We start from the raw sequence: 64,762 nt of genomic DNA on the forward strand, positions 1-64,762 counted from the left end.
TGACGGACTCTGCAGGGAGAAGATCGGGAAGTCAGAAACGGTGGTGTGTTTTCCCTCACTTCCCAATCAATAGAACTGACCTGTAACAGCTTCTTTGTCACAGGTTGGCTTGAATTATGGGGATATGTGGTTTTTACTCACCTTAAAATTCTCCTTTAACAGACCAAAAAGGGTCAAATAAGAGAAGTTCATTATTTGTGCTTGCATACACTTCAAGCTTTTGGTAAAAAAAAGACAGCATATATCTAATAAGAAAACAATTCATATTTAAATATATTTTAAGTAAGATGAGTGTAAGCTTTATAGTTGTAAATGTTTCACATATTTAAAATATGTATTGAATCCAGTGTTTCCTTAAGTCACCTTCCCCCATGATGTTTAACATTCTGCTGTGATTAAGAAAAATTTACTGAAGGCTGGCAAGAGGAATGTTTTTTTCTTAAATTTGGAGACAACTCCATTTGGGGAGGAGGTCTGGTACAGTGGTTAGGGAGTTGGTCTTGTGGGTTTAATGCTTGCTGGGCCGCTAAATCTCTTTGATATTTATCCATGACTCTATTATCTTTTTTCAATGGAAGATCAAAGTCAGCTACTGAAATCAGCATGCAAAGCTTGTATGTGTACTACACTAGATATATTATATTAGTAATGTAACAAAATTACAAATAAGTTATTTAACCAGTTGACATCCGCGGTGTTAAACCCCCTTCCCATCCAGGCCATTTTTCAGTATTCAGCGCTGCGGTACTTTGACTGACATTTATTCCGTCATGCAGCGCTGTACTGAAATGAATTTTATACCCTTTTTTGGGGACAGATAGAGCTTTCTTTTGGTGGTATTTATTCACCACTGGGGTTTTTATTTTTTTATATATGAAGGAAAAATTACAGATTTAAAAAAAAAAAAAACAGTTTCCCCTATATTAAATTCTAAAACATTTATAATTTCCCAATTTTTTGGTAAAATATAAAAGACGGGGTCTAGTCGGGTAAAGAGACACTAAACATGTCAAGCCTTAAAATTGCGCACGCGCGCGAAACCTCAAAAAAACTAAATTACCCAAAATTGGCCATAGGCGACGCATTAAAAGCTTTTAACGCTCATCAGTTTAGTGTTATCAGTGATTGATGGCCCTAAAATGATTGCTCTCACTGCGACGTTCGCGGCGATATGTAACATGTGTAGCGCAATTGTCATTTTCGCGTGCTGGCGCATGCGACGCATATTTACGTTTAAATGTGCGTAAACGAAGGTGGGGGGACTTAAACATTTGGGGGGGGTGGTTTACTTTTTTTTAAACTTTTTTTGTTTGTGACTTTTATTTTTTATAACTTTTTTTATTTATATAGATTTTTTTTTTTTACACTTATTGTTATTGCTATTATATAGGGGGATACCATCCCACTATATAATAGCACAGGTACACTGACAGGTCCTCTTTATGGAGACATTAGGGGTCTCTAGACCCCTAATTTCACGCCATACAACCGATCGGCGGCTATAGAGCTGAACCTCTGAACCCATACAACCGATCGGCGGCTATAGAGCTGAACCGCCATACAACCGATCGGCGGCTATAGAGCAGAACCTCCGAAATTCACGCCATACAACCGATCGGCGGCTATAGAGCTGCTGATCGGTTGTATGTGAAACAGCCGTTAACGGCTGTAGTAACAAGCGGGTCTTTCCTGCCCGTGCGCGCGTAAATGTCATAAGGAATATATCCAATATGTGTGCAGGCTCAAAATCTGTTATGCAAAAGTTATGCATTTAAAAAAATGAGCTCCAGATTATTTCCAAAGCCAACATTATTTAACTATACAAAATAAACATTAAACTTTAGAATAAAATATAGTAGTAGTTATCTAATTGTTAGTAGTTTTCTAGTTGGGGAAATACAAAACTGAAGTGAAAGAGAAAGTGAGAGTGAAACTGGATGTATTTATTGTTTCCAACTCTGTGCTTTGGAAAGTGTTAAATATACAGGATTGGCATGACAGCAGAGCCGTAACTAGCTCCTTTTGCGACTGCGGCATGAACAGAAAATTGTGCCCCCCAGGTTATTTTGAAGAAAGTATATAAATAACAAGTAAATTAATGATATTAGAACTGCTTATGGGGTGATAGGGAAAGAGCAGGGGAGTAAAAGGGATTTAATGGGGGTGATGGGGACAGAGCATGGGAACATAGGGTGATATGACAGAGCAGGGGAGTAAAATTATTTTTTAAGGGGTGATGGGGACAGAGTAGAGATTATTTGAAGATGGGGACAGAGCAAAGAGAAGTAAAAGGGATTTTTAAAGCAGTAATGGGGATAGAGTAAATTATGGCAGAAAATACCCCAATGCTATAAAATTGACGTTCCTCTTGTGATCCTGATCAGTGCATTTGTACTTGTACATCTTTGCAAAACATCATAAAATTCCCTAAATTTTAGTGCTAACCACACATACAGGATACCAATTTCTTACTTCATTAGGGGATAGAGCAGGTTATGGCAGACAATTCTCCCAATTACATATTTAGTTAATTCCCAGGTCTCTATTATCCCCAAGTCTTCTTTGCCATCTCTCAGCACTTTTTAGCTCCGAGTGCGGGGTATTGAGGGAGGGGTCATGTGAGGGTCAAATGTGTGATGCTTCATTGGCTAGTGCACAGAGTTTTCAGCTGGCTTTAAGCAGAATTAGCTGACAGCCAATTGCCGGCTGTGAACTCTGTGCATCAGCCAATTAGTGAGCCAATCAGCACTGCAGCCACCCTCAACTCCTCCACTCCTGGGAACCAGCCAATATGCAGTAGCACTACGTGTTACTCTATGGTAAACTGAGGCGATCAGCACTGCAGCTGCTCTCAACTTCCCCCACACCTGGGAACCAGCCAATAAGCAGTGGAGCTGCACTTGAGTGAAATGGTAATGTAAGGCGATCAGCAATACATCTAAATCCCAAAGCACCTGCCCACCGCTGGGCACCAGGTCCAGCTGGTCCTCGCTGCACCCCCTTGCAACTGCACCCGGGGTGAGTGCCCCTCTCACCTTTCCTATGGCCCTGCATGACAGACAAGATGCTTACATTTTCAGAAGGAAAGGACAACAGTGACGGCTTCTATACAGATTTCCTTAAATTGCTAAAGAAGTTGTAAAGTAGTTTCTTCACTTTAGCGAAAGTCACCCCATTCTATATGAGACACTGCTAAGTCTTCCCTGAAAAAATACATAAAATGGTTACCGTCTAACAACTGAAACATTATTGTGCTATAGAAGTGGGGGTACAGATGAAAAGATAACTTCATATACTTTCACCTTTGAAAACATAAATTAATGACTAGGGGATGCAAACTCACCAACACTCCAGACATGTACATGTAAATGGAAAGAACAGCATCACGCACACATACAGTAAATACTGACTTTTCAGGGCCTCGCAGGGTTTCATCCCCAAGGCAACATAGAATAGGCCACTCTAGGTTGTCACTCAATGTTGCCTTCAGAAAGGGACCCTGCGAGGCCCCAAATCGTTGGTATGCAAGTCGGCAACGTTGTTTTTCACAATAAATTTGTGAGACACAATTATGTCTGGACTGATGGTGACCTTGCATCCCTTGACCTTGTTTTGGCACGGTGCCCTCTGACGCTATCAATTCAAGCACCTTCGTATTATTTGAGGGTCTAGTACCATCAGGAGTGTAACTTCATATATGAACTGGATAAATTATTGACTGACACCCCCTCCATTTTTATATCCCTTTGCTTGAAGACTTTTGCTTTTATTTCTAAATATTTCTAGGTGTGCCGTATTCCACTCCCAGCCTTATCTTGTGCAGAGATTCTCCAGCTCACAGGACAACAGCTTAAGCGCCAGCAGAGTAGGAGTGGATATTACTGGGACAGTTTATCTCCCGTAGTTAACCCTTTACACACACAAACAGTAGCTGCCACCACATGTTTAATGGAAATGCACACAGTTTACATCTGCTTCATCAATTCTGACTTTAACGAAATGTTTGTGACACTCACTGTGTTTAGCACAACTTTCCTATTCACCCCACTTTTGGGGACCTCACTGTTGTCACACTTGTGTTTGAAGTTTTGTACCTAACAAATTACCCCTGTTTTACCATTAAATAAGAGAAACATAAAGCCTTTGGTTTTTCAGATTGAATATGCATCCCTGTGGCAATATTTCTATCTTCCTACCAATATATTTAACTGTCTTTCCTGTCTATCTATCCTTTTTAATTTGTGAAAAATATGTGCAGCGCTTTTCACAATATTTTTGGCCTAAATGCTATTTTAGATTTAGTGCTCGCTGCTTATACAGTATAAGTCTATTATATATATATATTTTGAAATATTTTTAGCTTTGATCAAGGAATGGCTTTCTTATTTAATGCAGCAATTTACCCAGAATTAATCTGTCCTGATCACTTTCCAATTCAGTCTTTTAAGCCAGGCAGGCTACAAAGTGAAGAATATCTCTCACCCAATGCTGTGCTTTCTCCTGCCATCCCCTTCATCCTGTAGTAGCATAGGAGCCAGCAGGAGGAACTACAAACCTTTTAATTCAGGGATGGCCAAACTGCGGCCCTCCAGCTGTGGTGGAAATATGAATCCCATGAGGCTTTGCAAGATTCTCACAGCCACAGACATGACTCCCGGAGAGAGAGATGCTTTATGGGATTTGTAGTTTCACCACAGCTGGGCACACAGGGCCGGAGTTTGGCCATCTCTGTTTTAATTGGATGGAATTAGCTCTGTGGTAGCCTCTTGAGGGTCAAGAAAAAGCAGTTGGATTTTGCAGCTGAAGCTCTCATTTAACATTTAAACTACCAAAAATGCTTAGAGCGACATTTCTGAGGGCTACGTGACTCTGCTGTACCAGGTTGGACTTACTCTACAAGCAATCTAAACTCTTGCTACTGTAGGATGAACCCTGTTACATTCCTCTCTGGGTGTCAAAGTGATACAGACATTTTCTTTAAAGTCCAGAATTACAGCAGCAGATCCTGTGAATGGTGGGGGTTTCCATTAAAGCACGTGGTGGTGGCTACGATATGTGTATATATAGGTTTAATTGCTCAGTTACCAAGTCCTACGCTCAATCGGCTGGTGCTTAGATTGTTGTCTGCAAACTGGGAAATCACTATGCAGGGTGAAGCTGAGAGTGTAATCATCACACTGCACGCTTAAGGTGTATGTAAACCCTAAATCTATTTTTTCATATTTTTTCATTTTTAGCATTATGCCTTACTGTATGAAGTTTTCTTGAAAAACTGTAAATCTAGCTATATAAAAATGTCAAGGTGATCATGAATATGATCTCCAGTCACAGGCTCAGTTGGGTCCTAGATCTGGCTATGTAGTCTGTAGAGAGACCCAGGGCATGTATATTCAGCCTGGCAGGAGTTCCTTCAATACAAGGCTGGCTGAACAGAAGTAGAAAACCTCTGGTAAGTAAAACATTTAACATGTATTTAGCCATCTATCTGGAAATGCAGTAAATTTCAGACTTAGCCCCTAGTTGGTCAGAAGGCATCCAGTTACCTTTATATTGAGTGTATGCTGCCTGGGTCTATTTATGGGTCTGTAAAAATCCCTAAACTTCTGTTTAGAAGTCAAATGGGACCCCTCCTCCCAAAACTCAACATTGGAGTGATCAGAACCTAGGCAATCCTGGAGGGCTTATATGGTAAATTGGTGAGAAGGCTCATTCTCTGAAATTGCAGGCTAAGTTTGGAATTTTGCTTACAGATGACTAGCTTTAACTATCAAGTGCAAGAGTTGCGTCCCAAATATATAGAGATGTTTTTATACAGTGCAGAAAATAATTTTATGTTGTATGACTACAGTAAATAAATGTAATTGATATGTTCTACATACAGTATGTGCCTTTACAAATAGGGCAAAAGAAAATCATACAAATGCTACTGTCTTTGTTTCAGACAGCAAGACTTGACATGCTATCCAAGCAATATATTTTATTGAGCTGCTTAGGCTGAACAAACAATTTGAAAAGTGGAAAGTACAAAGTTACAGTAATGAGGCTGGGATCCAGAATTTAACACAAAGGACATGCAACATTATAAACTATACCAAATCTGTGTTTTTTCAGTAATGTGAAATGTTGTATTGCATTGACAGCTTCATGTTAATAGCAGTAGGAATGACAGTTCAGAGAGCAGGCCAAGCATTAGTCTATCCAAGTGAAAGAACACTCAAACTTTTTTCCAGCTTACAAAATTACAGGTTTCATTTGTTGCCAAATGTCTAAGATCAGTAGTATGACCCTTTTTTAGATGTCTGTGCTAGTGCATAAAGTCTTAAGGATTCTATACATGTTTTTAAATATTGGGGCAGAAAGAAGAGCATATAGCCTTCAATTCTTAGAATCCTCAGGCCTCCCAACTCTGAACCCACAATGGTGCAGGAAACACTGGGTGAAAACGGACAGACAAAAGAAACGATAAAGTGCCAAATAAGTGTATCACCAATTGTAGATACCTTCTCTAGTAGTTAGTGCTCACGTCTCCCTCCAGTAGTGTCATATTCATTTGCCGGGCAGCCGGGTTAAAAGCATGCTTCTCCAACATCACATGACCTAACCCACCAATCACAAAAAGGGGGCGGTGCCATGTGAAATGGAACGGTGTCATACATGCCACCCGCGACAGACTAATGGTGTTGGCACCTGCGCATCTGCACAACACTACCATGGATCCAGGGCTGCAGAGGCAGGAGGGGTCTGCACCGAGTGCTGCCCAGCAGGCATGTCCCCTAGCAGTAGATCGTAGTAGCAACCACACCCCAATAGTTAAAAAAACAGCACTCGCAAGGGGATAGTCCATCTAATACTTTATTTGCAAAAAAGCATAAAAGCAGCAAACAAACAAATGCTTACATGGTTCAGTCCCCAAAACTGGGCCTTAGTCGTAACAAGGAAACATTAAAATGACATATCTTAAATAACATAGTCCCTCACCCCGAAGGGGGCCGGACATCTTTTAACCATTTAATCCACATACAAAGGTCACATATAGATAAAATCTTCATCACAACATGCACATACACACACCCCTAGACACAGCAGCTCTGTCTCCTTGAAACGGGGGGACACTGAAAAATGACAGCTTAACCCCCAAATGTCCCCTTGGTCCCCCGGGAGGAAAACAACCACACCCACTGTTACGACCTAGAGGGGCTGGAACAGGATATTTAGATGGATAAATCCTATTAACCCCGGCAGGTAATTCCAAAGCTATATATTAAACACGTACACATACATTACCTATAAAACCATCTACTACATTAGAAGAATTCAATAAACAATAATATACATAGATATACATACAGTGCATATATCGACTTCCTGCATAGCTATTCTTACAAAAGATTCGTACAAAACTTTGTATGCTAATCCCCTCTAACATAAAGGTAATTGGAAAGAATTGAACCCCTTTATCAGCTTTTTTTTAATTATTGAATGACTGTAAATCCATAGTACAGTATATATAGATCTATATATACTGTATATATATAGATCTATATATATATATACATATATATATATATCTATATATATATAACTCACTTCACTTCAGATCGGTCATTCACTCGGCTGCCCTCGGCAGCTTCGTGAATAGACCCCTTAGTTTCTCATATCCTATCATGGTCTCTATCTCTATCCTATTTCCTGGTCAGGTCAGCCTGGCGTTTGTCCCCCTATTTGGTTGCATCCATTTCAGAGGAACATGGTCAGAGATAAGCCTGAACTTCCATCCTAAGATGTCACACTGGAACGAGCCTACGGCCCAGTTAATGGACAAGCATTCTCATTCTACTATAGTGTAGTTTCTCTCATTCATGGTAAATTTCTGACTGAGAAAGACCATGGGATATTCCTCTTCATGGATGACTTGTGAAAGAACAGCTCCCAGTCCCACATTTGAGACATCTGGATGATTGTTTTCAGAAGCCAGGAGCTACCAGAACAGGATGTCGGCACAGTGGCTACCTGGCATCCAGGAAGGCCCTTTCAGCATCTCCATTCCACTTGACCAAAACCAATTTTCGAGCCTTAGTCAGATAGGTCAATGAAGCCATTAGGGTGACACAATTGGGAGCAAACAGCCTGTAGTACTCCACTATGCTTACACCTGATTTTTGGAGAGGGGATGGAGCCAGGTCTGTATAGTCTCTACTTTGCTGGTCTGTGATCTTACCAGCCCTCTTCCCACAATGTAACCAAGGCTTCCTCCATTCTTAAGACACGTTTTTCAGGGTTCATGGTAAATCCTGCTCTCCTCGGGTAGTCTAACAAAAGGGTATGCCTAGGGCAGTATAATGTCCAAATATGACACTTAGCACATCTGCATGGATGTCTGTTAATAATTAAGTAATAATTATGTTGTTTTCACAGCAATGACAGAGTTTTATCTCTGGATATGCAGTTGAACACAGTTATTCATGGATTCAGATTCAATGCTAAATTTCCAGAAAACAGCCTATTACACAGATAAAATTAATAAATATGAACTGTTTTACCTGCCAAAGGATTGTTATTGTGCTAATCCAGTCTACTAGACAGTATAACTATTTGAGACCCCGCTTTTCTCTACTGCAGTTAAAGTTGCAATTATAAATCACAGAAAAGTTGGTCTTCCAGCAAAGAAGAAACCAGATACTTACCTCTCCCATTGCCTGAGCCATAGAACAATGTGCCAGTGAGAAGAAATGAACAAATAAGGAGTATCTGAGTCCTGTGACCCCAACTGTGTCCCATAGTGACACCAGGGTTGTCAGGCGAAACCATTGAGCATATTGGGGAACACAGGAGACTGACACTGCCAGAATTGTCGGCTTGTGCAGAGACTTCAGGGGACAATTTCTCTTCATTGGCGTGTTCAGTTCTGCGGGCAACCGTAAAGGTAAGCATTTAATTCCTTATATACAGGGAGACCATTTATTCTGTCTTTATTTTTGTAACAGAGTCACTTTAAGCAATACAAATTGAACACTGCCCTAACCTTAGCTTGTGATTGGGCAGTGAATGAGAAGCAGCTACTCTCCCCTCCTGTAAGCCTTTTGAAACTATTGACTTAGAGCACTGTGCAAATCAATAGAATATAACAAAATCCAGAGTTAATGTGTATTGTAGAAGGTTTGAATAGCCTCATAGTACTGCCCTCTAGACATGTGCACTGCCAAAAAATTAGTTTCGTTTCGTTTTAAATTCGGATTTGTGTTATTTCGTTTTTCGGGATTCGGGTGTGAAAGTCAATTCGGATTCGCAATTCGGATTCGGACGAAATTCGGTAGCGTTCGCACGAACGTTCGTTTCGTTTTCTGTTCTTATTCGTTTCTTATTCGTTTCGTTCGTTTGCAGCAAAAGTGACATTTGAGGGGGAAAAAATATTTTTCTCCTTCTCTAATGTCACTTTGCTCCAACGAGCGAAACGAATAAGAAACGAATAAGAAACGAATAAGAACAGAAAACGAAACGAACGTTCGTGCGAACGCTACCGAATTTCGGAAATGGAAATTCGGATTCGTTTGCATTCGTTATGTCTGTAATTCGGAATTCGGATACATCCGAATTTACGAAAATTCGTCCGAATTTCGATTCGGAACGAATCGCACATGTCTACTGCCCTCCCTTTATGGTTCTTAGTTTTGCTGTACAGTAGAAAGCGCATATCAAGACAGATTTGGGTACCTACTTATGTTACTGGTATAAAAAAAAGTACAGCAAAATCTTTTTTATGAATACATAATTGGACTAAATGGTGGGGTTTTTTTTTATATCCATGTAGTTCAGCTTTAACAAAAACATTTTTTTTATAGATGTCGCATTTAACACAGTTGATTTTGGATAGCTAATACAATGCTTTTCCTATGGGATGTCTGTATAACTGAAAACACTGATTGTTCTGCTTTTTGGTAATTTCACTTAATAAGCAGCTTAGTCATGTTGTGGTATATTGTATTTGGAACAAAGAGCACATTATGAAATACTTTTTCCGCCAGGTGTGGACAACAACCAGAGTGGACCGCATTTTAGCATAAATATAAAATGTCCATACATTGAGCAGCTATGTTCAGGCAAAGCACTGTAATACAATTTTTTTTAGACTGACACTGAGATAGTTAGCACTTATAAAATCCCACTTCTGATTTTTTTTTTGGTAAAGTAAAATGAGGAAAATAAAATAACAACATAATAAGGAAAAATCTATATAATATAAAAATAAAATAACAATAAAATAACAATAAAATAATAATAAGGCAATAAAAAAAACCCAAATATACTTTAAAGTTTTGGACTGTAATAACATAAAATTTAGATTTTAGGTAATCTTGAGCATTAAAATGAGCTAAGCTTAGGAAGCTTCCACCAAGAGATCCAACATATATCAGAGGAACAAACTGTATAATCTAATGAATATTTTTGCAGATACTGTGGTACAGTGCAGCAGTTCCTGCAGTACTGTGCTATCGTTTGTACTGCATGTACTGCATGTTTGATGTTACACTCTTTCTGACGTAATCATTAGTTCAGGGGAGGTTTTCTCTATGTTACAAGTCTCAAGCTGTTGCAGGTAATTGTCTGATCAAATGTAAGTACTAGACAGGGAAAACACTAAATACTGGCGGTCGGAGTCCAATTTTAAACCAATGGGCCACATGCAGCCCTCAGGACACAGGTTGGGCACCCTCAATCTAAGAAATTAATCATTCTAGCTAGAATGTTATAAAGTCCACCTATACCACAATATTATCTATATAATATAGGTAATATAAATGGCATAGTTACTGTATATGTGACTTGCGTTGCAGTGTCATACTAAGCTCAAAACTAATTAATAATCAAAGTTACATATCTAAGTCTCCAGAGGCAGATTTTGTCCTGCAATAATCCAGAAAACCAGACAATGATAATTTCTCTGTATGCTATGGACACCCCAAGAATGTCAGCCCAGGAGTAAGAGTTGAGGCATAAATGTAAGGCCAGAATGACTGGATTTATAGAGCACCATGGAAAGATGGAGTTAAGGGCGTGAGTATGTAGTATTAAGCACTTACCCTGCTTGGTGTTCAGGTGAACATTTCTACCACCCACCTCTTTTTTTCTTTTATTAATTTTTTTGGAACTGTTAACAGTTAGTGAAGTGTTAAATTTCGTTTTATGTATACCACTGCAACCTGACCAGGTCTTGGGGTCTTTACCAATGACTTTAGTTAATGTGAAATGAAGAAAGAGGAGCCATCTTAGATGGTGCTATCTGATTATAGTCGATTGTTACTATGTACTATTTGACATTGTTGTTAATATAGGATTGCTGTGACCACTTAATTCCAACTCAGGTGTCATCTCATTATTAGACATGTGCAATTCGTTTCGTTCCGAAGCGAAATTCAGACACATTTTCGGAAATTCGGATGTATCCGAATTCGTTTCGTTTTCATTTCGTTCGTTTGTTGCAGCAAAGTGGCACTAGAGAAGGAGAAAAACATTTTTTCTCCCTTCAAATGTCACTTTGCTGTAAACGAATGAACGAAACGAATAAGAAACGAAAACGAAACGAACGTTCGAACGAACTACCGCTAACTAATTTTGTCCGAATCCAAATTCCGAATCCGAATTGACTTTCACACCCGAATCCTGAAAAACGAAATAACACAAAATCTGAATTAAAACGAAACGAAACTAAACGAGATTTTTTGACAGTGCACATGTCTTTAGTGAGGCAGTAATGTAGTGGGTTTAGATCAAAGCCCAATGAATTCTAAGGCAAAATGTAATCAGAAGCAATGAATAGTGTTTTAAACATTTATATTACCATGTCTTACTGGTGCCAGGGCTTTTATTGCTCCTCAGTGCATGTGAAAGATCTAAGGAATAGGCTGAAGACTGTATGGCATCACACAGACAGCACTGGTGTCCATACAACGGTCCAACACACCGCACTGCCTTGTCTGCACTACAGCTGTGCACTCAGAAATCTAAGCTCAGCATTCATTGGTCATTGCCAGGGCAGCCTTCAGAAATTTCGGGGCCCCTTACATGGCTTTAAAGAGCGTGTTCGGGTGCAGTGCGATCAAAATGGTGCTTGCACCCAAACGCACTGCAGGCACAATGTGCCTTGCGATCCCATGCGGGCGATCGCATTGCGGCCGGAGTGCATGGCTACAGCGCCATTCACTTCAATGCCCGGCCAGGCCCCCTCCTGCCCGGCCAAAAAGTGAGTCGGCCGCAATCCGATGCAGTGCGTTCTGGCCAGAACGCACTGCAAGTGGTGTGCAGGAGCAGCCGTTTTCTTGGTATAACCACTTCCAGCGCAGGACGTACATTTATGTCAACCCGCAGGAAGTGGTTAAAAAAAAACCACACACACGTAATGAAACATACATATTACACACTCATTAAAAACACAGACACACATAGCTTCATTAATGGAAAAACAAATCACACATAAAAACACACACACAACTAATAACAATTGTTAATTAAAAAATGTCCCCCTCCCCTGCTTACCTGTTTTGCAGGAAGTCTGCATTCCTGGGGTCCAGTGTGGCACATGGATTATCCTAATGGTCGAGTGGAGGATCAGTGTGATTATTGTGATCTGCATCTCAGGCTGATGCAGACCATACTAATTCCCCGCTGGACCTGATTTTCATTTAATATATTGCCGTTTCGGCAATATATTAAATGTGTGGGCACTTGCCAGGTTTAAAGATGGCCGCCGCTACTTGCGTAATGTGCAGTCAGTCACAGACAGGGGGACACCGGAGGCCCGCACAGAGAACACCAGCTGAGGATCTCGAGTGTGCGGGCACCGGGATCCTCCGGTGCTGCGGGGCCCGGGCGGCTGCCTAAACCTACTGCCAGTCAACTGTACGGCTGACGGCCGATATTCATGTAAGGTTCAAGGGCCCCTCACACAGCCCGGGCCCCTTACTTGAATATCGGCCGTACCCCCCTGACGGCGGCCCTGGTGATTGCACTGAAGTAGTGCTGACAAGGCAGAGGGTCATGTTGGACTGCTGTGCGGCACCGCCACTCTCTATGTAATTCTTTGAAGCCTGCTTCCTATTCCTTGAAACCTTCCACTGGTGCTGAGGCGCTCTGTTACCAGTAAGACATGACAATGTTAGTTGTTTGGATTACTGGTTAATGCTTCTACCTACTTTTTGTCCGAGCTTCAATTGGGTTGGAAGTGTTAAAAGTAGGAGCCTAATATCATCTACAATACCCCAGTAATGTATAATTTGGCCCCAAAGTGGACACACCCAGATGCTCTTTTTTCTGTACTTCTCAAGCTCACATAACAAAAATATTAAGACTGGTGCCATCTAATCACACTCTTCCCATCCCAAAAACACACAAACAGAAAACCTCAGTAGCTTTGTGAAGAAAACACTTTGATTTTCTACCATATCTTTGTCCAGGAAGGCCAAGCCAAAAAATATAGAACATTGCAAAGAAAAAAAAAACTTTAGTTTGGAGCAATTAACTTTCAGCCTTGTGAAGTGACTACTTTAATATCTGATAAATGTGAATTGGCTGTACGGGCTCATACGTGTTTTCTTTTATGAACTGGTTTCCTAAACAGCCACACACTATTATTATGAACTGGCTGCTGCTTTGCGTAGGCAAAGACTACAATCTGTAATACACAAACTGGACTAATGTGAAACATGCTGCCAAAGTAGTTTAGTCACAAAGGGAAAAGACTTCAGCCAATTGAAACAGGCAGACATGAGTACAGAGCCAAGTCTGGAGTGACACCCTGCTTAGGCAGCTGACAAGATTTTGGCCAATCCTGTATGGCCATAGGAAAGAATTCCAGTAAGCAGTTCCAAGAGTGAGTGGTATAAAGCAGACTGATTATGTCAGAAAGGCATGTATAATTGTCAAAGCATTAGAATAGCAACACACACCTAACATGTAAACTGTTTAGATATTTGCATGTATTTACATTTTATCTTCTGTCTCCATTCCATTTTCCTTCATCAATAATCATCATCAAAAATAATGCAAAACATATTTATAGGTTTTTTTTTGTCTGGGGAAAGTGAATGTTTCTTAATGTGGATGATTTAGAGGAAATGTTATATGTACTCTAAATTAAAGACAGACACGGAGAGACTAAGCGGAGGGGCTACATGACTGGGGGGAGGAATAGTCCTGGGAGAAAGGGTTAAAAAATAAAATGGGAATAGCTGATCTTACCTGATTGGACGTGGGAGTCAGGTGTCCGGGAGGAGCCGCATGGGAAGGGACTGCGAGGGCTGAGGGACGTCCTCTTTCTGGAAATCGACGAAGGAAGCAGGTTGTCCCACCCTCCCTCCCTGAATTTGGTGGTTATGGGGGGGTTTCTTTTGTCACGACAGCTTGGCGGGGTAGGGGGTCTTTGGGGGGTCTACAAAATCGGAGTTCATTACAAAATGTGGGGGGCCCTCAGCTGGTATGGGTGCTTCCCCCTGTTGGTGTCCGGATTTGTAAAGGGCGGGGGCCTGGCCCCTTGGGAACCCGGAAGGAGTAAGTGTCCTCGAGCTGGTTGTGGTGCGGCTGGGGACATGGGTGGAGTGTTATGAGAGGCCTTTTTTGGGCTGGCGGACACCCAAAGATCCCTTCTCAGGTCAACCCTTGTTAAAGTATTATTTTTGTATATTTGGTTTATTACTTTGGTTATTGTTAAAGTTGTTTGTTTAATAAAAGGGCTGTGGCCGTTAAAATCCATGTCGCGTAGTCCGTGTGTTTATTGGGGTTTTTAACGGAGGGACAGAAAATTGACGAATCCATCAGTCAAGTGCATCTAAACCCAAGAACAGAAATGTAATGTATTGCAGCTTGTCAGTTCTTGGATGCTGTGGCTGCTCACTTACTCTACTAGGCTTATGGAGGAACAGCTTTGTCAACCTAGGACAGAAATGTTAGGACTACAGAACATCCCCCTCTTAATCTCCATTGCAAATGGGAAGGTTCTCTGTAGGTTACAGAGATCAGCTGGGCAGGGACAGAGATTTCATTGCAGCAGAGGCAAAGTGCACAGGACATCAGCTCATTAGTTAACAGGTACTTTTTACACTTATTACACATTCAATTATATAAGAAACAGTTTCAATGGTATATTTAACAGGCCAAAAGGGACCAAATAAGAGAAGTACATTGTTTGGGTTTACATACATTTTAACTACTTGAATACTGTAGGCTTTGCCCCCTTTACTTTGTTTTTTAGAATGCATGGCTAGTTGCTTTTAAATGCTTTTCATTTTATTGATGGTTTGCTGGCTATGCTAACATATTTATTAAAGATTTTTTTTCTTGTTTTTGCAATTTTTTACTTTGTTTATTGGAGATACTTCAAAGCATTTTTTCTTTAAGTGTCCCTTTTAAAATTATATTGTAAACCAGGCACTCTCCAACTCTTATACTATGTAGTTGTTATAATAATGTTTTGTTCTTGAAGCCCTTTTTCATGAGCAAAAACCTTTACCTGCCAGATTGCTAGAAAAAAACACACTTGACAGACGTTCTAAACCCCCGCCACTATGTCAAAAGCTAGAAAAAAAATGTGGGTTGGAGTTAACTTTACGCAGAGATTTTGGAACATTTAAAAAAAATTACGTTTCCTGGAAGTTCACCTAACACTGCTTTTTAATGCATACCTTTGAAACAATAAAAATGCAAGACCTTAGTGTTACCTGCAAATACTTGCAAAGCTGAAGCCACAGAACCCAGGGTGCTTTAATTTCTAACAACAGGGTCATTAACAGCATTTTCATTCCACCTACAGTTTGGAAATCCTTTTTCTATGTTATGTATCTTTGAGGTTATAAAGTACTTATACCAAACACTCTAAAGTAAAAGCTGATGCCTGTGATCTGAACAATTTTACTTGAGAAATTGTCCTATAGCTTTAATTGAATAACAGGACATTTGCTATTTGCAAATTATTATATTTCATTTTATGTTACTTTTGTGTTACACTTACTGCAAAAGTTGAGTAAGTAAGTGGTAAGTAAATTTTAGTTGACTAATAATTGTGCACACTAATAGTTACATAATAACTGTGCACACTAATAGTTGGCTAATAGTTGCACACAGTTATATTTTCTCCTGACAAAGACAAAACTCCTTTGCTAAACATTCAGGCTGTAATAAATTTTTTTTACTGTATTTATTTAACAACAAAATTAATTCTGAGTTCTGAGATCCCTTGCCTAATAATTGTGCATGCAGTGTACTGTTTATAAAAGAAAATCTTTACCATTGCAGTGTGGCTACCCCCACACTGCAAGGGTTAAGTGTTCCTATGTGTTTAGGTTAAATAACTGCTGCAGCTATGGTATGTCCCTCTGCATCTTCACGTCCTATACACTGTGTAAAGACCGTGATGACTCGAGGTCCGTTAGACTGCTGCACTGGAGGGGGAGAGAGGCAGGAAGGACTGGTCTAAAATTAAGCCAGCTCCACCCCAGACTTCAAACTTTATTTCTCGCTCCTCTCTACTCCTCCAATGTAAAGGACTGTGCAAGGGACTTTGCTGACCCGGATCTATTGGACAAAATCCTCCGGGGCTATGCTAAAATAAGATCTGTAGTCACAAATGAAACATGGAGGGAGACCCAATTTAAGATCATTCATAGGGCCTATGTCCCATTTTTCCGCCCTCCGGATGCCGATGTCACGTCCTCTTCCGTGTGGTTGATGATATCCACTTGTCCGAAGGGTGGAGGCCACAGACCGACATTGCATCATTGCTTGTGGAATTGTCCCTCAATATCCAATGTCTGGAAACAGACCCTTGCATACATCAAATTCATTCTCTCCTGGCAACCAGACTTGGATCCTGCCCTTTGTCTATTTAGTTTCCTTGCACCTTCTGTAGAAGGTCGGGGACCTTCAAGGTGAAAAGGCACAGATTGGGCCCACCTATGCCTTCTGATGGCGAGATGGTGTATAATGAGGCAATGGAACTCCCCAACGGCACCAACGATTACAGAAATAACTAAAGATCTTAAAATGCTGCTTTGTAAAGAAAAACTGGATGCAGAGCTGCATAAAGATGCCAGCTCTAAGCCTTTCCTTTCTAGATGAAGATATGTTATCAGTAGCTCTTACTCTGTGGAGGAAATTCAACAAATTGTCAAGCCCTTCCGATACACTAAATGATACCTGACCAATGCTGCGTCGAATGCCTTGGGGGCCTTGCAGGTAGGCCATGATTGACGACCTCCCTAGGGGGTGTGACTTACGGAAATGTAGGTACTGCTTGATGGCACTGTAAAGGTAATGATGATATATACATTGTGTTATGTGGATTGTGCATATTCTTTATGGGATGCCATGGATGTGATCGACTACTGCAATGTATACCTATTCTTCTGAAGTGATGACGTACGTTTTACTATTGTAAAAATTGCTGTAACTTTAATAAAACATATTTGAAAAAAATAATTAAGCCATCTCCAAGGATCAGGTGAATATAACTTTTTTTTACCTAGACACAAGTGAGCACTTAACCCCTGTGTCTAGGGTAGCCCCACTGCAAGGGTTAAGAATGTTTTCCCCCCAGAGTTCTGCTTTAAATATAAAATTGGAGGATAGTGCTTGTGTGTCCCACAACACTGCTTCTGCTCAGTTTAAAACCGTAAAAAGAAAATCATCTCATTACTCCATTTCAGCTTTTATATATAACCACTCATAATTACTTTGTGGGAAATCAGTCTACGTTGTAAATGTACATGGCAAATACCTCAGCAGCTACAGAGTCATTTAAGGTCTTGTAATTTCAGGACTAAACTGCTGAGAGGTTGGAAATCAGGAACATGACAGATCCAGCTGAACTCCATGCATACAGCTATATACTCATTGATTTATATGCATGAGAACTGTCTATCTGCTAAAAGATTTGTAATTCTGTCCAGCTACATTTGTGATTCATATACCTCTGTCGGTTTCACCACTTTCTCTGTTAGAGTTAGGAAATGCAGTGCTTTCACCTCCTTGTAAGCAGCCTGCGGACCTGACAATGAAGAACCAGCAACACACCTATAATCAATATAGTCAATAACTCTGTTCACTCTGCTGTCTTCTCCTATCAGCACTTGTGTATGCAGCACAACGTGACTACCTCCTAATACTACCCCTCCCGTATTCTAGTCTGAGTGCTGATTTGCAAGGAATGTCAGGAGGCTGCTATCATGGAATACATGGATGGATAAACTTTTTTTATTATTATTATTATTTAACATGATATTAAATGGAGAAGGTTTTTAAGCTATTTGAAATGCTAATAAAATCATTTAAAGTGACATTAACTTCTTGATGACCAAGGTGTGTACACCCCCTTCCTGTCCAGGCCATTTTTCAGTATTCATGGCTGCAGTGCTTTGACTGACATTTATGCTGTCACGAGATGCTGTACTGAAATTAATTTTATAATTATAATTTTTTTTTTTAAATAAAAAAAACAGTTTTCCCTACTTTATGTTATGAAACAATATTAATACCCAAATGTTTGGTAACATATAAAAGAATGGGCTTTAAAATAGCGCGTGCCTGCAAAATCTTAAAAACACTACAATACCAAAAAGGTGACGCTTTAAAAGCTGTTACCGCTCATCAGTTTAGTGTTATCAGTGATTGATGGCCCTAGAATTATTGCTCACACTCCGACGTTTGCGGTGATATGTAATATGTGCGGCGCAGAGGGCGCAATTGTCATTTTGTGTTTTTTTTTATTGTTTTTATATGTGACTTTTTAATTTTTTTGTACCTTTAATTTTTTAACCTTTTTTTCACTTATCTTTATAACTATCACACACGGAGCTAACAAGCCCCCTATGTGATAGCCAATTTACAGTAACAGGTCCCCTTTATGGAGACATCAGGGGTCTTTTAGACCCCTAATGTCACCTAGGAACCCCCAGAGAAGCTGAAGAAGAAACCTGCTTTACCAGCTTCTCTCCGGCTTCTGTAGCCGGAGAGTGATAGATGAATGCGGAAATAATGTAATAAACATCTCTTCCTGCATTCCGACAAAAGGGAAGAGATCAGAGGGAGATCGTGTACTGATATGCCTTTGATCTCTGTTTACTGAGCCGCTGTGCTGGCACTGGGCACAGCACCGCACTGGGCACAACGGAGCTCGGGATCGCCAGCGGCGGCTGCGACGGAGGGGGGGGGGGGGCGCACGCCCGCACACATCTTACAAGCGGTCGGGCGTCTCTACAGACGCCGGAATGCTTTTATGTAAACAGCCATCACTGGCTGTTTACATTCCCTTGTGATCTTCTACTGGACAAGAAGTTCAGGAAAGCTGAGCTGAGAGAGTTGAAGCCAGCTGTTCAGAGACATAATGACTGTAAATGCTTGGGCTAAAGTGTTAAGATGGACAATGTGTATTTGTTTGATCTGGATTGATTATTGGAAACAAAAAAAGAGTTTAATAGTACTTTATGCATTATTGTTTTTAAATGTCTAGCTGAAGTTTAACTTTAACTAGTGTAGGGATGTACTCTTAACACCCCTGCGTATTTACTATTCTTCACCAGTAGGGTGTGCTCATGGGTCACGTATGCTGTTTCAACCACCAGACTTTGCTGTGACAAAGTATTGTTATGGGGTTATTGTCAGAGACGGCAGGGCGTGGAGGGGCGCCTAGGGGGTACGGACAACAGGCCGGACAATGCGCCCGCTATCGCCATTGTTCGCTCATTCTCTGAGATTTTCCCATGCACTGGCAGATTGTCGTGAGAACCCCCAGAGCGCCTTCCAGTCTGCAGGTGTGATGGTAAGGTCGTACAACAACACGCACACACAAATGAACTAATCTAAACAGCCATCACCAATAATTTACAGGCTTGTAGGGAACCTTTCCCTGGACTCTCCTAATCTGCACACTGTGCGCTCAAGCAGATAAACCCACTGGTTTTGCAGACAACATACACTGCCTCAGTTGCAGGTTAGCTCAACCAACACACTATCACCAACACACTACAGTCTCCTGCACTACACTGCCCCCCACTGGAGGGAGAATCACCCAACTCAAACAGGCTGGACACACACAGGCAGATGCAAATCTCGCATACAATCTAGTGAACACTACTGGTTGTGTGGGAGCCTAAGTGGTTTCCTCACGTCCACTAAGATTCCCCATGCTATCCTCTCAGCTAGAACCTTGGCCTACCGACATCTTCCACAGACCACACACACTCCCATCAGACACACAGATCCATGCCTGGCAATGACTTACAACCGAGCTTCTAGGCACCGATGATACAATCAATCGACTGTGCACATACAGACACACAACAGTCTCTTCAGATTTGTGCGTTCTTTTAGAGCAATCAAAAACCAGCTTATTAGTTTTATATGTAATATTCCTAGATGGGCAGTCCATAGAAAAAAGGTGCTTACAGACATTTACCAAAAGGAGATGTTATAAAATGAGACATACATAGATACATACAAGCAAACAGTATGAAAATAAAACGGGATAAAACTTACAGAGATTATGCTTAATCCTGTTTCCGTGGTTGGATGGAAAAACGTGGACACCCTATCATATGTGAATGGAACCCTTGAATGTAACAATTGGCTGGAGACTGAATAATTACATCTGGGTCTTAAGGTATCCATTTTCCTTTTGATCATCTTGGAACCCTCATAACTGTTTCCAGTTATGAATTACAGATCTGTCACTCTTTGGCTGACAGAACCAGAAATACCATAAAGAGACCCAATTATCAGAACTCCTCCATACTGAATGATAAAACCGTGATGTTTGATATGAAACAGTTCACCTTTGTGCCACCGTTCTTTCCCTGAAGGTTCTACAATCATATGATGTATCGGTCAGGAGTTATGAGATTACTTTTTTTAAGCATTTTGAAAATTGAAATATAAACAAGGTGAGGTGACACTTTTTCCAGTCTGGTGACAAACCCACCTGGAGACACTTTGTCTAGAACCTCCAGGAAGGGTATACATTGCTGAATGGTTCCCTGCTGGGGAAGCACAACAAACCCACACTTAATTTTAATTTAATTAACACTTTTCAGCTGACTTGTTTATGTACCGTATTTTTCGCTCCATAAGACGCACTTTTTTCCCCCCAAAAGGAGAGGGAAAATGTGCCTGCGTCTTAGGGAGCGAATACCTATCGCCCGACGCCCGGGACATGCAGTTTCGGGCGCCGGGCGAGTAGTTTCTTTTTGTACATTCAGCCCTGCTCCTGACAAGCAGAGCTGAATGTACAGTGGGAGCCGCTGTTCGTTTAATACAAGGGATCTAAGTAGATCCCTTGTATTAAATCGAGCGGCGGCATCAGCGATCGTGTCCGCCCCCCGCCGAGGTTTTCTGGGTCCCCTGTTCCTCTGGGGGATCGTGACCCGTCACGATCCCCCATAGGAGCTCACCATAGAGCCCATTGAGCAGACGAAGAACGACGTTCTTCGTCTGCTCTGTGTGATTACTGAGACAGCACCACCTGTCTCAGCAGTCACTAACTGCAGCTTCTGTGGCAGAATTTCTGTCATAGAATTTCTGTCACAGAAGCCATGCGTCCTGTCGTCCGGAGCGTCTTATAGACCGCAAAATACGGTAAATTGTTTGTTGGCTTCTAGACTGCATTCAATAAAATAATTGACTTTTCAGGTTGTCTTATGTCAGAAGGCCAAACAATATGATATTTTTATGACTTCACCATGACAGTTATATCATATCTGGCTGTGGTTTTGTGATAAGCCAATCATTGCAGAGAGTGTCATCAGTAGGAGGGGTTGGCTATAAAAAAAACCTGTGAGCATGCTCAGTGATGGGTTCTGTTTGCCACTCACTAGTTGGGAGCTGCTGCTCAAGGTGCTGGGCTTCTGCCCAGCCATGAGGGCTTAGGCCCTCAAGGCCTATCGTCAGGGCCTACCATGTGCTACTTGACTTTACTATATATAGAAATTGCCCATGCTGACTGGATCCATGGGGACACTGGCGTACCACCCAACCCTCCATTAGTCCAAGCTGCAGTCAAGACCTGACACAGAGCATACAGGGGAACCTCTGTGGGAATGGAGACACTTCTGACCTATTGTGAGGGAGAAGCTTGACCTTCCGTTCAAGGACTGTCAGCCAAGAGATAGGAAAATTTACAACTATTTTTAGGTATTCCAACCCTTCCTTCCTTCAGTTCTACTATTTCAATTAAATATTTTAAAAGGTGTCCATGGATTTTATCTGTTCAATAATGCAAGAGAACCTGGAATTGTAAGTAATATGCCTGGGGACAAGGTTATTCTCATCTGGTGGTCCTACTTGCCATGCACAAAGCCAAGTTGTGTGGAATCCCTGTAAAAATAAGTCATGATAAGTCCCATTCTCCCGCTTTGCCCTCGTTCATACCTGACCGTTTTGTAGCGTGTTCTACGCTCGACAAACGCTCTACAAAACGGTCAAAAATATACATTGCATTGTAGTCAATGGTCACGTTCCCACCTTGCCGTATTTCCGCCCGTCCCTAACGCCCTACAAAATGGCCCACGCCTGAAAAGGTCCAGGTACTACTTTGGGCCGTTTTGTAGGGCGTTTTCCATTGGGATACAGGAATCGCGCGACGCAGCGAATCGCGGTAAAAAAAACGCGCGACGGTCGCGTATATTCAATACGCCAAGGTGTGAACCCAGCCTTTGGGAAGGTTCAAGATCTTCTAGTTACCTACAGGTGGGCAGCGGTAGCTGATGGAGGGGGTCATCTTACACCCCCCCAAACGGCGCTACACTGGTTTAATACAATCCTCATTCATCATCACAATACATGTCCTTCTGATGTTTCTACCTTAACACTCTGTAAAACTATGATGGCCTGATTGCCCTATACTCTACATGTCTGCAAGCCAGACATGTAATAAGTGTTCTAAAACAATCTGATTCTATCTCACCAATTGAATAGCTCTAGGCTGTCAAATGATAGCAATGCGAAACTCTACTTCCTTTTGAATCTTTTATAGCTGGTGCAAGACACTGCTCCAGCCACTGAGTACACAAAGGGTAAACATAACGACATTTGCAGATGATCTCTACTGAGTGTGATGCAAAGCATCTGAATGGGAACATTTCCTATTCAGATGCTTAGCGTTCTGCTCAACAAAGCATTCAAGCACAGCTAAATGCTGGCAGGGCTTGAGTAACCTCCTAAAGGGAAAGTATAGTGTATTTTGAGTAAGCACATATTTTGGGTTATTATCCATTGATTGCCTTAAAGTAATTTTACTCTAACTTTAATATTTTCACAAGTTTTCGCTGCTGTATTGTGGTTATTGAATTAAATAAATATATTTCTAGATTAGCCACTAGAGGAAACATAGTGCAATTACTCTGTCTATCTTTATCAATTGTTGACATAGGATATCAGGGACTGCTTTGTTTCTATGTGTGTGTCAGCTAAAAGTTGTGAGACGTAGCATTACAACAGTAAATCAATTATGTAGCATATCAAAAGAGGAAGCATAGTCTGCATACAGTATGTGATGAGAAAATATTACCACCACCATCATGAACGTATATATATAATTACAAACTATATATATTGTAAGCACAAAGGCTTTAAAAACATTATTGTGCCATTGTAACAAAAGAAAAAATATTTACATTTAAATAACCACAGCAAAACTATATCTCCACCCAGGGGCGTATCTACCGCAAGGCAAACAAGGCGTTTGCCTGGAGCGGCAGATTCGCTGAGGGCGGCGTTGCTGCCTTGCCTAGGGCAAAGCTAAATACACCGTTGCTTGCGGGCCGTCACGTGACGCAGAAGTCTTCCTCCTGTCATCGGGGAAAGATGGCGGCGCTGTGTGCTAGCTACCGGCTGCTTCTTTGTGCCGTGGTGCTGGCGCTGGGGGCGAGAGCGCACTATACAGAGGTGGGTGATGCCATCTATGGGAATCGGCGGGTCAGTCCGGGGGGATGTGCAGTCCACGAATCGAGAGCTAAATACACCGCTGTCTCCACCACTCCAAGGGAAAAAGAGGTAAAAAACCAAGTTGAAACCAAACATATGCTCAGTATAAATTTATGGCTGTTGCTATATCATTACAATGTATCATTGATCAGTATGATGTCCACTCATCAGCCAGCTTCTATAGATAAAAGGAATCATACCATATAGTGAACATTTATAAGATGCTAATTAGAGGAAGGAAAATCATGATGATTAAAGAGACACCAAACTCAGGAGTTAAACTTTAAAAATACATTCAATTACATTAACTACAGTAAACTCCCCGTTATCCGGCATCCACGGGGATTGGTAGATTTCGGGTAAATTTAGTTTCTGATTGCTTGAGAGTTACTATTAAAAACAGGTCTAACTAATGCCGTAACCCACACTATACCATATCATAACAGGATTTTTTTTCCTGGTAAAATTAGAGTTCTGGTTAGTTAAATACTGAAGAGTTTACTGTATTAATAAAAAAGTATCTTATTTGTGTATCACTAAGCTGTAGATCCTCAAATCATCTCTGAATGTATGACTACACTGTCCTTGCTTCTGGAGAGTGGCTACTTTTGTTCCCCATGGTCCCTGTGTGAGTTGTAAAGTAGCCAACGCTCCAAGCTGGCTCCCGTAATAGACTATAATTTCAATACAAATTAGTAAACTAAACGTGAGATTGTAGTCCATCATAGGAGTGAACTTGGATTGGTGGCTACTTTACAACACACACAGGGACCACTGGGAACAAACGTAGCCCCCCTCCAGAAGGAAGGACAGCATCTACAGCTAAAAGATACATAAATGAGATACATTTTTGTTAATAGTTAGGGTACTTGAAGGCATTTTACGGTTTACCTCCTGAATTTAGTGCCACTTTATAGATAGTACATAAACCTGCTGCTTATTAGGGCCTGATATATGATTGTGTTCTGAAAAGATGGAATTATTTCTCCACAGCCACCAATCAGACTTTAAAATGTAACTCCTGATTTTAGTTTCACTTTAAGAATACAGTGTAATGATATCCCAATACAATTAACAACAGCCATACAGTTGCAGTGGGGTTGATTTACTATAGGAGTAGAGGCTCACTTTTCTTAAGTGAATGTTAGGGAATAAAGTGAAGCTGTGTTTATTTTGGATACCTAATCATGTGCTAGCAAATCTTGTTTTTTTAATATTGTCCCTTGCACATGATTGAGTATTGAAAGTGAAAACATTTTCATCTTTTTTATGCTTTGCTAGGTAAACAGCCTCCATTCCTTTAGTAAATCAACCCCATGGTGTACATTTTTTTGTTTCAAAGTTTGTACATTTCCTTCAAACAGCTGTCTACTCATGTTCTATGAACTGTCAGCTCTGGTCTATAGGAGTAGACAGTTCATGCATCTGTCCAAAATGTTTCTGGATTGCTAACCAGACTTGAAGTGTATATCCACTTTTGGATCATAATTGAGAAAACCGCCCACAATATATTTGTTATGTGTTCCTGTTCACACAGCATACCTGTATATAAAAATATATAGTTTAAAAATATTTCTTACCTTTTAGATGTGTTTAAGTTGAAGGCTTTGCAAGATTTTCTTACAATTTCAGAAGAGGAATGTCCTAATAGAAAGAGTTAGTGCAGACTGAGCACCCCACATTAACATATTAGTACTCAGGTCTTTAACCCTTTGTTAGGACAGACAGTCCTGCTCATTTAGTTTACAAGTGACACTGAAAGCTGCCAGCACATTTCAGATAGGGTTAATTATTTAAAACAAAGTTCCTCTCAAGCCCCTCAAGATAATGTGAACTAAGCAGGATGTTTCAGTCCTGGAATTAGCTGAAAGAGCATCCCAATTTAACTGCAAAAGTAGAAATACACTTTAACGCCCAATTAGAAGTAAATGTCAGGTAGACATTGGGGTTGGTTTGCTAAAGAGATAGAGACTGTTCACTTAGGAAAGTGAATGTGTTTTTTTTTTTGGAAAGTGTATGTACACTGAATGTTTACTTAGCTCAGTAAATAATGTGAAGCTGTGCACACTTTGAATACTCAAACATGTGTAAAGAAAACTTTAAAAAACATCATATTTGCGTGCACATGACTGGATGAAGCTTTATCTAATTCACTATGCTAAATAGACATTCACTCTGCAAAGTGAGCGTTCATAATTCCTTTTGTAATCCAAGCCTACTGTCCTATAGCCTCCATTTTCACAGTTTCACCTTTACTTTTCTGTTGTGCAGTGTGTTGAACCAGTCCAATGGGCAGCAGAGTTGGACCATGGTGCCCAGTGCAATCTATCCAGGCATCTCTTGTATTTTCCTTTGTGTGAGAGAATTTTTGTGATGAGAGGTGTAGTTTTTACCCGTCTATGACAGCATGTAGCAATAAAGTAGTAGGCCTTTTAAAACATTTCCAAATGAAAATAATTTCATAAAAGAACAAGGTGACATGGGACTTAAAGAGAAAAAAAGATATGATAATTTATTTTGGATTTAAGTCTGATGTCAAATGACAGCTTGTCCTGCCAATGATGTTCTTAATTGAGAATCATTAAGAAGATTCCACATCGGTGGTGGCTAATGTATCATAATGGATACTCAGCTAGGACTGCTCTGATCCCGTCTGACATGACATGAGTCTCAAATAAGCATTGAATCACTAGTGGAAGAAGCTCCTATGTGGCATGGCCTAAATGTATGTTCACTTTAAATAAACCCTTCAAGTTCTTGAAACAGGTCAGTTCCCTGCAAGACAAGAGGCAGTATAATCACCTCTCCGGCAGTCCATGATTCCTACTTACCCTCTGTTCCAGTGCTGCAGCCTTCGTCAGTCTCCTTGGTATTCAACAGTTCCCGGAGTGTCGAATGCCTGTGTCTCCCTCTAAGTACTACAGCCAAAAAAATCCCAGCATACTCACCAGACAGCCTGCAAAAAACCACTGACTAACTACTAAGGTTCCTCTGTGCACTGATACCTTCCTCTGACTTCTACATCACTGCTAAGTCCCATAGTGATGCAGGGGTCAGAGTTGGCAGTGGCACCATAACGCAGTGGGCACACAAGCATCTGACACTCCCGGAAGTGTTGCATGCTAAAGAGTTTGATGGATGTTACAGTGCTGGAATAAAAGAAAGGTAGAGTTCACAAGCTGCTGGAGAGAAGAATAAGCTGCATTTTTTCTTGCCGTATACTGGCCTTTTGATTTTTTTAGAGCCCTGACAGGGTCTCTTTAACAGGTAAAGTAGGAAGCCATTAGCATAACTAATGGTATTTTGCTCTAGGGTCCCCTGCAAACACCCCTCAAGACCCTTGCCATTAGAAGGTATTTTGACAGCTGGATGTCACCAAGTAATAAAATGAGGTTAATTATTCCCTGAAAAATGAAACAATGAATACGTTGAGGGCTATTTATCAAAACTGGAACAAGCAACACCTGGAGCAGCCGTGCATGGCAACCAATCAGCTTCTATCTTTTATTTTTAAATCTTAACTAAAAACAACTGAAGATAGAAGCTGATTGGTTAATATGGGCAACTGCTCCAGATTCTGTCTGCTCAAGTTTTGATTATATCCCCCATTGTTATGTCATTTATAGTATCATAAATTATGAGGATCCATTAATGTTAAGCAGGCTTACTTACAAGGTTACTTACAAAATTAAAGAAGAACTCCAGGAAACATTTTCCTTAACCCTTTCAGTGGGGCTACCCCCACATTGCAACTGTTAAGTGCTCTTTTTTGTCTAGGTGCTAAAATAACAAAGTTATACTGACCCGAAGCTTCGAGCCAGCCAGCTGTCACCGCACTTTCTCCAGCCGGTCTCTTCCACTGCTGCAGCATTGGAATCTTCCTCAGCATCCTCACGTCTATAGAACTTGATTATTAACAGGACCTTAGGCGGCTGCAGAGGAGGGGGAGAGAGGCTGGAAGGTCTGGTCTAAGATCAAGCTGGCTTGAAGCATTGGGTGAGTATAACTTTTGTTTTAACATAGACAAAAAATGAGCAGTTAACCCTTACAGTGTGGAGGTAGCCCCACTGCAAGGGTTAATAAAAACATTTTTAGAGTTCTTCTTCAACATCCTCACTACGCTGAGAACACAAACAGCTTTATTTGTATTTTTACCTGTACTTGTGCCTGACTTCACTGCAAATTCATTCAACATCTGGCAGTGTCCAAAATAACTGGCAGCATTGTATGGTAGTAATTAAATCCAAGTAAGCATTAAATACATTTTTTTTTAACTTTACAGATCAGTTGCAAGTATTTCGAAGCAGGACTTTCTCTAGCATTCTCTTTCTCTAGTAAGTAATCTTTAGGTATCTGTACACTCACCATCACCATCCATACACTACTTAATAGCATGGCTTTTGTTTCAGAAATAACAATGGGCATTTACAAGTAAGTAATCTTTAGGTATCTGTACACTCACCATCACCATCCATACACTACTTAATAGCATGGCTTTTGTTTCAGAAATAACAATGGGCTATAGACAGTTATGCAATATATGGGTCATAATATGAGTTAAAGAAACAAAAGGGCTTTAGTGGGTGGCCTCTCGAGCACAGATTCTATTAGAAATAAAGAAAATAGCCCACACACAAGACACAGAGCAGGAAAGTGCTCACTTTCCCATAATAGAAGGCCACCCACTGATGTGTCCTTGTACAGTAGCGCTTGGTTAACATTTGCATTAAAAGTTAAAGTTCTCTTATTTCCAAAATATTTGTGACTTTTTTTAAAGGAAAATGAAAAGGCACTTTTTTTAGTCACCGTAAAAATACTATCTACATAAATAAATATTTCAGTGGTCAGAAATTAAGCTTAACAATGGAAATAAACTACATACACACATAAATATGTGTGCTATTTCTTCTATTAGAGATATCAACATTTCCTTGGGACTTATCTATGACATTGCTTCCCAGCCTCTTCCAACCCAGAACCACATATGTTAACATCCAGTAACTCTCTAAAAAAGATTGCCCTTTCTTATGAAAGCACAATTATTAGGCCAGCTTCCATGGCAAGTAAACTGTATTGGTTACAGGATGCTATAAAATCACAGCTATCAAAATGCATGTCTAAAGCCAAAAATTTGTTTCTGTGTGGATACAGTAGAAAAAAAAAAATCAAAGTTTTTTTTTGCCATCTATGTCCTATTTGGGAGATTTATTTAACTTCCTGTCCAATAGATACAACAGGAAGCAAGAATAAACCCTTCCAAAATGAGGGAAATCTTCTCATAGATAGATGGTGCTGCAACTGTCTCCATTGGAAGATTCCAATATTCCTGTGCTGGTTACATGTCAAAATGTTGGATTTTTTTTCTCACCTTCTGTCCCAGGGACAATAATCACTATTATGAATACTAAATCTCTGAATCTGAATCTCTCCAGCAGAGACACAGACAGCAATAAAAACTGGCAAAGGCCCCAATCCTTCTCTACTGTACACTTTAATTTCCAGGGACACTATACTACTAAGCTAGTAGTAGTGCAGTCCTATACCATGTTGTTCATTAACAATGTGGAAAATGTGGAAAATTGGAGTTTAAATTATACCATTTATTGGCTACCTTAACTTATTTAAAAAAATGCAGACTTTTGAAACACATTAGGTTCCTTCCAAATGCTTCCCACTAAGGTAGTTGTACTAAATTTAACCTACATAATGCCAACTCTGTGGACCTGAGCATGCATCTTTTTAAAACTGATACATAAGTAATGTACCTGTAATTTGAATGCAGACCTATTTCTAAATACTTACTTTCAAGGCCTGAAATATTGTATGTTAAGAGGCTATGAGGCTATGAGAAATGAAAGCTGATATGGAGTAAAAGCATGCCCCTAGAAATCGGAGAAAATTAGCAACATATTAAATGTTTACAGGTAGCTCCATCTAAGAGCAGGTATATATGACCACCATTTTACTCTTCTGAGTTCAGTTTACATCAGGCTATATAGTGAATAATTTGCAGGAACACTGGAATTGGGACATTACTAGTAAGCAACCCAAAACCAATGTGTAATGCTCCTGGGATCTATGATTCTGTTTTACAATACAAAAGGATCTGACCTTGTAAAAATACCAACTGGAGAGATTAATAAAAAGAGCTGCACAATCCTTTCCCCGCTCATGCCCCTCTGCTTTTTGTACCTTCTTTTCTCATATACATGTATTTTACAAGTGAAATAGGTATACATTAGCAAATCCTGCATAATTTGCATGGGTAGTCTTTGACAAACCCGTTGCATCCACCCCTCAGTTTATGAATGTTAGAAAATACAGCAGCGCAATTACCACGTGGTTCTGTTCAGCTGCATCAACTGCTAAAGTAGCTGTCTGAAATCTAATAGTAAATGTAATATCCATTATCCATTATTGTCTTTAAAGCCCAATCGAATTTTCAGTTTAAATTAGCTGAATACATTTCCGGAGCATCAAAACAAATGGTGCTCAAAGTATTACCATTTGTTTTCTTTAGAAAGCAGCCACAGCCTGAGTAGAAATGTTTATCATCTGTTAGCATGCTTGCTCTCTATGTGTGAAAGCAGTGGTCTCTCTGGAGAGGTCCAACATGCCAGTCAGAGCTAGAGCGCTCCTACTAGCAGGGAGTACGAGCTTTGCAGATTGCAGAGCTATAGGTCTGACTCAGCAAGGGGTGTGTTGGATCTCTGTAGAGAGACCATTGCTTCTTCAAAAAACAGTGCAATTTGGCTTCAGAAGATATACCTACTTCCTCAGACTTTTGAGGTGTATCCTTTGAAACGTATATTAGGCCTGGTTCACACTGAGCGTTTTGTAGCGCTTTTTCTGCCTTAAAAACGCTCCAAAATCTGCCCCCCCAAAAAATGTTATTATTAAATTACTATTTATGATTTATATAGTTTAATATAAAGCAATTATTAATATTAAGAGTTAACATATTAATATAATTAATCTATTATTAGCTATTATTATGATTATTATTTATGTAGTTTAATATATAGCAATATGCTCATATATTGTAGAAAGTATGTATTCTGTTAGCAATTTATCTCTTGCTGAGACTTCTATGCCTGTCCTGAATAAGCAGATATAATCACCGCAGACAATCCTTATCAGGTAGCTGAACTCACCAAATACCTTTTCCATCCACAAAGGTGTTTTTTTTACATGCAGCAGGTTACAGCAGACAACAGGATACATCAGATCAATGAACAGGTGGTATTTGAAGGTCAGAGATGGTAATGTTTCTAAGCATGCATGCAGAATAATATGTGGCCATGTTACAGCCAACCATTTTGATGCCAGAAACGGCAAGTCATGAAGAAAGGGGAAATACATAATAAATGGGAGGAAACACAGAAAAACATGTTGCAATAACCAAAACGACCACACAATGTCAGTATAATAACCTGCTATACTAAAAACCAAAGATAATGGCTTAAGGAGAATTAACTATGTGACTTCTCACTTCACATTAATATAAATATTAACCGTGGCTATGCATTGTGTCATATTTTTACAACATTGTGTTATATTTTTACAGACATACAGCACAGGATGTCTGTATATAGACATTAGACAGCACCATATATGTACATATGCATTATTATGGACATTCAGGAACATAATGTGGGCAATCAGGAAATCCCTGGTGATGCATTAGAGTAAATAGTCAAACTTGCATTGTGACGATGAACACATTTCTGTGACTACCAAACAGCATACAACATGGAAAACTAACTTGGCACCAAAGACATTTACTAAAGGTAAAAAGGCAGTTCACTATGCAAGGGAGTTTTCACGTTACAAAGATATTTTTACTTAGCTTAGTGAATAAGGCTGCTGAGTGTTATCCAATCAAATACAAGCATAAATACTGTTTGGCTTTTTTGGTTTTTTTTCTTGCGATTGGTTATTCTTTGTAAACTGGATTTTCACCACATTCACTAAGCTAGGGGAACATTCCCTTACAAAGCTAACAGCCTATTTCCCTTAAGGAAATCAATAGACATGTGCGATTCGTTTCGTTCCGAATCAAAATTCGGACGAATTTTCGGAAATTCGGACATTCGGATGTATCCGAATTCCGAATTACAGATATAACAAATGCAAACGAATACGGATTTCCGTTTCCGAAATTCGGTAGCCGTAGTTCGTTCGAACGTTCGTTTCGTTTTTGTTTCTTATTCGTTACGTTCATTGGAGCAAAGTGACATTAGAGGAGAAAAACATTTTCCCCCTCAAATGTCACTTTGCTGCAAACGAACGAACGAATGGACGAAACGAATAAGAAACGAAAACGAAACGAACGTTCGAACGAACTACCGGTAACGAATTTCGTCCGAATTGACTTTCACACCTGAATCCCGAAAAACGAAATAACACATATCCGAATTTAAAGCGAAATGAAACTAAACAAATTTTTTGGCAGTGCACATGTCTAGAAATCAACCCTTTTATTTATACTTGTATGCCTGGGTACAACTTGCCAGTCCTCCACTGCCTTATAGTAAAAATTATGTACTACAGTCAAGCCAATTAAATGGCATTTAGAAGTTTGTGATAAATAGGCTTTTCATTGTGTATTGCAAATATTACTGACATTTTGAACAGAGCAGATTTTACAGATTAGTCTTTTTTTCCTGGCCAATACACCTTTGATTACCAATGATAAACTAACTTCCCAACCAAACATGAGTAATACCACAACAATGGTAGAAACCTGGACTAGCCAAACATTCCTGCATTCAGTAAGTTTTTGTATAATTAGTGCTTCCCATTCAGAGGGAGGAGAATGTCTCAGGCACATTGTTATATTTGCATAATGGTATAAATAAATGGTTCTATAATTTATGACTAAAATTGAAAAAAATCAGACTAGTGTATCTTTGGCTCCTACAGCTACTACCTTAACATTTAAGGTATTCTAACATTTAAATGTGGCAGGTTCTTGAACGTGAGAAAATTCCATCTGATGACCAGGAATCAAAAGCAGACAGCAGCAGAGTACATTCTATGCTGATGACAGCAACTTGTAAACCTAGGTAATTTTATATTGCTTACTATGTTTTTATGTGACTTTTTTCTCTCTCTCTCTCTCTCTCTAGATTTTTTTCCTAGTTATGTCAGAACTTATAAAACATGCTTCAGGGAACTGTCAGTTATTGGTCTGAACAGCAGTGAAATTGCAGAACAGAAATAGACTCATTTTTTTTTATATGCTTGATTCAGGCATACTTGATCATTTTCAAAACACCACACAGGAGGTGAAATATCAAAGCTGTACTGGAATGTAGTGACTATGTATGGATGGATGTTTGACCTCTACAGAGTGCTGAAACTTTTAACTGCCATTATCTGAAAATCGAAATGCAAGTAATATTTTAACATTTAGAAAGTATAAAGACAAATCATATTGCATTGTGGAATGGAATGTAAGTGATATTATTTTTCAATGCAGAAAAGTCCTGGCAGCATGTATTTACACACCAGCATCATCTTGTTCCTGGTTTCTCCAAATTTTGTCTTCATGTCTGGCTATTTTCCTGAGAGGCATCCAAAGCAGTCCAGTGTAAAGGGACCACCACCATTTCTGCCATTCAACACCAAAAGCCAAGGTAAGAGGTTCCATTTAAAAAGCCTGTTATAACGCTAGACAATGCTTGCTTATTTTTTTAACATAGTTACCATACTAACAGACTCAGCCCTGATTATTGTTACATTTTATCTGTATTTATTATTATGCACAAGTATTACAAAACTGTTTATTCCAACTAATTTTCTTTTTATCAGCACCTGCAAGATAAAATAATGATCAGTTTGTTCTATTATTAGTTTACATTTTTTAACAGCCAACCTATAAAGTAAATTAGTTAACTTCAGCTATGTTTTACAAAATTACCTTGCAATTACAAATAACGATGAAGACGACAAAATCTTTTGGCTTTTAGTTTTCTACATGGGAGAACTCACACCTATCAGTGAAACAAATAGTAAAACTTAGATGAACTCTGGGCATAAAACATTCAAACAATTATACTATAAAAATTAATTAATTGAAAGCTGTATTGTTACAATTATTTAACTGTAGTGTGTTATTAGTTATTTTACAATGATACACTATGTAACATGAAAATTGGAGAGCACAATTGTACGCTTTTGCTAGTTTAAAATAGGTTCAACAATCAGTTACCTACAACTGTACACAAATTCTATTGCAAACACAAAAATCTTTTAAACGGATAATATATTGCACAATTTAGGGTGTATCTTGCATATCAGTCTAATAAATATACATAAAACATAATACAACATTAATTCTTGAATAAATATCAATAACAGTAATGGAAGATCTGTAACCTAATTATATATAACCAAGAAAATGTATCCTAATGAGCATTTGTATATTATATATCATAATAGTTATGAAAAATGTCAGGTCAATGTATGTTAAATGCTAATGATGCAAAATAGTCCATTTGTATTTAATTTTAAAACTAATACAAATCACATAATTAAAAAAAAAAGTATTTGTAAAGTACAGTGCAATTTAACAACACAAAGAGCTGTAAAATAAGAATTCTGTTCACACATGTTTTTTTTTTTTAATTATTGGTGACTTTACATCTGTAAAGCATGAACAGACACTTTGTGAAGCAGAAAGGTAATTGTTTTTTATTGTGGCAATGGAACACTGAAGTCCTGAGCTCAACTCCTAAAAAAGGTCTCTGTATGCACTAACTTTGACATATCTCTTGGCTTTACTGAGGTTTGTCTCCAGGTGCTCCTGTTTCCTCCCTGAAAGAAAATAAATACAAGTCTGTTAACTGATTACCAACCAAACTGACCCTTGTATGTATATCTACATATATTTTGAAACTTTTCAAAAATGCTTTTCAATTATTTATTCAACAAAAATATCAATAGATGTAATGGTGTACTGTGGAAAAAGTACATAACCTTTGGCATCAGAAGCTGGTATTGCCCCCACTTAGCAGAAATGAATTCTTGTAAGCATTTCAACTGCCTATCAATTTCTGTAATCGACTTAGTGACATTGTTGACCAATTATCTGTGCAAAATCACTTAAAGCTCAACTTCAGTAAAATTTAAAGTTTTCCCTTGCAGTGGGGCTGCTCCTGCACTGCAGGGGTTAACTTCTCCTTAATGCATAGGGAGCAGGAAAAAACAGTTTTACTTACCTGATTCCTTTTTATTCCTTCTCATCTCAGCTGTGCACTGTCCTTCGGTGTCCTCACATACAATTCAGGACTATGGAGTCTGCATTGTACTTGGTGACATCAGCAGTCCTCAGACTACTGGAAGGAAGGGGAGAGTAGGCTGCGTCTAGCAGCATGGAGGGAGCCGACAGGAGTGTGGATCGAGTAAGTAAAACTGCTTTTTTTCCTGTCTCCTAGGCATACACAGGCAGTTAACACTTGCAGTGTGAGAACGGCCCCACTGCAAGGGAAAACTTTTAATTTCCCTGGAGTTGGGCTTTAATTTGCAAACTGTTTTATAGTTTGCCTTGTAAGAACTGCCCAGTTGAAAATCCCCTTTATACAATTTCAATTGGGATCAAATCATGGCTTTGATTAGGGCAGTCCATATCCATCTATCTCTTCTTTTTGAGCCATTTCTTGGTGGACTTGTTGTGTGCTTCAGATCATTATCGCGTTGAAAGACCCATTTCTGTTTCCGCTTTTGGGATATGGCCTCACATTATCAAGCATGCTTTGATATGATGCAGGATGTATAATTGACTCAATGACTGCAAACTTCCTAGGCCCTAAAGCATCAAAGCAACCCCAGACCATAACAATTCCACTACCATGCTTTACAGTTCTTTAGGTTTAGGTTCTTCTCCTGAAATGCTGGCTTCAGTGTATAGCAAACATGTCTACTGTTACTTTCACCAAACAATTCTATGTTTTAGGGTTGCACAGATACCAAGTACAGTACTCGGTACAAGTACGAGTACATGTACCGATACTTTTGAGCTCCAAGACTAGACTAGAGAAAAATTCAAAAATTAGGAGGCAGCTGTCATTTGTAAGGAGCACACGGAGCACCTGGGATTTCCACATCTCTGTTTTAATGTACGATTTTGTTTTTATAAATATAAATAAAGGGATGCACAGATACCAGTTTTGCGAGTACAAGTACTGGTACTTGCCGAGTACTTACAACTACGAGTACTGATACATTTTTGTTTATTGTTATGTGACAGTTTTTTCTAAAACAATACAGACAAATTATTTCAGGACAGTGGTGGAGTGCCAGAGCCAGGTCCCAGCTGCAACCGCTGCAACCCTGGTAGTTCTCATGAAAATGCCAAGTATCTGCACTGGTACTCGAAAAGTATCTGTGCATCCCTACTATGTTTGAATGATCAGTCTTTTCCACATTGCTCCAGAAGGTCTAGTCCAGGGGTGCCCACAAGGTCGATCACGATCTACCAGTCGATCGCGTAGCGATCACTGGTAGATCACCATGTCCTCTCCTCCCGCCGCTTCTCTGGATCCCCGCTGCTCTCCCCAGGGGGATCCGAGAAGCAGAGAAGGAACCGGCGGCGGGGGAGGCCACACGAGCACCACGGGAGGACAGGACGCCGGGACCTGTAATGTACTGGAATTCACTGGAATGTAAGCAGGCAGACTCTCTGCGTGCCGGTGCAGGAGGGGGTGTGGAGCTGTATTAAAGTCAATGGCATCGCCCACAGTGCGATCGCCCGCACTCGGAACGCAGGCACATTAGTGCCTGCATTCCGGTCCAGTGCGATCTGCAAAAATAGTGCTCGCAGCATTTTTGCGGATCGCACTGGACTGTAACACAGGCACTAATGCAGGCGATCGCACTGTGGGCGAGGGGCCTCCCTGCGCAGCCCACGCCCCCTCCCGCCCCTGAATGCAGGTGTTTTTTCGTTGGTAGATCTCAATGAGCTCGTCATTTGAAAAGTAGATCTCCAGACGAAAAATAGTGGGCGCCCCTGGTCTAGTCATTGCCTATATATTCAATGGCAAACTCTAGTCTTGCTCTAATTTCCATTTTGAACAGGAAATCTTTTTCTTGACACATCATTTATGGAGGGCAAATTGGTGCAATCTCTTGTAGAGGCATGACCCCAGCTGTTGCAAGAAATATCTGAACAGCCTGTGATGACATTTTGGGGTTATTCCTTCTCTTTCTTCAGCTCTTGGGCTGAACTGGCAATTCAGTAATAGCCTGGAGAAATTAGAAATCTACACCACTTGCACATATTTTTCATGAAGTGGAATGATTGATTTCAAATCATTTCATGTTTTTTTTTTAAATCTTTGCCAGACAGATAGGCATCCACAACATTTTCTATTAGGGCCTTGGAGAGCTCTTTTGATCTTTGCATGATGACACTGCACCAACACCAAAGAGAACACCAGAGCCTCAATGTCTTAGGTTTAAATAAAACATGTTCCAGCTGACCTGTTGCTCCTTCGCGGGTGGCTTTCTCTTAGAAAAGCCATTATCTGCGAATCCTGGAGAGAAATCCAGTTTAAACTAATTCAGAGCATTTTATGCCTTCAATTTACGGTACACTCATCGAATTGGCTGAACACACCATCGAATTGGCTGACCACTTGCCAAAAATGCAACATCTGTTCCCCTGATTTGGATAATTTAATATGGCTTTGCCCCTCTATTCAGTTATTCTGGACTGGTGTCCTATCATACATGAACACTATTTCAGGAATTCAGAGATCTCTCAACCTGGCCCTTTGTCTATTCCACGCACTAGCTCCTTCCTCACCACCCACCTTTAGATCTCCCTCCCGCTGGGAACATTTATGCTTAATCGCTGCCAAAAAGGCTATACTGACAAACTGGCTAATACCCTTCTTCTTTAACATCTCTGAAGGATCTCCTACACAAACTGATGCTGATGGATAGGTTAGATTCTCAACCCCCCCCCCCCCCCCCAACCCTTCTTTAACATCTCTGAAGGATCTTCTTCACAAACTGATGCTGATGGATAGATTAGGCTCCCAATTTTACCACATACATACAGACAAATTATTTGCTACCTAGACTCCATTCCTTCTGACTGAATTATCTCCTAGTCACCTATGAGAACTGATGTTACTGTTCCAGATACAAAGTGGTATCTCACTTCAAAGGTGGCTGGCTCTCTGGGTGCCTTAGATGTCCTTTAGTGTTCTCATACATTGATAGCAACTACACTGACCCCTTTTCTCACTTTTACTACACTTACTGGACCCCCTCCCTGTACTTATCGGTCTTTCTTTTGTTTTGTGCTTGCTCTACTCCAAGATTTGCTGAGTATTATCCAAGCAATTGGGATGTTTCTTGTTTACTGATTTCTGTTATTATCTATTTTGCTATTAAGCATATGTTGGAATTATCTTAAGTGACGAATGTCATGTCTGTTATCACAATTTTTATCTCAATTAAGATTACATTTAAAAAACAAAACATGTTCCATCTTCATAAGCCCCATGGAGGTCCTAACCATTGGCACCTGATCTGGAACATCCAGTTCTAATTTTATGGATTTGAAGTGGTGATAAATAAAGGGGTGTGCTTTTTTTTTCATTGACAGATCTGCATTTTCATTCATTTTGATAATGAAAATGAAAACACCATATCAGTTTCATGTGTCATTTGTTTAAGTATATGACCTTTATCTATAGGCACTATTTGAATCAAGATCTAACTTTTGCCTGTTAAAATATGTTGAAAAAGTCAAAAATGTACATTCGGTGTACTTACTTTTTACATGACTGTACTTTAGAAAGCACTGTAAAATGTGTTAGTGCTAAATAAAAGCACTAATGTATCCTCTAACACAGGGCTCAAAATTTCAGGTCCTGAGCTACTAGCCAGGCCTTCGAAGTTACTCGCCACCAGTTGCCCTTCATAACACAAACAAACACACACAGGGCACAACGCGCACACAGCACAACACACATACAGCCACTGCACAACACACAGGGCATTACACATACACATTTCATCTGAAATACATTTTTAGTATTCGCACATGTCTAATAATATGCATGTGAGGAGTGGCGGGGGGGCAGTTTTTACTTTTTTTAAATAATTTTGTATTATTTTTTTATTTTTATTGTATTATTTATTTATTTACAGTTGGGGGGGGAAGAGAAGCCGCCCCGAGGAGTGCCTGACTCAATGGCTTCATTTCCACTCGCCCCCACGCAATTTTCACTCGCAATTTGCGAGGGGGCGAGTGGAAATTTTGAGCCCTGCTCTAACAGGTGTGTTTTACCATTATCATGATGCCACTCTTAGTAACATAGCTCCTTTGGAAAGATGTGGCCTCTGAAACAGGAGTGCTCTGCTAATGTGGCCCCACAAACTCTGCCACCTTTAGAGTCCCGTGGTCAATCTGGCCCTCCTCTATCTAATACCCTCTGTTAATGTGAGCCCACTAGTACTGGCACCCTTCTAGTTGTATGAGCTCACTGGTAACATTACTTTACTGGTAACTGGTGCTCCAGTAAGAACATAGGCAAACTATACAAAGTTTATGTATCCTTTTGAAGTAAAGCAAAACAATTATTTCATGGCAGAAAGATTAAAACTTTTACAATATTTTGTCAAAACTTTATCAAAAAACACATACGTGCAGAGCATGCAAAAACACGGGGATAAAAAGTGCCTCTCTTAAAGTGCCACTCTTGCAGCCAGATTGGGATAACCCTTACTTTATATACAGTGTGTTACAAGTGCCTGTTCACGTAGCACAACTTAAAAGAAAATGTATAAAATGTTGTTCCCATTTTTAAGTTTTCACTTGCTTAAGATCCTGCCTAGCTTCCTCCTATGTCATGTTAAGATGGAAGTTGTGAGGAGTTGTTTACCATAATTAACCCTGTCTGTACTGTACTGGCAGATTTTATTATCCATTGTAAATTATATTTTAGGACTGTCTGTCCTAACAAAGGGTTAAAGCTCTAGAAGCATTGTATGTTAAAGTGACACTAAACTCAGGAGTTAAATCTTAAAAATGCATTCAAGTACAGTATCTTATTTGTGTATCACTCAGCTGTAGATCCTCACATCATCTCTGAATTGGTGCCGACATTGCATTCCTTCTGGAGGATGACTGCTTTTGTTCCCCATGGTCCCTGTGTGTGTTGTAAAGTATCCAACACTCCAACCTCGCTCCTGTGATGGACTACAATCTCAATACAAATTAGTAAACTAAATGTGAGATTGTAGTCCATCACAGGAGCGAGGTTGGAGTGTTGGATACTTTACAACACACACAGGGACCATGGGGAACAAAAGCAGTCATCCTCCAGAAGGAATGCAATGTCGGCACCAATTCAGAGATGATGTGAGGATCTACAGCTGAGTGATACACAAATAAGATACATTTTTGTTAATAGTTAAGGTACTTGAATACATTTTTAAGATCTAACTCTAAAGGTGCCAATACACCTTACTATTATCTGACAAAACTTTTTGTCCGATGATCAAACCATCGTACGATTGTCATACGGCGGCCCCATCCTGCCCCAATTATCGCAAGGTTCAATCAGCGGTAGTTAAAAGAAAACACCTGGACGAATTGCGGTAATCGACCACACTTATTTTCGTTTTCGCATGAGCATTGTTAATCGTACGACTTTTGACGGACGGAAACGCTACCAACCATGCGAAAATCGACCAAAGTTTTCACACATGCTTGAACGACAAAAGTCGTACGATTGTACAGTACTGTCGGTCGGGCACTACATATACACCTTACGATTGTCGTACGAAAAAAGTCGATCGCATACGATTATCGTACGATAATCGTAAGGTGTATGGGCACCTTAACTCTAATTTTAACATGAGCCTATGAAATATGGTAACCAAACAGGCCATCTACAGAGTGAAGGGAAAACATGCTGTTGTCATTCTGTATGTAAAATAACTTGTATGCTAAAAGGCAATGTTCAGTTGTAGTCATCTGTGTAGAAATCCAAAGTAGTATTCCTAGACAAAGTAATCTCATCAGTTGGATGGAGGCAGTGGTTCAAAAGTTGCTTATTACAAATCTCAAGCATGAAAAACCACTGAAAGATAAACTGCGGATGTTGTTTATAGTAAAGAATCTGTTTCTTTGATGTTCAAAAAATTGAATTCAAAAATTGAAAATTAAAGATTTATTGGCAACAAACTTCTTCTTTCAAACACATTTATACACACAGCCTTTTTGGAGGGTTATGTCCATTCATGTTGAATTAAAAGCTACTTTGGTCTGTATAATAGAATGAAAGGCTGCTGTAGTAGATTTAACCTGTACCAGGAAATATCCTATGTTGAATATTGAATATTGAATTGAAAAGTATATTTAAAAAATTGTATTTATGGACTATTATCTTTTACTGGTTAGTGCATTCAAGTATAAAAATCAGACACAGATAAACAACTTTCCAAACAGGAAAGCAACAATTAATCTGCAAATAATATCATATTGTTTTTTATATTATTATTATTGATATATAGTAAGGTTAGTTTTTGTCCCAATTAAACTCCTCTCTTAATGTGAAGTCAGAAGGGCATGAAGTAAGGTGAAATGTCCATAGACACAGATAGTAATCAAATCCAGGCTGTTCTTTCAACCCTTCCTCACTTTAACCAAAACAAAGTGTGCCTTTTTAAACTAACTATACACAGATCAACCTCAAGCTAAATGTGCTTGATTAACAGGCATTCCTATGGGAATAAAGTGATCATCTATATTTATTATCTCTTTGGATACTGTTCACACAAGTTTGAAATTATAGTCAGATTATGACTACCTCTGTGTCTATATGCCATTCACTGTACTAAATATTTGAGAACTGTAACAGCAGAAAGCATGAGAACCAAGAGCAGAACTGGTGGTTAAAGTTGTCTGTTCATGGTCAGTATTTTGCAACATGCAGATGCACAATGCGGACAGACTTGTTCTGTTTAATAATCATGTTATTGTTAATCCCCATCACCAAAACAACAGATGTCATGTTTTATAAAAGTGTTTTTTTTAGACTGTCCATATTTTTGTTATGGTTGGCAACATACTACTACTTTTTTTTATATTGGTCTACCTTTACTAGACTTTTGTTAGTTTAACAGGCCCAGACTTTCAAACACTAGATCCTTTTAACCACTGAAGCATTGTCCAACTTGCTAGGCTAACCTAGAGCCCTTTTCTAGTCACACTAATATATGCTTAATGTAATAAGCACTTGCCCTCTGTCAGAGTGTACAAAATACCTCATAAAAAACGGCCCTGCCCTGGCCTGGGAGGCTGGGCAGTGCTGCAGAGGTTGCATACATTGAGGTAAGCCCTCTAGTAGTTCGCAAATTAGATTAAGCAACTTTTTTAATGAAATCTGTCAATGTCCTGATTAGAAAAAGTCAATAAAAGATTATTGCATTCATATTTTGCTCTTTAAAACATCACTGACTGGCATAAAAGTGGAACTAATGTCCACTTCACCTACTTCCCTTGCATCAATGCAACATCCACGAGCTCCCTAGTCACCACTGACCTCTTTATTCAGTCTTCTGCTGGGTTCAGCATCTTCAGCCATCTTGAAGCACAGAATGACATACCTCCCGTTTGCATGTTGGCACCCAAAGCATACACATTCCAGCCCCCGAGGCTTACAAAGAATCTAATGCAGTAGGCAGGCATGTATTAAGGTATCATTAGAAAAAACTCCTGGAAAAAAAATATTTTTGCACTTTCCTGTGTACAAATTATTTGCCCTCAATGATGTGTGTACTGTGTGTGCATGCTGCTGTGTTGAGTAAAATTTCTAACTTTCATTTATTCTGACACCACTGTAAGCAGCGAATGTTAGGCGTTAAAACATGTCCCGTCTCTAGCACACTGAATAAAACAAAGAACTGTTAGGATACTGCATGCAGGTATCCTGCAAAACAGGAGTCACCAGTTATCTAAACTGCACAACAGAGGCTGGTCCAAGAGCTAAGTGAAAAACAATAAGGTATATAGTGAACACAACACAAGTGAAAACAACATATGCACAGCAAATCGACAAACACAAGTGCAGAGTGCAAAACACCCTACTAACTACAGTTGTGTGAAAAAGTGTTAGCCCCCTTCCTGATTTTTCATTGTTTTGCACGTTTGTCACACTTTAATGTTTCAGATCATCAAACAAATTTAAATATTAGTCAAAGCTAACACAAGTAAACACAACATGCAGTTTTTAAATGAAGGTTTTTATTATTAAGGGAAAACCAAACCCACATGGCCCTGTGTGAAAAAGGGTTTGCCCCCCCTGTTAAAACATAACTTAACTATGGTTTATCACACCTGAGTTCAATTTCTCAAGCCACACCTGTTCGCAATCAAGAAATCACTTAAATAAGACTTGACTGACAAAGTGAAGTGGACCAAAAGATCCTCAAAAGCTACACATCATGCCGAGATCCAAAGGAATCCAAGAACAAATGAGAAAGAAAGTAATTGAGGTCTATCAGTCTGGAAAAGGTTATAAAGCCATTTCTAAAGCTTTGGGATTCCAGTGAACCACAGTGAGAGCCATTATCCACAAATGGCGAAAACATGGAACAGTGGTGAACCTTCCCAGGAGTGGGCGGCCAACCAAAATTACCCTAAGAGCGCAACGACGACTCATCCAAGAGGTCACAAAAGACCCCACAATAACATCCAAAGAACCGCAGGCCTCACTTGCCTCAGTTCAGGTCAGTGTTCATGACTCCACCGTAAGAAAGAGACTGGGCAAAAATGGCCTGCATGGCAGAGTTCCAAGACGAAAACCGCGGCTGAGCAAAAGGAACATAAAAGCTCGTCTCTGTTATGCCAGAAAACATCTTGAGGATCCACAAGACTTCTGGGAAAATACTCTGTGGAGAGACAAAAGTTGAACTTTTTGGAAGGTGTGTGTCCCATTACATCAGGCGTAAAGCCCCGTTAACATTGAGCAATTTATCGCGCGGTAATTCCCGCGATATCGCGGCAAATTACCGCGCGATATCGCGCTCCAATGCATTTCAATGGGGCAAAGGGTCCTGCTGTCGCGAGTCGTGTGTCGCTACAGCAGGACCCTTTTTGGAGCGGATTTAGCCGTGATTCAAGCTTGCTCAATGCAAGCTTGAACGCGATATCGCGCGGCAAATCTTGCGATGTCGCGCAATATGCAAATCGCGCGACAAACGCGCAATTTGCATATCGCGCAGTGGGAACGGGGCCTAAGAGTAATGCTGGGCACACACCTTACAACCATTGCAAGACTTTTGTCTTGGGATGGTTGTAAGGTACTTAAAAAAACGTACAATCTGCCTATCTTGGACAGGCAGATCGTACTTACGATGATCGCAAGCCACGCACCCCTGAGGGGCGGGCTTCCAATGAGCCAACGCTGAACGGGCAGTGTGTGCTTGCGCACACCGGGCCACCCGGCTTTTATCTTACGAACATGCTACACACCTGCCGAACATCGTACGATGCTCAGTGGGTTTTCGAACATGTTCGTAATTTAAAAGTTGTGCGACCTTACAGTAGTAGAGGTCGCACGGCTTCCACACACCTTACGATAATCGTACGATCGCGGGATTTCCCGCGATTATCATACGATTATCGTAAGGTGTGTGGGCACACTAACACAGCATTTCAGAAAAAGAACATCATACCAACAGTAAAATATGGTGGTGGAAGTGTGATGGTCTGGGGCTGTTTTGCTGCTTCAGGACCTGGAAGACTTGCTGTGATAAATGGAACCATGAATTCTGCTGTCTACTAAAAATCCTGAAGGATAATGTGCGGCCATCTGTTCGTGACCGCGAGCTGAAGCGAACTTGGGTTCTGCAGCAGGACAATGATCCAAAACACACCAGCAAGTCCACCTCTGAATGGCTGAACAACGGTCGGCCCTGAGGTTGTTAAAAAGGCAGTACATGCTCGAAAACCTTCCAATGTGACTGAATTACAACAATTCTGCAAAGACGAGTGGACCAAAATTCCTGCACAGTGGTGTAACAGACTCATTGCAAGTTATCGCAAACGCTTGATTGCAGTTCTTGCTGCTAAGGGTGGCCTGACCAGTTATTAGGTCTAGGGGGCAAACCCTTTTTCACACAGGGCCATTTGGGTTTGGATTTTGTTTTCCCTTAATAATAAACACCTTCCTTTAAAAACTGCATGTTGTGTTTACTTGTGTTATCTTTGACTAATATTTCAATTTGTTTGATGATCTGAAACATTAAAGTGTGACAAACGTGCAAAAGAATGAAAAATCAGGATGGGGGCCAACACTTTTTCACACAACTGTATATACAACCATAATATAAAGGGGGAACGGGGGGTTGCAAGAAGCAGCAGGTAAACAGGTCAGGGGTCAGGAATAAAGCCAGAATTGAGGTTAGGCACAAGAGGAGCAAATATAGCAGCAGGATCAGGAGGGTCACAGGAAGCATGTACAGGAATCAGGGTCAGGATTGCAGGTTTCCAGGAACAGCCTGTATGGGTACACAGGCAAAATGTTTAGGCACTGAGAGATTTCTGGGGAGGGGCTAAATGTTGGTTATGTGTTTAGATGAAGTACTGAGATCTTGAGGAATGCTGAATTAAGTTTTACTTGCTTACATCAGAATACAGCATTATACGGCATACAGAGAGAACTTTCTGTAGGTATCATAGATAAGCGAGCATAGAGACTAACATTGCACAACAGCACCATCTACAGCTCAAAAGACATAACAGTACATTAGCATATACAGCTGAATTTCCCACACTAAATACCCTCCCAGCAGACAGTATTAGGTGCGGATTAATTGCTGGGAACTGCTGATTGGGAAATACCTAATGGTGGACACTGGAGTTAGAAACTTCAGGTCCAAAGACCATAGTGCCACCAGCAGGTGTTTGGTTCCTGACAAGAACAGTGGGCCACTCACACTCCACCTCATCTATTCAGAGAATATCTTGTATTTTTTTTCCAGCCAGCCCCTTCTGTATAAAAGGATGGGTTTCTAGTAGCCATGTTGACAATGTGCTTTAGCTGCGATAGGGAAAGCACAGGAATTGCTACTAATGTGCATAGGAACATATAATTTTACAGTTTTTTAGGCACTGGCTGCTTTCCTAATACAAATGGAAACCCTTACTAAATGTCCTATAGGTAGCAAAATGCTGTGGATCTTGGATAATTTGGGGGTGGGGGAGGGAAGACTTTTTATATCTTAATTCTGTTGATCTCATGCAGCCTCTTTACAGCCTGTCCCTGTTCACGTGTACTACAGTGATAACAGGCTGCATTTGTTTTTCACAGAGTGTATTTGCCAATTGTTACTTGCTGCAATTGTCCTTTCCTAATCTGTCCCTGTTTACATGGACTACAGTGATAACAGCCTGCATGTGTTTTTTCATTGTTGTTGAGTGTTGGAATTGTTTTTTTTCCCAGGTGTTTAAATGGCGACAATAGTGAAATGCCTGTGCAATGCACATCAGCACAGAAGCTTGCAGTTTGTTTTGGGAGGGCATGTGACATGGTCATTTATATTGTCACCCCATAACACAAAATGCCAAAACAAGGGCCTTTATGATGGTATCACCAGCTGTTATTTTTATGAAAACTAGTCATTAAAATAAAATAGGTTTTCCAAGAGGTATTATCATGTTAATGCTTACATGAGATTTTAGTGGTTGGGTTTACATCTACATCAATATCTAATTTTTCTATTAAATCTGGTCTTTTCCCCTTTTTAGATAAAAAAAAATAGCTTGAAGTAATTACAATGCACCAGGCAGTACACAGTACACCCTCACCCCAGGTGCACTACAACCTTGATATGCAGGTGGATGGGGTGAGGAGGAGGAGAGATGGTGCAGTATGTGTGGGGAGGGTGGTGAGTGGGGACATAAGGAGAGTGAGGGTATTGTGCCAGATTCCCAGTAGAAACGGAAGGTAGGCTTTCCACAAAGGGCCGTAAGAAGGGCTTGGTGCCCCCTTAGTGAGGCAGGGATTGTGATTACAGAATTCAGTGGGTTCTAGTAATTCCATGAGTGCTAATCCTAGGAAAGCACTAAGGTGATATTGGTGACACTAATGTGCAGGTGCAGCCAGGGCAATGAAGCCTTGCACTGCTTAATATAAACAAACAGCAAAACCGTCACCTTCAGATGATAAGTACAGTATGTATTTGTGGATGGGGGTGAGTGGGTTAGGTTAGCTCAGGGTAAGGGGGCAAAATACATTTTGTTGTAAAGTGTACTTATTCTTTAACAAGCCTAACCTTTAAGGATATTTAAAAATTAAAATTAAGTATAAATTGTTTATATAGAGTTTACTATTGTCATTGGTATTAAAAACAATTGCTGAAACTTTATTATATCAGTGCAGAGAATATAAACATTCTCGCATGTTACACATTACAGAATGTTTGTTTTGTAAAACACAAAAAATATGTTAAACTGAAGATGCAAAACCACTTTTTACATATTTATAGCATAACACATTTTATGTTCAATTATGTCAAGAAAGAAACACAAAGAGTACAAATGGTATTTCCAACAAACCTCAAGGAAAAAATAGAAACCTTTTATCTTCCAGAAATCATCTGATTTTCATTTTACCAAATTCTAGATCAGATGATAAGTCATTGGCCATCTAAGGAGACCACCTGCATTTAGAATTGTAGAGCTAAAAATATATCTTATTTTCCTTTTTTTGACCTCAAAAAATAGTTTAATTAAAGATCTCTAATCTCTTAAAAGATATTCTGCACGCATAACCCTCCATTTAGTATTTAAGAAGCATCCCTAAGGATACTCCTCATAGGCAACATCAGCACCCTTATTTTAATTTATAGTTATTTTGTTATTGTTATAATGCTATTTTATTGTTATGTTATTGCTCTTATGTTATGTTATTAGACTGTTAAATTGTATTGTTTTTTAGTAAGATGTCACGTTTTCATAATACGGACTTTCCAAAGTGCATAGCATGCAATTAGTTGTCGACCTACTATATTTACGTGAGTTAAAAGCTGAAATTGGTTGCCTTGGCTTAAGTGCAAATGTTATTGTCTTTTAGTAGACAGTTTCTGTCCTACTGATTTTGTGTGGTGTAAATATACAACAGTAAGTGTAAGTAATAAGAAGCATAGGGGTCTATTCACGAAGCTGCCGAAGGATCTGGCCGTAGCTTCGGCCGATCCTTCGGCTAGCTTTGGCCCCAGGACCCCTTCGGTTCAGTAGAACCGAAGGGGTGCTGTACGGGCTATTCACAATTTCTATGCATACGCTTTTCATTTTAGGGGTACATTAAGTGTTAGGGTAATGATAAGTGTTACTGATCGGTGAAAGTTTAGTGAGCCATGGGCGATAAGTGAAATGTAATGTGCTTACTTCAGAGCCTCCTAAGAAAGGACAACGTAAAGGAAGATATATTTATTGGCCTGACAATAGTATCAATTATTAAAATATTGCCGCAATGATATGTGCTTAACCATGTAATTAAATATATACATTATACATTTTGTGCAATAACTATTTTCAGGTTGGCTAAGCACTTGCATCACTATACACCTGATCTGCAAGGTGGTTTAAACCTGTATCATCCCTTACACTACATTCTCAGGCCAATAGGGCTATTTGTTACAATCTTGCTTTCTAATCACAGTGGAACTTGTAGCCTGAAGTCTGTTCTTATGTATTTAGGAAATGCCTCTGATTTATTCAGCTTCCTGGCAGATATTCATAGAGTCAGCTAAGCACTACCATCTTAGCTAGATAACATCCAGTAAGCTTTTTTCATAAATTGCCTTTAAACCAACAGCTGTTTTGATGTTTTCTTTCAGTGATAGTATAAAAGGCAACTAATGAATAAAGCTTGCTTTATATTATGCATTTAAAAAGAGTGCTTAGCTAAATTACTACAAGTGGGATTTTTTGAATTCTTCAAACAACAGTTTTGTAGCTGTGCAACGCTATACTTTAGCAGAGTTTCTCTAATATACTAAATAGCAATGCTTTTCTTTTCACATGTATATTAGCTTTAAAACAACCAATTATACCAAATATTCTCTTGCTTTCAGGTTCTGTATGAGGCTGAAATGTATTCATGCTGAAATATATGGCATATTTACATGGATGGGGGGCATCTAAACAGGAAATATTAGATATATGCACATACAATTAAAGCTGCACTTCAGGCAGATATAAAAGATATGAATGAATGCAGCTTTGTTTTTGTTAAGGCATCCTTAATTGTATTCTTTTTTTAATGCAAGCAGTGTAATACTTGAATTTGACTTGGTATCAGTTTGTTGCTGTCCTTGTAAAGCAGGTCCAAAAAAGAGGGAGAAGCAGTACAAGAAGCATGATAGTTGGAGGAGAGAGCAGAGGAGTGAGCGATAGGATCATCATTATGCTGCTACTCCTTTCACTATCCGGTCATATGCCACATAGGGCTGCGTGATATGGCAGAGCTGTGTAAATCTCAGAACTAAAACAAGAAAATGGAAGAGAGCACTCAGGATTTCTAAAAACCCAATTCATATATTCCAGAAAGAAGTAAAAATTGATACTTATTACCAACATAAAAATCAGACTGAAGTAACCAGGTAACTTTAGGTTGATTATTATGTTGGTACCTAGCGGCTGTATCTATTTTACTTACCTAGGATAAATCCTAGAACTGAATGTATCTGTAAAAAAATAAGTCAAGGCAACTGGACTTGATGTATTTTTCTTGAAGACGTTTCACTGGTTATCCAACCAGCTTTCTCAATTCAGAATGACTTGTACAAAAATTCAGTCATTCTGAATTGAGAAAGCTGGTTGGATGACCAGTGAAACGTCTTCAAGAAAAATATAGCAAGTCCAGTGGCCTTGACTTATTTTTTTTACAGATATAGCATGACCTGGATGAATGAGAACCTTCACAGACTAGAACTGGATGGTCAGAAATAAACCTTCTTTAGTAGGTAAAACAGATCACTTATATGAATGACATTCTGCATATAGCTGTTTCATTAGTTGTTGTATAATGGCAAGCTGTCATGGCTCTTACTTTTTGAATTGTTTTTAAATATTTAATTTTGTTTTTAAATATTTAATTTGTCAAAGCAGGTCTTGTTTTGTTACAGATAGTTTTTTTTCCAGAATTGTTTTATTTTAGGTGGAGCTATGGTTCCAATTAAGCTTTGCCCAAGACATAAGCTCACCCCTAAATAATGTTTAGAAACAGTAAAGAATGGTCATCATACTTAGCTTTCATCCACAACCCTTGAATCGTGTGCTTTGCTTGTATCGATTATATAAACAAATCATGTTGATTATATGAACAAATGCCAGCATTTAGTAATTTGCTTTCTGTTAAAGGAGCGGACCAGGGATGAGGCAGAGCTGCTGACTAGCAGGCTCTGCCAAAACAAACATTCACTTCAGTTTTTGCTCACATAATCAACAAGGAGCCAGAGCTTTAAGAACCTATGCTGATTGGCTTTGGGCTTGTGTTGATATCATCAGTTGACATCAGTTTCAGCACCTGTTCACACTTTCCAGTTGCTTTGCACAGTCCCCGTGGGATGAAGTCACTGGATCGCAGAAACAAAGCCTCCCCCTAGAGGAGACGTGGTGGTGCTATTCATTTCAATGGCACCACAGACATGCATACCGCCCGCATTGCTATTGCACCAGAACTCATGGTACTGCAATGCCCTGCGGTGCCATCACAAAGAATAGTACATTTATGAGTGCACTGGATGGTGTGAATGGGCTCTAAAGCTCATCACACATGTTATAATCTGATTGTACAATCTCCTTTAAAACTACCAACAAATATGTAGTGCAAGGGCCTGCCTGACTGATTGTATATTTAGTTTGTAACATGTATGGTGACCCTTAAATGTTTCTGAGATAATTCAGAACTTATTGACAGGTGTATGTGACCTGCAGTTGACCTTCATATGACCTGCATTTACCCTTTTTTGAACCCGTTTTGCATTGTCAAAGATTTGCATGTCTGATAAGAACAAAAGCTTGTCAACTTGACACAGGCCCTAACTCATACTACGGGTCTGCTTTTAAAGGAGAACTATGGGGTTAGTGTTTTTCCCCATAGTTCTCCTTAGGGTAACGGGAGGACACAAACTAGCGTCCTCCCGTTACCCTAAGCTCAGTATACCGCAAGCTACAGCTCGCGGTATACTGAGACGGCGCAGCCGGAGCGGATCACGACTTAGATGACGGGATCCGCCCAGCTGCGTGAGTGACAGCTAGCTCTGCCTCAGCGCTGTGAGATCGGAGCGGGGAGAGGGGAATCCAGCCCCTCCCCCAGTCACGGCAGAGAGCCATGACAGGATCGAGAGGCGAGCGAACCCGGTATATGTTCGCTCACCTCCCGATCTACTGAGCCGACCTGTGACAGTCTCTTTGTCACAGGTCGGCTAGAACTATGAGGTGAGTGAAAAGCACCTCACTCACCTACCTAAACGGGACCATAATAATTGAAACAAAACTAAGCACACTAACATATACCAATATATAGACCTGATTTGCAAGGAACATGAAATGCAAATATTTGTTGATTACTACATTTTTAGTATTTGTGCACACACACACACACACACACACACACATCAAGCAGGTACACAATAAATAAAGTTTCATATTATATACTGCTTTATATTATGGAAAAGGAAACTATATTGGCATATTTTGTTTTATTCTTCATGTATGTTGTAAATAGTAAGTTCACTTGTATTAAAAAATATTACAATAAGATAATCAGCACATTATCATTAAACAAAACCTAAAGCATGTACCAAGAAAACACTTCCAAAAACTTCCCTAACCCTTGATATTAGTTTTTAGGATGTGAACTGAAATCTAGAAATTACAATGTAAGTCTACACCTTTCACTACTCACATACAAAAGACTCTCTTATAGTTATAGCTTATAGTAAGCTGACAATGTTTGCATTGATCTATTTATATTTTAACTTTGTGCTGTTTGCCCAAAGCAGCATGCTGCAAGATTCAATCTTTTTAAAGGAATTAGAACATAACAATTACAAAAATTGATGTGGGGAGATATTTCCAAGCATTAAGGCAGACAGTACCATGCCTTCCTTAACAATATGTTCAAAAATATTTTTTTTGTTAGTAAAAACCCTAGTATACCACAAAGGAGCTGCTTGCAAATGAAAAAGCAACAAGAAGAGTATTATATCATGTTGGTTGACTGAAGAAACCTGTTGCCTACTAAGCAAGTCATCACCTCACATTGCTAATAATATCTCTTTCTGCACAGCACCTACCCTAGTTTGGCACCCAAACATTTTAGTGAAAGATGGATTATTGCTTCACATTCTTATGCACAGGTTGAAGCTGAAGTCTTTTGTATATGAAAACTAAAAAGAACTCATAGCTGTTAATGAAATTATTATTTTTCAGTATATTACATAGTTTCTTAACTTATCTGACAATTTATTTTGTAATCTCTAATTTTGCTTTCACTTTTTTTTTTAGTAATTTCAAGCGCCCCAGAACAAGGGCCACCGGGTCCTCCTGGTCCAGTTGGCCCAAGGGGATTGCTCGGGCCTCCAGGACCTCCAGGAAAACCAGGATATGGGGCCCCAGGGCCACAAGGAGCTCAAGGAGTGCCTGGGCCACCAGGATTCACCTCCATTGGAAAACCTGGTCAACCAGGCATACCTGGTAAGCAGGGGGAACGTGGATATCAAGGAGATAAAGGCGACACTGGGCCTATAGGACTACCAGGACCAAGAGGTCAGCAAGGACCACCGGGATATCCAGGACCTGCTGGAATTTCTGCTGTTGGTACACCAGGTCAACACGGCATAGTAGGAAACCCTGGGGCAAGAGGTGTACCTGGATTTAAGGGTGAACCTGGCATGCCAGGAATAAGTGGAGTCAAAGGACAAGATGGATATGGAATTCAAGGTCAACCAGGAGAAAGAGGTTCACCTGGTTTGCCCGGGCCACCTGGGCCACAAGGTCCTCCTGGAATAGGCAAACCCGGCATAAATGGTCTTCCTGGACAGCCAGGAAAATTAGGTGATAGGGGTTTACCAGGTGAATCAGGAATACAAGGTTTACCGGGACCCCAAGGCCCACATGGTCAGCCAGGGGCACCAGGTATTGGTAAACCTGGAATGAATGGTACGCCAGGATTGCTGGGGCCTTCTGGACCTAAAGGACAGCCAGGACTACCAGGCATGCCTGGTCCTCAAGGAATGCAAGGTTATGGAAAGCCAGGCTTACCTGGAGTAAAAGGACAAAGGGGGCCTGAAGGGATTCCTGGTGTTCCCGGAATTAAAGGTGATCAGGGACCATTAGGTCTTCCAGGGCCGCCGGGATTACCAGGGTTGCCAGGAAATGGAGGTATACAGGGACACAGAGGGATTCCAGGAGAAGTTGGCTTTCCAGGACATAAAGGTGAGGTTGGAGCAAAGGGGTTTCCAGGAGCTCCTGGTCCAAATGGTGAGAGAGGTATTCCAGGAATAGATGGAAAAACAGGATATCCAGGTGAACCAGGGCTTGCTGGTCCCAAAGGGCCACCAGGAATTGCAGGACAAAAAGGAGAGAAAGGGTTAGTAGGACCACCTGGTACACCTGGAGCAACTGGTCCAGCAGGTCCGAGAGGAGAAATGGGTTACAGTGGAGAACAGGGGCCAAGAGGGGCTACAGGAATACCAGGTATGAGGGGGCCATCAGGAGCACCAGGAATTTCAGGTCCACCTGGTCAGAAGGGGGAACAGGGCTTCCGTGGCCTACCAGGTCCAGCTGGCATTGCAACAAATGGTATACAAGGACCAATAGGACCTCCTGGAATTTCTGGTCCAAGAGGAATCAATGGTGAGCCAGGATTGCCTGGTCAACCGGGTCCACCAGGCCCACCAGGTCAGGTAATAATCCCACACCACTTGCCTGATGGCTACTCAAAGTCAGGGCAAATTCAAGGCCTAAGAGAAATTCGTATCTCTGCATTTACTGCTGTTCTTTCCAAAGCCTTTCCAGCAGTGGGAGTACCTATAAAATTTGATAAGATTTTATATAACAGACAAAATCATTATGATGCTCAAACTGGAATATTTACATGCAGAATACCAGGACTATATTATTTTGCTTACCATGTGCATGTAAAAGGCACACATATTTGGGTGGCACTATACAAAAATGGTACACCCTTAATGTACACATATGATGAATATAAGAAAGGATACCTTGACCAGGCATCGGGAAGTGCTGTCATAGACCTAACTGAAAATGACCAAGTTTGGCTCCAATTACCCAGTGCAGACTCCAATGGCTTATATTCTTCTGACTACATACATTCCTCTTTCTCAGGATTTTTATTTGGCCTAACATGATAAGTCATTTTTATATTTCCAATTTTATGCTTGAATTTTTTTTGTTACATCACATTTTTATGTTGATAAAAAATTACAATACAATATATTGTATTTTTTATGTTTTAGTTGCATGAATTAATGCTATTTTTAAATTTACTGCTCTTTAGAATAATGTTTCTAGTTCAGTTGCAGTGGGTGTCAAAATATAAAAACACTGTAATCCAATTTTTGTATCTTCATATTGTTTTTCTTGAATGCCCTATATGTAATAATTCTGTAAGAACATTGCCGATTTTACTTTGTAATATTGAAAACCACAGGACACTGTATTTGAAACTATTTGAACACTTTTAGTATTCTCAAAGCCAAGATTACTCAGATTCCAGCACTTTGTCTATTAGGCATCCGTCTCTTTGTTACACTCCACTCTCATCCATTTACTCATAAGATTTTAATAATATGAACCTTTGTACCCCTTTACGAGAAATTGTAATTTGATCAATCCTGTAAATTAAACATTGTTTTAAAATAACCATTTCCTTAAATTCAATGTGTAATGATTGGAAGAAAAACACAATACAATCGGTAATGGATAGATGAATAAGAAAATAGTTAACTAAAAGAGCGTGTAACATTGCCAACTGAGTCCACTGATGGTATTATTTCAGTCCTGCATAAACATATTTAAAGGTAATTTACTTGCTTTTTATATCTTTGGGGGGTTCATGAAGCAGGATATACTCAAGGGGATTTATGGCTTTTCCTCTGTCACTCTTTGAATGCATGTCATGGAGTTTTGGCTGGCTCACACAAACACTCCCTATTTAGTTTTGGGATATTCTGATGGGATCTCTCTACCACCGTTTCCAGCTACTCATTCCTTAAGTGACATTATGGAGAAGGGGATGTCACTTCCTCTTTTAGATTTTGATCAATTTGGCTGTTAAACTGATTTAAGAAGAATATTTTATTCAACCCACATGCTATTATCCATAACCAAAATAGTAGTATTGAATGAACTGAGGTTTTAAAAGGCAAAAACAAATCGTTTACTAATGTATAGAACCAAAATCATATCTAACATAATTCAAGAAGCATCAATTCAGTAGTGCTTTATTTGGTGGTACACTAAAACATTCAACAATATGTCTTGGTAACCTGAAATAAATTACTATATTATATAATTACTTTTGTTAGTCTGACATTCTAAATAATGCTTTAATTAAAATTACATTAAATGGCTGCAAGTAATGTTAGATATATCATTGGTCTTTATCTTGAACTGATATGCACACTGGACCACATGACTGCACTTACATATGGCCACGTATTATATACAAATAATTTAGTACAATTAGGTCACAGTATGTATTTGCTTGTATACCATTGGATTAATGAAGATAGAATGCTGCCAAGTACAGGTTTATGAAAATACTAAATAAAATAATTGCATCCATAAATAAGGAGCAGAAAACACAATGTTTCACTTGAACATAGAAGTTGTTTTCTACCACCCCCCAATTTTTTCTCACTACATAGAAACCTGCAACACATCTAAATGTCAACAGTAAAATCTACAAAATGTTCACCTTTCGTAAGGAAATTCCATTTATTCTTCCATTCGTTACATCAATTCCTTTTCATTGATAATAGCAATGAAATATTGCTAATTTAAATGTAAAAATGGCACATCAAGATTTACTTAAAACATTACACAGTTGCAGGCTGTGCAACTCTATCCAGAAACAATGTTCGTTACCAATATTGTGTAGACTGAAAGATCTTTTTGGGTACAGGCCAATCAAAACATACCGTATGCAATTTACAGCTGAAAACCTTGTGCCCAGCACTTCTGTTATTTCAAGTGTTCATCAAATTCTTTTGATTAAGTGGTAATTTCAAAAATTTTAGTCAACTATTTAAAATAGGTAGAACAATGTTTGTTATGTCTTCCAGGTTTTCTACCAAGAATATGTTAGCAATTTCACTTGTATTTCCCTTTTATCTGCCATGTTAAATATGATATTCTTAAGTTCCTTTTTAGATGCAGACATAAATATTGGAATAGCAATTTACTCATGCCTGCACCCTTTAATTTGATAAAGTATACTTTACATTTAGTACTCTACCAATGCTCACATGTTCCTTGCAGATTTGTATTGCATTCTTTTGTAATGAAGTATTCATAAGACTAAAACTGCATCTCAGAAATAAAGAACATTTTAAAAAACATACAACAGTCACAACTCAGGGTTATCAGCTGTAAGAAGGGGCTTTGTGCTTTGCAAATATTTCCACTATCGTTAAAAGTTATTTTTCTCAGCTATTTCTATTACTGTGATAAAAATGACTATTCTTGATATATTCTACATCTAAATGAGACCATAAACTAACACAAAAAAATATATTGTATACCTGAAAAATTAATATTCGTAATGTAAAATAGATTTCCTATTGGATGCACACATCTTACAATATACACAGTTATATACAAAGCTAAAGAAAATTATTATTTCAACGTTTAGAGTATGTGGGGTATACACACTTAACAATTATTTTGTCTTATGTGTTCCCTTTTGGTCTGTTAGATATGAAAGTGTTTAGTTACATCTGCTAAATACGTGCAAAAAATACCTTTTGATCCTGACAGAAATCTTGTCAGCTAATACCTATCTGTGTTCTATGCATGTACTGCACTTAATTATATTGTTCTCAGCTATCTCAGAGGACTATAGAAACCTTCATGCCTATGTTATGGAGAAAAGGAGGGGGAGATACTTGTAGTTCAAATCAGATGGGCATCCTAGGGTGATCAGACTGCTCCGCCATAGGTACAGTATGATGAGTAAGCATTGTCATCATAGGAGCTATAAGAAAATGTAAAAACCACATAAAATTCATAGAACCTATCTTAGAAATAGTTATCTAAAAAAGATAGACCATCAACAATTACTATATATCTAGTTATTAAAAGAGTAAAATCTAGTCACAGCCAAACATTTTTTTTTCCATTTTATGGTTGTTTCACAAATTAACTTTTTTTTCTACTGTTGTTACACATACATTACAAATCCACATGTTGGTGTCACCTACCCTTAATGATTATCCAAGGTATAGAATAAACATGGAATTGTGGAATCCACTAGTGGGGGAATGCACCAGTGACAAGATCACTAGGCTATGCGGGGATAACACTTAGCTGCTTTTCTATGTGTCACTCTCTTGTCAGCTTTGGCTGCAGAATGTAAGTTGCCAACAAGAGAGCTGTCACAGTTCCTTGTACATTGATCCGTTGCCGGGTTTACCCCACTGTCCGAGCTGCTCAGTTTCCTGGCAAGCCATCCTAAACCTAGGTGTTAAATGGCTTGTGTACCTGTGCTTTAGCGTTCGTGCAACGTGTCTCTACGCTGGTAGCCGGACCTCCCTGTTTTCTGTGGCGTGTGCTGTTTGAGTATACCTTCTATCCAGTGTCTTTGCTTGCTTGCTCTTGTTGTTTTGAGTGCTCCTTTCCTGCTATGCTCTTGTTTTCCCTGCGTATTCTGTCTGTGTACCTCTTTGGTTTGCTGTGGCTGTGTGTTCACTCTCCACAGCATTGTCTCTTGCTCTTGTTTTCAGGTTGCCTCTTGCTCCTGTGGTTATTTTGCTTTGCACTATAGTGCACCTCCATCCTTTCTCCTGTGCATTCCCCTCTGCTGTTACTGTGTACCTCTTGTTCTTGTGGTTATACCTGTTGTGTGTTCCCTTCTGTTACCTGCTCCCTGTGTCATGCATGTCCTATATGTCTTCCCTCTAGTGCCTATTTTTGTACCTTGTATCCTCTATGCACCCTGTGTCTTGTCTGCTGTACTGTAGTCCCTGTGTACTCATTGACACTGTGCCTGCACTGGTGTGTCAGAGAGTATCAACCTGGGAGCTGCCCTGCAGCTCAACATCCACACCATCAGTGGCTCTGGTGAAGACCAGGTGGCTCCTTAGATCCGACAACTCTGGCACACTGCCTTTAATTGTGCGGTCACACTGTCCCGGCATCTTCAGAGACCTGTATCCCTGCACATTCCCAACTCTGTCACAATATACTACTCCGCAAGACCCGGAGTTTACGATTCTTGGTGCTCCAGTTCCTCAATTGTGACAAGAGCAATACCTCGCTCTTCCACCTGGTGAAGAAGCAACAGATGGTGAGGTCAGGTGAGTGTTTTACTTTCCTGCAGTGTGACACTAGCCAAGAGATCATTCAAATAGAAGTGCTAAACCAAACAGAAATATGAATGTTGATTTTGTCTTTAGCAGTACTGGTCTTCCACCCAGTGAATGTAATACATAGTATAGTACTTTATTTATAGATGCCTCTGAATCACAAGATCCCATAATGCTTAGCTCTAGGTCTATGCAATAGTGTGTCTCTGCCTCCGGGTGCTGACTTGGTATAAGTCCACCTTCACCAGCCAATACACTTCAAAAAGATCCATGCACCCCACTCCTTATCACCAATACTCCTGGATTCTGCAGGACTGTCCTAGAAGTGAAATACAAACCCAGCATCCTGTGGGCCCAGGCTGTGTGCTGGAGCCAAGCACAGAAACACTTGTGCCAGTGCCTGGAAAAAGAGGGAGAAAGTAGAAATGTGGAATACAGACTATTACAAAGTAAGTGCACACTAAGCACTAATGTACCACTTCATCCCCCACTGACCACCAATGTGCCTCTTTAACCCCATTGACCACCAATGTACCCCATCAGTCCCCACTGACCATCAATGTACTACTTTAGCTCCTACTCACCACCAGTGTACCCCATCTGCCCCCACTGACCACCAAAGTAGCCCTCCCCCCCCCACTGACCACCAATGAAGCCCATTAGCCCCCACTGATTACCGATGTACCCCATCAGCTCCCTTTAACCCCCACCCAGCCTGCAAGGACATTTACTGTATCCCTACAGCTTCCACTGACCATGGTACCTTTTCTCCCCTCTCCACTGACCTCCAGTGTACACCTTCAGCCCCCACTGGCCACCATGGAATCCCCTCAGCCCCCGCTGACCTTCAGTGTACCTCTCTTAACACCTAGTGACACTGACACCAGGCATTTTTAGCTTGCAATGACCACCAGCACCAGACATTTTTCCTCCAGTCAGCTACTGATGCTGTGCATTTTCCCCACCACTGACCACTGAAGTTGAGCATTTTTTTCTCCCAAACATGTTGGCGCATATTTTTCTTCCCATGGACCACTGACTTTAGGATGACTCCCCCCAATCACTCACAGTAGGCTCCCCCCTATCCACTAACACTTACTGACTAAGGCTCCATTCACATAGGAGCGGTTGTCCACGCATATTCGGGCGGGCAAACACACACGGAGCCTCTCTAAACATAAAAAACAATGCAATATAATAATAGCCGCAAATGAACAGAATCTGTTCTGGTAAAAGATTTTAGCGTTTGCATGTCGCATGGTCTTCCACATTGAAAACCGTGTGTGTAACGCAAACGCTTTATGTGGAGCCTTAGCATTTTTCCTCCCACTAACCAGTATTAGTGAATCCTATAAAAGGGATCCTATAATACATAATTCTGACTGCTGCACACTATATGTTGTTTGGTACATCAAGTAGACCTGACCCCCATACTACATATGCTACACTATGTATTACATAATCCTGACCAAAGTGTTTATGTTTTTAACAGTTGATTATTATTATTATTATTATTATTATTAGCTCAGACTATGTATTAGCTCACTGCCTTCATCCTTTTTTAAATATCTATTTAGGTTAATGTGTGTTAGACTGTCATTCCCAGCACAGAAATAAAAGGTTTTTCTGTAGGTACATGGACTGTGGAATCTGTACAGTGTATACTAAAGGTAGGTATATATTTTATTTAACCATGCCCAATATACAACACAATATAGGCAAACCTTTTATAACTGCAACAGGTTGCATTCACCACCTGTCTACTCTGTCCCAAGGTGTCCCTCATTTACATGTTCCAAAGCTAGGAAGTATGCGTAACGCTGATATCCTCCGCTCAATTGTTTACTCCAAAGAAGTCACATAACCCACCAAAGCTCCTCGCTCACATGATTCATTGTCTATTGGGCGTAATCATGGAGTAAAGAGGCGACTGAAGGGGAGATTTAAACACATGTAGTCATTAATCAAACATCAAACACACGTGCTGTCTGGCTAGAGTAAGCATTCCACATTACCCTTAACTATATTTACTCCAGCTCGAAATTCATCATACACTACATCCATCATACACTCCATATTCCTCTACATTAATCTTCCCCATCCTAAGCTTGAATCAGAAAAGTGAATTATTTGAACCCTAACTCTCCTTCAAATATTGCACATACTTGATTACTGTTGTTTTCCTACTTTAACTTGCCCCTAAAAAATAAATACAATGAGGGGTATTTACCAAAACTGGAGCAGACAAAATCCAGAGCAGTTGCCCATGACAACCAATCAGCTTCTCTCTTCAGTTAAGATTTGAAAATGAAAGATAGAAGCTGATTGGTTGCCATGCACAGCTGCTCCAGATTTTGTCTGCTCCAGTTTTGATAAATTCCCTGCCAATGTGTACATGCTATACCAGTGTTATTCATTTTAAAGTTTTGTAAGACTACAAATAAATAAATGTTTTTGAAACATATTTTTTTCATTTTTCTTTCCATGTGGCATTTGAAAACTGATGCTTACAAAGGAAAAATCCATTGTGTACGGTCTAATCCTGGATATGTTGTTAGGAACACCTTTTAAAAAATGGTCATCTCGCTTGAAGGTTCATTTATATTGTTTATTGCCATGAAAATGTCATAAACCGCCAAGGCGCTTTAGTGGAATTAGACATTCCCTTCCTCAGGGCTTAAGCAACAATAAGTAGTGAATTCAGGAAAATCTGTACTGTGTAGCCTGAATTATGGCTGGATGAGCAGTGAGTATCAGCATAACCCTTTTGCAGCAAAAAATGGATCTGCCATGGATAGGCATATAAATCAATCCAATCTGCACTTATCTCTATATTTTCTTTAACACAAATTTCGGAAGTTCCCTATCTCTTGACTGGGTTAGTGATGGTTTATATCTATAGTTAATCTCACCTCTAGTCAACACTGGCAAGACAAAGAAGGCGTTGCTCTACACCAGTGGTGAGCAAACTCCGGCCCTCCAGCTGTGGTGAAATTGTAAATCCTATGATGCATCTGTCTCCGGGAGTCTTTCCTGTGGCTGTAAAAATCTTGCAATGCCTCATGGGATGTGTAGTTCCACAACAGCTGGAGGGCAGGAGTTTGCCCACACCTGCTTTAGACTTCAATATATATATATATATATATATGTGTGTGTATGTCCGTTCCTCCAGTCAGCGCTGGAGGATCGGAGCAGGGAGGGGGGAATCCCTGCAGGGAGCCGTGACTGACAGTCACCGCTCTTTGCAGGGAGATGATCAAGAAGTGAGCGAGCAACAATATGTGTTCGCTCACTTCCTGATCTATTGAGCCGACATGTGACAGTTTTATTGTCACACGTCGGCTCGAACTATGAGGATGAGTGAAACAAGTTTCTTAAAGGCTTCTTCAGATTCTTTGTGAACTGTACTACCATTGATGCAAGTGATGTATGCTGTACACATTTCAATGCAGTTATTAACTACCAGTGGTGGACCTAAGGAGCAAAGGGCCCTAGTGGAAGATTTTTTTTTCGCGGGCCCCCCCCTTCCCACTCGGGCAGTCTCTGCACTAAAGAAGCTTACACTCTAATGTCCTCCCACAGTCACACACTATTATTATACATATACATTGCTCTGATATATACTGTAGTCCTGTACAGAGAACACTGAGCCAGTCACATCAGTCTATGTACAGAGGAGCTTACACTATAATGCAAAGTGCTATCATCAATAGAGGACTACAATCCCAGCAATACATCATACAGCAATGCAGAATAATAGTATATGAATTTGGTACATACTCTGTGCTGCCGCTCTGCTCCGAGTTGCTAGCCTGATGTCTTGTGCAGAAGGTCTCAGGAGGGCTGCGGAGGGTCTCAGGAGGGGTGCGGAAGGTCTCAGGAGGGGGATAAGTGTGGGCGGCGGAAGCACTGTAAGCAGGCGCTGCATGGTTCCCAAGAACCCTGCTGTGCGGGACCTAACATTGCTAAATCAATGTGAAAAATTAAATTGATGAGGTGCAGAAGTCAGTTGTAACGCAGAGTGCAGAGGTCAGCGGCGCAATGCAGAGTACAGAGGTCAGTTGTAACACAGAGTACAGAGGTCAGCGGTGTAACACAGGGTAAATAATCAGCGGTATATTGCAGAATTCAGAGGTCAGCGGTATAATGCAGAGTACAGAGGTCCGCGATGTAACGCACAGTGCAGTAATAATGCAGAGTACAGAGGTCAGCGGTGTAACGCACAGTGTAGTAATAACACAGAGTACAGAGGTGAGTTGTAACGCAGAGTATAGAGGTCAGCAGTGTAACGCACAGTGCAGTAATAACGCAAAGTACAGAGGTGAGTTGTAACACATTGATACATTTCCCTCTGTGTGCTTGTAAGGTCCTTGCTGTAATGTATTTATTTCAGTATCACAGTGTAGCCTTAAAGGAGAACTATGGGGTTAAGTCTTTCCCCTATAGTTCTCCTTAGGGTAACGGGAGGACACAAACTAGCTTCCTGCCGTCACCCAGGGTGAGTATACCGCGAGCTGTAGCTCGCGGTATACTGAGACGCCGCAGTATACCACGAGCAGCAGCATAAACACCAACACATAGCAAAAGAATACAAAGTTTGCCTCTACTCCTTTCTAGTGTTATTTAGCTGGCCGCAGCTGTACTTATGATTAATGCCTGCCATAGCCAATATGTGCCACAATGTCAGGGTGTGTATTATATCCTATGTGTCTTTCAATACCAATTCTATTCAGCAATATGAACTGACTAAATGAAGGCAGAAAATAAAAATATGTGTCAGCCTCCTGTCACCTGTGTCATAAGCATTTTTTGTCCACTGGCCTGCTCTAGGCTAGCTGTCTTTTATGATAGGCTGTGTAAGGCTTCATTCACACTTGCCACTTGTGTTTTTATGCAGAGATCTGTATGCAAAATCAGTCAGACTAGATGCTTTGTTTATGCTTCTACATGCTTATAATTAAGTGTGTTTACATGTATATGCGTTTAGATTAGAGATGTTCAGATATCAAGTACTGTACTTGTTACAAGTACAAGTACATGTACAGATACTTTTCCAGCTCCAAGACTAAACTAGAGAAAAATACAAAAGTTAGGAGGCAGCTGTACTTTTTAAGGAGCAAACAAAGCACCTGGGATTTGTACACCTCTGTTGTAATGTATGATTTTTAAAAATAAATATATATAAGGGATGCACCGATACAATTTTTTCAAATACAAGTACTGTTACTTGTCCAAGTACTCACAGATATAATTACTGATACATTTTTTTTTAATTGTCATGTGACAGTTTTTATAAAACAATACAGACTAATGATGTCAGGACAGTGGTGGAGTACCAGAGCCAGGTCCCAGCTGCAACCGCTGTGATCCTGGTAGTTCTCGTGAAAATGCCCAGTATCAGCACCAGTGGCGTAACCAGAGTTCTGGGTGCCCGGGGCAGAAATTTTTTTTATGCCCACGCCCCTGCTGCCCCGGTTGTTACGCCACTGATCGGCACTGGTATCTGAACTGGTATCTGAACATCCCTAGTTTAGATGCATCTGTCCTTTGTCCATTGAAACAATCCATTGGCGTAGCCAATAAAATGTCTGCAAATAAATGCAATTTGCATTTACATGCATTTTGGTGCATTTAGAAGTTACAAATCGATTCCTGGAAGCACCTGACTCCCATATTTCTAAACACAGCTAAACTGACTGCAGGTAAAAGCATCTAAAAACAAGATGTGAATAGATCCATTGGAAATTATTAGATGTGTGTGTGTGTGTGTTATAAAATCATTTGAAATGCATATAAATGCATCTAATAGCACCTAGTGTGAATGTAGCCTTAAGCAAGAAAATCCTCCACTCTTGCAGTAGTTGACAAAGTCAAACCACCATCTGCAAACACAATTGATCAAAATCTTCCAGTTCTGTTCATTGTCTCTTATACATACAGTCAGGCCCGGCGCTACCGCAAGGCAAGTCAGGCGGCCGCCTTACGGCGCTGCAGGGTGAGGGCGCTGTTTTTTTTTTTTCACTTACCTTCGGTGCGGGAGAGCAGCGCCGAGTCAGCGCTGGTCCAGTGGGAGGAGCTCCAGGTGGGGTCCTAATTTAGCTGGCCGGCGACTGCCTGAGGATCCCGATTTTTCCACTCCCGAAGGTAAGTGGAAAAAAAAAAACATAGCGCAAACATCGGGGCATTTTGACAAGTACAAGTACTTGTCAAAATG

General features: G+C 40.1%; 1 protein-coding gene across 2 annotated transcripts; it reads left to right on the forward strand.

Annotated features, from left to right (window-relative positions):
• The first annotated feature begins 33,330 nt into the window (after positions 1-33,330).
• Positions 33,331-54,404, forward strand: COL10A1 (collagen type X alpha 1 chain). 2 transcript variants are annotated; one of them, XM_018563602.1, is made up of 3 exons: positions 33,331-33,606; positions 50,601-50,611; positions 52,523-54,404. In XM_018563602.1, exons 1-3 carry the CDS (start codon positions 33,437-33,439, stop codon positions 54,367-54,369), a joined length of 2,028 nt encoding a protein of 675 aa, XP_018419104.1. In that variant the 5' UTR covers positions 33,331-33,436; the 3' UTR covers positions 54,370-54,404. The 2 variants fall into 2 exon arrangements, with proteins under 2 accessions (XP_018419104.1, XP_018419097.1); XM_018563595.1 differs by lacking the exon at positions 50,601-50,611 and having other exon boundaries at positions 33,331-33,599; positions 52,505-54,404.
• Positions 54,405-64,762: the final 10,358 nt, after the last annotated feature.

Source organism: Nanorana parkeri, unplaced genomic scaffold, assembly GCF_000935625.1.
Source record: "Nanorana parkeri isolate BGI_ZX_2015 unplaced genomic scaffold, ASM93562v1 scaffold22, whole genome shotgun sequence".
In the NCBI taxonomy this organism is placed as follows: Eukaryota; Metazoa; Chordata; class Amphibia; order Anura; family Dicroglossidae; genus Nanorana; species Nanorana parkeri.

Bases quoted from the DNA above. Each gene is read 5' to 3' on its own strand.
- COL10A1 (XM_018563602.1), top strand. From the start codon at position 33,437: ATGCAGAAAAGTCCTGGCAGCATGTATTTACACACCAGCATCATCTTG.